This window comes from Acomys minous (genome assembly GCF_964271855.1).
Source record: "Acomys minous genome assembly, chromosome: 1".
Lineage (NCBI taxonomy): Eukaryota > Metazoa > Chordata > Mammalia > Rodentia > Muridae > Acomys > Acomys minous.
This window is the reverse complement of record NC_140483.1, coordinates 142,487,653-142,549,236: the sequence shown is the minus strand read 5'-3', so window position 1 is coordinate 142,549,236 and position 61,584 is coordinate 142,487,653. Positions and strand designations below refer to the sequence as shown.

General features: G+C 51.1%; 1 protein-coding gene across 3 annotated transcripts; it reads left to right on the top strand.

The window, feature by feature from the left end:
* The first annotated feature begins 1,031 nt into the window (after nucleotides 1-1,031).
* Nucleotides 1,032-47,878, top strand: ANKS6 (ankyrin repeat and sterile alpha motif domain containing 6). 3 transcript variants are annotated; one of them, XR_014779970.1, is made up of 17 exons: nucleotides 1,032-1,425; nucleotides 4,276-4,386; nucleotides 8,710-9,212; nucleotides 11,554-11,598; nucleotides 12,633-12,837; nucleotides 14,447-14,553; nucleotides 16,958-17,106; nucleotides 17,619-17,817; nucleotides 18,706-18,755; nucleotides 21,774-21,980; nucleotides 24,438-24,591; nucleotides 26,708-26,895; nucleotides 30,232-30,415; nucleotides 31,914-31,981; nucleotides 32,950-33,051; nucleotides 33,515-33,548; nucleotides 33,880-33,996. XR_014779970.1 is itself a non-coding variant. In XM_084785648.1 (17 exons), exons 1-17 carry the CDS (start codon nucleotides 1,094-1,096, stop codon nucleotides 43,097-43,099), a joined length of 2,766 nt encoding a protein of 921 aa, XP_084641774.1. In that variant the 5' UTR covers nucleotides 1,035-1,093; the 3' UTR covers nucleotides 43,100-47,878. The 3 variants fall into 3 exon arrangements, 2 of the variants coding, with proteins under 2 accessions (XP_084641774.1, XP_084641775.1); XM_084785648.1 differs by lacking the exons at nucleotides 32,950-33,051; nucleotides 33,515-33,548 and adding exons at nucleotides 40,011-40,107; nucleotides 43,050-47,878 and having other exon boundaries at nucleotides 1,035-1,425; XM_084785649.1 differs by lacking the exons at nucleotides 4,276-4,386; nucleotides 32,950-33,051; nucleotides 33,515-33,548 and adding exons at nucleotides 40,011-40,107; nucleotides 43,050-47,878 and having other exon boundaries at nucleotides 1,036-1,425.
* Nucleotides 47,879-61,584: the final 13,706 nt, after the last annotated feature.

Below are 61,584 nucleotides of genomic sequence, written 5' to 3'. Positions count from 1 at the left end.
TCTTCTGGCTTTCTGCTTGACTAGCTTTTCCCCCAAAAGTCACCAAGGCTTTCTTTCTTCCTTCAGGGTTTTGAAAATGTGACACTTTCAGCAATTCCCTTGGCTGGCTCAATCACAAAATAATACCTCACCTTCTACCCTGGTTTGCTTGGATCCATGTTCAGTTTACTGTGCCAACAACACTCACTACCATCCAGCACTCTGAGTTATTTCCACATCACATCTTTACAGCCCGTATGGGTGGGTCAATTCCTGGAAGGCGGAGATGCTATCTTGCCTCTCAAATGTTCTCAGCATGTGGTGTGGAGCGGTGCCTGGCACTAGCAGGTATCCAATAAACAACTTGTTGAGCACGGAAAGAGAACTCAACTTGATATCAGAAGGCTTGAGTCCCAGCCACAGCAGCGCCCGCAGATCTCTGCAGACTATAGCAGCGTATGACCTTCCCGGGCCACTCTTTTGTAGATTCATATAATCATCTGAGCCCCGAGGGTGGTTGCCAGCATTGCCTAGTGGACCAGTCAGTGGGTCCTATCTTTTCTGTAAATACTAGAGGGCTCATTAAACAACAGTCGCTGGCTCCACCCTGAGTTTCTGACTCAGTAAGTCTTGGATGTGGCTAGAAAAATGTCCATCTGTAACATGTAAGTTACTCCCGCGGTGTGAGCCACACGTCAAAGACAAAGAGACAGAAGGGCTGGTAGGCTGGTACTGATGAAGAATCCAGCATTTCAGGGCTGCTGGGGCAAAAGACGGAGCTGACCCATTCGTCCCGGTTCAGTCAGTTGACTCTTTAGGCTGGTGAAGCGCGGGGCGATCTGGGGGTCGGTAGAGACCCGGAATGCGTTCCAGGGCGGCGACTCTGAGGGCCCCTAAGGCCAGAGGTCGGATTAGCCCCGGACTGGAAGGCTGAGAAGTGACCGCACAAGTCTCAGGCCCACCCTCCAAGCCCGGAGGCGGGCCCTGCGCGCGCGTACCCAACAGGCGCGGCCCCGGCTGCGCGCGCGCACCCAGGGGGCGGGCCTGCGGACGGCGGCGAGCGCACGCGGACGCGGGGTGGGATCAGGCGGCGGCGCGGAGCGGGCGGCCGGCGATGGGCGAGGGCGCGCTGGCCCCGGGCCTGCAGCTGCTGCTCCGCGCCTGCGAGCAGGGCGACACCGACACAGCGCGGCGCCTCCTGGAGCCTGGCGCGGAGCCCGCCGCGGGGCCCGAGGCCGGAGCAGAGCCGGCAGGGCCCGAGGCGGCCCGGGCAGCGGAGGCCGGGGCGCCGGTGCCCGTGGACTGCTCCGATGAGGCAGGCAACTCAGCGCTGCAGCTGGCGGCGGCCGGTGGCCACGAGCCACTCGTGCGGTTCCTGCTGCGCCGCGGAGCCTCGGTTAATAGCCGCAACCACTATGGCTGGAGTGCGCTCATGCAGGCGGCCAGGTGAGCGGGGGTCCGGGAAGGAGAGAGTCCGCGACTCGTGAAAGTGCGAATGGCAGACTTGGAGCCTTTGCGTTTGCTCGTCTGTATGCTGGAAATAGAAGGGCGGTTTCAGAAACACAAGATTAGAATGTTAGAAACTTTGGCTTTTTTAAACAGTGTGGAGGCTGCGGAGTGCATATTGCAGGCGTTCATTCATTCTTACCAAGTGTCTCCTGAGAACCTGTCTACTCATCCAGGTTTGGGGGCGTGTGTGTGTGTGTGTGTGTGTGTGTGTGTGTGTGTGTGTGTGTGTGTGTGTGTGTGTGTGAGAGAGAGAGAGAGAGAGAGAGAGAGAGAGAGATTCCGGGATCCACTTAAGTCCTCACCTGGGGATAGGAGTGGGGTGGGTAGATAAAGTAGCAATTTTGATCTGGAAGGTCTGGCTGTAGTAGCTAACCCAGTTGGGGGAACGGGGGCTGTTTTTAGTAGAAATGAGGTATAAAAACCCAATGATGTGTAAAAAAAACTAACCATGACAGGGAAACGGGGATGAGGGAGAGCGCGTGAGGGTAGGGGGGAGCAGCACAGTGCAAACACATAATCGTGACAAGTGGTCGGACACCAAGGAGGATGCTGAGACCCGGAAGGGGCTAGAAATAATAGGAAACAAGCCCACCATTGGAGAGAAGAAATCAGGTGCTAGATTCTGAGGTTGAAAAGAAAGAAGCTCACAGTCTAATAATGTTTAGAGTGTGGAAGGCACACAGCACCCGTGACTGAATCGGGCTTTTCTTTCGGGTGAGTTACATTAACCACCTGTGAGAATAGGCGGAGAGATAGGCAAGAGTCAGGAAGGCAGCAGCCCAGAGAAGAGATGACAGTCGCCTGGATGAGACTAAATAAAGTTCCTGGTGACTGCCTGACCCTGGAAGGGTCTGGGAGAGAGGGAAACAGCAAAACCTATCTCTAAATTTCTGGCTGGGGGTTACAAATGTACTGAGCTGGACAATACAAGAAAAGAGACCATATTATTTTTTTTAAAGATGTATTTATTTTTACTTTGTGTGCATGAGTGTTTGTGTGCCTGTACATATGTGCATCACATGGGTGCCTGGTGCCTGAGGAAAACCAGAAGAGGGCGGTGGATAGCCTGGAGGTACAGACAGTTAGTTAGTGGTCACAGGTGCTTGGAACCAAACCTGGGATCTCTTTGAGAGCACTCTTAGCTGCTGAGCCATCTCTCTAGCCACAGAGGGACAGTTCTGAGAGTGAGCTTGGCTTTCAGGCACATAGCAGGTGGCACCAGAGGAGAATGCCAGGGCAGCAGGTGTGACCTCAAACTCTTTCTTCTAGGTCCGCTTCCCCTAAGTGCCAGTAGCCATTCTTCCCCTAGGTGAGCTTTTCCCCTGTCTAGTACCCGCCCACCCCCCAGTTGGCTTGTGGCATCCCTGGACTCCACACCCCTCTCCCCGGGCCTTCTCTCCTGCCCTCATCTCAGGGTGACACTCGTGCGCAGACTCCCCATTACATCGGTGCAGGCCGAGATGTCATCCAACCCTCTGTCCCTTTCAAGCCAACTCTGAGCATTCACTCTGCACCAAGAATGTCTTCTCCTCCTCATAGGTGAGAACCTGGGAGTTGGGTGGCAAAATGGGCCTCCAGCCCTTCAGTCAGTCACAACGTGTGTTGGCAGAACCCTTTAGCGTGAGTCTTCCTCTTCTGCCCTCAGCAAAGCCTCTCCACTCTGAAGGCTTCTTCCAGGAAGCCTTCCTTATCCTGTGGCCATATCCTCTGACCTCATCAGACCAGCAGAGCCCTAGCCACTTGCCGCAGGCTGCCTCCCTGTGTACCCAATCCTGGCTCTACCTGAGACTCACTGGATGCCTTCCCAGATGGGGATCCTGGGGTGACCTTTCTGAAGGTTGTGACTGGGAGGCCCGAAGTCTGAGGAGAGGGGTCCAGGGCAGGAAGGGGCATGAGGAAGAGGCTCAGAATGATCTTGGACATTTGACAGGTCTAGGTATACGCCTCATCTCTGAGCTCCACTCACCATAGGGCGCTTACAAGTCCCAAGGAACTTGTTGAGAGCTTTGCTTACCATGGATTGCAGCACTGGTTTGCCCCAGTGCCACCAACAGCTGGTCACCTGTTTCTGCTGTTAACCACGTTCTGCAGGATGGTCCACACCATCTGCTTAATGTCAATTCCTTAATGTGGGCCAGGCTGGCCCTGAACTCGAGAGCCTTCGGTCTCTGCTTCCCCAGGGCTGGGATTTGGGTGTGCGCCATCATGCCCATCAACTCCTGTTTAACTTGATGGGCAGGAGACTCAAATGAATCATGATGGTTAATTAACAACTTAACAGGTTTAGAGGGCTTTCTTGTATAAAAGTTGGTGAGGGGGCGTTGGAGTCAGCCCAGAACACACCCAGAGGGGACAGAGGGCAGGGAGCTGCAGGAGTAGGTTTTAAGGAGAAAAAAACGGAAGTCTGTGCTAGGGCGAGTTGGCGAGTCCTGATAGGACAGGTTAGCCAGTGAGGCCAAATGATGAATTTTGATTGCTGGAACTTGGTGTTTTGGTCAGGCATAAAGAAGGAGCCAAATAAAGGACTAGGCCTTGGGGGCTAGCTTTAGAAGTGTAATCTAACGGTTTAGCAAGGCAGAGGGAAGGAGGGAGGGTTGGCCCTGGTGGTGCCATGCTTGCTATTGCCTGGGCCGGTTAGATTCCTTTCGTTGGTATTATAAAAAGAGCTGGGATGTGTGGTCCAAGCACTCCAGGTTTGGCACTTTGTAGTTGAGAGGCTTTGGGTTGTCATTTCCTGTCTCAGTTTGCCACAGGTGCTGTTTTTTAATTACTATTTTATGTGTGTAGGTGTTTCCCTGCACCAATGTCGGTGTGCCATGTGCATTCCTGGTGCCATCAAACCAGAGGAGGGCATCAGAGGCCTTGGAAGTCGAGTTACAGGCAGTTGTCAGCAGCCAGGTGGGTGCTGGGAATTGAACCCGGGTCCTCTGGAAGAGGATGCTGTTAACCACTGAGCCATCTGTGACCCTGACAGGTGCTGTTTTGAGAACATTATTATGGTATACTCTGTACTGTTCTGTGAGACCAAGGGAACCCCTATAAGAATAAGATGAGAATTCACATTTGTCTGTTCACCAGGGCCTGGGCACCTTCTAAGTGCTGTCCCTCACAGACGCCTCCACTACCCTGCTGCCTGGTCCATGTGGAGGCTCAGTGTCAGGGACCAATGTAAGGAGACTTCCTCCAGGGTCTGCTGTCGGTCCATTAGAACAGGAGGCCTGTGCACGGACACTCTCCATTTTTGTGCTCCTCTCAGAATCCTCAGAGAGTGCTACAAACAGTCACTGTGTCTACTTAAGTGGATTTGTGTTTAGCATCTTGTCCTGTGTTCCAATATCTAACAGTGAGGCAAGCCATAGAGGCCTTGGGCGGGATTTGGAGACAACAGTTTCTTAAGGTTTTAGTAGAAATTAGTCCTATTTTCAAAATAATAGATTATTCTTTTCTTCCCCATCCCCAGTAGTGGGGATTAAACTCAGGGCAAGCATGCTACCACTGAGTTATAACCTCAGGCCTCTTTTAAAGCAACATCTCACAGAATTGCCCAGGCTGCCCTTGACCTTACGTTGTAGTCTAAGCAGATCTGATCACCCTTCATCAGGTCCAGCTAACAGTGACTTTTCTTGAGCCACCTACCTTGTGTCCAGCACTGTGCTTCCTGCTTTAAATGGGTTCACTCCTTCAGTCCATCCAAAACCCTAGTGTGGATTACTGCTGCCTCTCCCCCTTATAGATAGGGAACTGAGCTACAGAGAAGTGAGGCAACATGCCCACGCCTCGTAGCTGGTTGAGTAACAGTAACATTCACGCTCAGACTGAGCCCAGGAGCCATTCTGAGCAAGGGATGGCATGGTGTTGGTTTCTAGCTGCACCTTGGCCCGTGTACCTTGCATCCACTTTACCCCACTCATGTGGGTGGCTGCCAGGTGCTCTTGAGTGGCAAGATCACGTGCCCACTCTTAGCGCACAGGTGTTAATTGCTGAAATTAATTGGCAGTTTCAGCACCTGCTCAGAAGCCCCCAGCAGCCCCATTTCCAGTAATTGCCTATTAGGAATTGAACATCCGCAAAATTATCTCGGGCTCTGTTGCATCATTTTATATTTTCAGCCTAATTGAATGCTCTCTAGGGCCACCTGAGAGTTCAGAAAACATTCCAAAATTCAGTATTTCTGCTCAATCCCAGCTCTTTGCTCCCTCCGTAGGATCTGGGCAGGCTGTAGGAGCTGTGATTTTGAAATTCTCGGGGCTGGCTTGGGCCCTGTCGCTTTCAAATTGAGATAAATTGCTCTCTTCTCCGGCTCTTCAGCCTCCTTATCTGTGAAGTGGGAGGCACTGCGTTCATCTCCGGATTTCAGATGCGATAAGAATCTGAAAGTGCCTTGTAATCTGCAGTTGGAGATTACGCTAGAGTTTATTTTGTGCTACTGAAACCGGTGGGAGCTTTTAACTCTACTGCGGTGGAGGGCAAAGTAGGCCCTGGTTGCTTTCTGTCTCTCAGACCTTCCCTCCCTCCCCTGCCCCCCCCCCCCCCCCCCCGCGACCCGTTCATTCATTTGTTCGTTGCACAGAATATACTGAGTTCAGTGTTGAACTCTGACATAGGTCTTCTCCTGTGGTAAGGGCCAGGGAAGTCTCCTAGCCCCGCTCTTAGGCACAGTCAGGTAGGGGAGACACGGGTTTTGAAGGAGGGCTCAGGTGTAGAGAGGGAACCTGCAGACTTGGCGACTTGGGGGCGGGGAGCCCTTGGGAGGGAGCTCAGGAAACGGCTCAGAGTTGGTGAGGTGGAAGCAGATGGGGGGCTGGGGGAGGGGGCAGCAGGGCGGAGGTTCAGCACTTTGCCTGGCAGGACCCAATGGGACAAGAGTGGGAGGGAGTCAGACTGGTGATGGCAGTGCATGGGAGGAGGGGACGAGGGTGTGGCGGGGGCTGGGAAACACCAGCCACGTAGGCAGCCCTCCCTAGGCTGCGCAGTTGGGAGGGACCTTGAAGTTTAGGTGTGTGGGCTGCTTGGAGGAGGCAACAGGACCAGGAAGGCCTTAAGTTTGCAATTTGTGAGTGTGTTTCCCCAGACTCGAGACTCTTTGCTCTGGAGAGGAACCCCATTCTGCCTAAGGCATGGGGGTGGGGGTGGGGGTAGGGGGCGGGTCACCAGGTTCTCTTTCACAGGCTGCATGAGGCAACCTGGTGTGTCAAGGTTCACAGCCCAGAAGGTATTTTAATATTCAGCTGGGGCCTCAGACTAGAGTTCAGCCCTGGCCCCGCCTCCTTCGAGGGGTGGGGGTGGGGTGCACGGAGGAAGCCCCTAGATTTAGCTGAAACACAAAATCCACTTCTAGAAAGGAGGGCTGAGCAGCAGCTCCACCTCCGAGCCTGACTGTGGTCCTCTGACACTGGTCCCTGGCTTTGTCTTTCTTCCCTGTTAGCCAGGAACCTTCTCTAGCTGGCTCTCCCCACTCCTCTCACAACACAGTAAGTCCGCCCCGCTGAGAAGTGGCATCTGGCCTTCTCCTGGAGTTGGCGGGAGTCTGTCCATCTTCTCTGGGCCCTGAGTGCAGCCATAGCTGGCGCTTCTCTGAGAAATGTCTGGCCTAAGCCAAGTTCATAGGCACCTGCCCTGAGCATTCTTGCCAGCAATTGGCAGTAGGCCCCGGCAGAGGTGCTAGAGTTCATTTGCCCAGCACAGCAGCCACAGCTGGCATGAGCTGGGGATGGTGGGGACTGAGGAGGGCAGAGATGAGTCACAACAGGGGCCTTGCCCGGGAGGGAATCCGAGCACTCACAGAGGCAGACAATAACGCGGAGTATAGAGAACTCAGAAATGGGGCGCAGAGTGGTGTAGGGGTGTGTGTGTGTGTGTGTGTGTGTGTGTGTGTGTGTGTGTGTGTGTGTGTGTGTGTGTTTGATCCATCTCATCTGCCACGGGTGTATTTCCTCGGGTAAAGTCCCCTTGTTTTTCAGTTTTCAGATTTCTTTCTTTTGTTTTATGTGTATGATGTTTTGCCTGCATGTCGTGTGCACATACGTGCCTGGTACCGCCTGAGTTCAGAAGACCGCATCAAATACTCTAGAACTACAGTTATGGATGGTTGTGAATGGCCGTGTAGGTGCTGGGAATCAAACCTGGGTCCTCTGCAAGAGCAGCAAGTGCTCCTAACTGCTGAGCCAGCTCTCCAGACCCCCACCTTATTTTTTGTTTTTTATTTTTTGACACAGTGTCTCTCATTGACTTGGAGAGCAGGCTGATGTGGCTGGCAAGCAAGTCCCACAGTGCCACTTGTTTTAACCCCTTCAGTGCTGGGGTTATAGATGTGCACTACCACGCCCGGTTTTTAAAGTGTGTATGCACACATATGCATGTTTGCATGTATATAGGTACATGTATAAACATACGTGTGGTGAGCTGAGGCCCACGTCAAGAATTTGTCTTGATTGCTTTCCATAGTAGTCATTGAGGCAGGGCCTCAGTTGAACTCAGAGCTTGCTGATACAGTTAGTCTGGCTAGCCAGCTGATTCCAGGCATCCCCCTGTCTCTGCCTTTCTATGGCTGACATTTTTATTTTGCTTCTAGAGATCTGAAACCTTATTCTCATGGTTGCAGGGCAAACGTTTTATTACTGAGCAGCTCTAGCCTCGGGCCTGAGTTTCTCTTCTTTCAATTTTGGGCATGGAGGGTAGGGGTCTTACCATATAGGCAGGCTAGCTTCGAACTCATAGCGATCCTCCTGCCTCTGCCTATCCAGTGCTAGGATTAAAGTATGTATGTCACCGTGCCCAGACAGGGCTGGATGCTTTATCCCAGAGTGAACCTTAGCTAGGCAGGTGACTGTAGCGTGGAAAAGGCATAGCAATTATCATAGTGAATACTGAGGGTCTGCATCCTTTGGCTTACACTGTTCCAGGAGCTTTATACAGATGCTCTGTAAGCCTCAAGCAGTCCCTCGCGGAAATATGATGATAGCCCCATTTTACAGATCAGGAAATGAAGGCATAAAGAAGCATTCTTCCTCAGTACCATATGAAGGAGAGGCCTAGATTCCAACCTACTCACGGCTTCTGTTGTCAGAGGAGAATGGTTGCTCAGAGCCATCCTGGCACCTAACACTGGTGCTCTTCTGAGCAGCCCCAGGGCCTGCAGTAGTTGGCAGTGGTGAGGGTCATTGGAACTGTTCATTTGCCGTGTTTTCTTTTGAGTGCTACTAATTCCCATCCTTTTGGCAGGTGTGGGCATGCAAGCGTGGCACACCTCCTCTTGGATCACGGGGCTGACGTCAACGCTCAGAATCGTCTGGGTGCCAGTGTGCTCACTGTGGCTTCTCGGGGCGGCCACCTAGGCGTGGTGAAGCTGCTGCTCGAGGCCGGTGCCATCGTGGACCATCACAACCCCTCTGGCGAGCCACCGGTGATGGGAGGCAGCCGGGACGAACGGCTGGGCATCACAGCTCTGATGGCTGCTGCTCAGCATGGGCATGAGGCCGTGGTACGCCTGCTGATGGAGTGGGGTGCAGACCCCAACCACACAGCCTGGACCGTAGGCTGGAGCCCTCTGATGCTGGCAGCCCTCCTTGGGAAGCTCAGTGTGGCACAGCAGCTGGTTGAGAAGGGAGCCAACCCCGACCACCTCAGTGTGCTGGAGAAGACGGCCTTCGAGGTTGCCCTTGACCGCAAGCACAGGGAGTTAGCGGACTACCTGGACCCACTGACCACTGTCAGGCCAAAAACAGGTCAGGCCAAACCGTCCGTATCCCACACCCCCCTGCTATCTCTGTTGTGGCCTCACAGAGGCCAACGTTTGCCCCGCCAGAAATGTATGCCAAAGTAGGAGTCTTGGCATACAGGCCCTGAGCTTTGAGCTATACAGTGCCCACGAGTGCCTGCTATACACAGGCCTTACACATTCCTAAACAGGGTGCTCTGTGAACTTGCAGAGTGAGGCCTTTCCTCTCTAGGATCTGATTCCGATATGGTGGTCCTAGGATTCTTCTAGAACAGAGGCCAGCAGAGTTTTCTCTGTAAAAGGCCAGATAATGAATATTTAGCTTTCCTCGTCTATGTAGGTGTCTACTACACAATGATTATTGGCCCTCCTCAGAGTGAAAGCATCCATACTTAGCATGTGGGTGTGGCCCACACTTAGAATTTAAATGAGTGGGTGTGGCCTTGTGCTAAGTACAGAGACAGACTTTGGGCAGGTTGGCCCCAAGCCTAGGTTTGTAGCTCTGCTCTGGAATGACATGCTGCCTGTCAGTCCCTAAGGACCTGTTAGTATGGAGTAGCTCCCTTTTGAGTTTGGGTTTTCCTGGTATAGTTGTGGTTTTTTGCTCTCCATAATTTTTAAGGTCTAAGAAAGATGTTTTAAGTCATGACACCTACCTCGCCCACACTGTGTCATTTATTTCCTATCTATGGCCTGTCTTCCCGTACAAAGGCCATGGTCCTTCACTTAGTGAAGCAGTTACAAGCAGGTAGCATTTTGGAACCTCTGCTCCAAAGTGACACACGCAGCCTGAGCAGCCAGCAAAGTGGGAGACAAGCGCAGACTCCATCAGACCCAGCTTGGGCTTCTGTTTTCCTACTGAGGCTGTGTGGCCTCTGCCATGGAATTTGCTGTCTGGGAATCCTAGCATCCTGCTTTATGAAGGACAGACACATTTCTCTTGCCAGGCTTGGTGACCATTGTACTTAAAAGTGCCTGACCCAGTGCCGGGTGTGTAGCTCTCAGCAGTGGAGGTGCAGTCCCTTCACTAGTGTTTGTGGGATGTCTGCTCTGTACCACACACCTTGGAGGACCGTGCCCTCTGTTGGGGAAGGTAGGTCATAAATCAGAAATAAATGACACAGCGTGGGAGAGGTAATTGTCATGAGTTAAAATAGCAGATATGAAGAGAGCCCGTGTGACAGAGTTGTAGAAATGTGAAATGTCAGGGCTAGTCTCCCAGGGAAGATAACTGTGAGTGAATCTCAGGGGTCCAGCCAGTGTGTTAGCCCCAGGGAGAACCCCCACAGAAGTGAAGGCCGCACAGCCATCCCAGCAAAGGTCTTTAAGTCATCAAGCAGTGGCCAGTTCTTCCCTGGAAATGCTGGAAGTCCACTCCCACAGGACCTTGGCCTCCCTTGGCTCTTTCTCACCCTCACCAAAGATGTGATAGTGTTTTACCTTCATGCTGTGCGGGGGTTGGGACAGATTTTCTCTCCCCTGAGACATGGCGGGGTCCTGGAACACCACCACTAAAGCACCAGGCTACACTGTGGTGACTCATTGTGCCAGGTGTCTGCTCAGCAGCCAGCAAGTAAGACCAGTGACGTTCCTGTCTCTCAAAAAGCCCTGCTTTGGGAAGGCCCTGAGCCCCAGCAAATTCTGCTTGTAAGCAATTAAAAGCACTTATATTTTTACAAATTTTATTTTATGTATGAGTATGTTGCCAGCATGGATGTCTGTAAACTGCTTATGTATCTGGTGCCTTAGGAGGCCAGGGGAGGGTACCAGATCCCAGGCTACTGGAGTTACAGATGGCTGTGAGCCACCATGTGGATGCTGGGCATCAAACATGGGTCTCCTGGGAGAGTAGCCAGTGCTCTTAACTGCTGAACCATCTCTTCAGCCCCCAAAGGTGACTTTTTTTTTATTACTACAATGTAGCATCATGTGTTGATATTTTCACAGGCAAAATTAGCTCTGTTGTTCTGTGGCCCTGGCTGTACTTAACATTGAGAGTCATGGAGTCACCCTTACGCAGCCTGGCTGGGATGGGTGCTGGGGCCCAGTTAGCACAGTGGTACTCTGAGTAGGCTCCATGTTTCTGAAGCACCCCCTCCTACGCCAAGTGCTGGTCCTTGGGACAACCTGGTGGCATGGATATTGCCTACGTGCTGGTGGTAATGGGACAGCTTGTCAAGTCATGTGCGTGCTAGCTCACATGGGGCTCAGCCTCACTGCTCCTAGCCTCTGCCCCGTGGCTCCTGAGGGCATCCCCTTTAGAAAGCTAGCATGTGTTCTGACCCCCATGGCTTTACAGTTGTGTTCAACTTCTCCTTGTTTAATTCTGAAAATTTCTGTTTCCCCAGATGAGGAGAAGAGGCGGCCTGATATTTTCCATGCACTCAAGATGGGTAAGTGCTTCAGAAAGCTTTTTGGATGTTGAAGAGCCTAAGACACACCTTCAAGTGATACAGGGATCTGATAAAGAAATGCAGTTTTGGGTTTTGCTTTATTTCTTTTTAATAATTTCTGTAACTTTTCTGAGGTTATATAATTCACTCTCCCCAGGGAAGGCTGGGCCATGGAGGTCCATATTTATTAGAGTGTTCTACCCACAGATTCTAGAACATTCCCCCATGGCCCTTATATCCCACTACCTAGACACTAAGTTGTACCCTGCCTTCTCTTTCTGCGAGTACCAGTTTTGTTATGACAGAAGAGCTCTTTAGCCCATAGTTTCCATGTGTGTGAGAGAGAATGCGGCATACATGTGCCATGGCGGCAGGCGGAGGTCAGATGACAGCCTCGGTGTCCCTCGCTTACCTTCTACCTCCCATCCTTCCCTTCCCCTTCCTTACCTTCCACTCTGAGAAGGGTTTTTGTTTTTGATTTTTTTTGTTTGTTTTTTTTGTTTGTTTCTTTTTGTTCTGTTTCATACGCTAGGCCAGCTGGCCAGCAAGCTGCTGGGATTCCCCTGTCTCCTGCCTCCTTGTACGAGCACTGAGGTTACAGACCCTCGTGCCACGTGTTGTGTTTGCCTTTTATGTGGGGTTTGGAGAGTCGAACTGAAGTCCTTGTGCTTACATAGCCAGCACTTTTACCCACTGATCAGTCTCCTGAACTCCAGGGTTTCCTCTGAATACAAGATGGGAGGCAGCCCTCCTGGATGCCTGCTCAGCATCTGGACCTATACTTTTCCTCTTCAGCCCCACAGCTTTTCCTCACCCTCCCCACTCTCTGAGACACAGGCAGCACCTCTGTTTGTTCATGTGTTTGTTTCCATCTGTCACACAGAGGATCAGAGTGGGGCTCTCTCTGACCCACCTTAGTGGGCCCCATGACCACAGCAGAGGCAGAGTGAACAAATGTTCAACATGGGAGACCAAAGGATACATGAGCTTGTGGTGCCAGGACCGTGGGTCACCCGGACTCTTGCCATTTGTAGGAAACTTCCAGCTGGTCAAGGAGATTGCTGAGGAAGACCCCAACCACGTGAACCTGGTCAACGGGGACGGGGCGACCCCACTGATGCTGGCAGCTGTCACAGGGCAGTTGCCCCTCGTACAGCTGCTGGTGGAGAAGCACGCAGACATGGATAAGCAGGACAGCGTGCATGGCTGGACAGCCCTCATGCAGGCTACCTACCACGGGTCTGTGTCCCCCACCCCTCCACATGAGGCCAAGCAAGTGCTCTGGCTGCCGGGTGGTGGTGGTCGTGGTGGTGGTGGTGGTGGTGGTGGTGGTGGTGGTGGTGGTGGTGGTTCTGAATTAAGGTAGCCCAGGGCTGTGAGGACACTGAGGCCTGCAGAAAAGATGGAATGAGCATGGGCTGGGTTCAGCCTCCTGTCTATCCAGGGTGCTTGCTAGCCTGCCGTGGAGTTTTCCTGTAGCTGTGGACACCCACTCAGCAGGTGTATCTTAGACAGAAATATTCATTTCTTATTAGCTTTCACTGCACAGCAACTGGTCCATTTGGCGGTTTCACATGATGCTTCAGAGACCTCCATTAAGTGCTCCCTTTGTGATATAAGCAGTGGTCATACATGCCTGGGCTTTTCATGACCTTAGACACTGATAGTCATCGGACCTTCTCCTTTAAAATAATGTGGTCATCCCAGCCAAGTGGGCTGCAGCTGCTAAGTGTCCTAGTTCCCCCTTAGGGGTTTTCCTCTTGCCTGGTTCAGCTGGCAACATCACATTCCTGCATTGGTTAACTTATCTGATGAGACTCAAATCCTTGACCCTGCCAGAAAGTTCTAGAAAGGAGGTCTTGTCCATAGAGAGGTAAGTGTGGTGGCTGAGTGCTTTGGGGCAGAGGCCTTGGTTCTTATTAAGACTGCCCTAGCCGGACATGGTGGCGCACACCTTTAGTCCCAGCACTCGGGAGGCAGAGGCAGGTGGATCACTGTGAGTTCGAGGCCAGCCTGGTCTACAAAGTGAGTCCAGGACAGCCAAGGCTACACAGAGAGATCCTGTCTCGAAAAACCAAAAAAAAAAACAACAACAACAAAAAAAAGACTGCCCTTATTTCCCCTGACCTGCTGAGTGCTAGGGCACGAGGGAGCATAAAAACAGTGGTGATTGTCCACTCCCTGCCTAAACACTGGAAGATTGTGTGCCCTGGTTAACATTGCCAGGCTTGTTGTCCGAGAGCACGGCCGGCCACACTTTTCCTATCACTTGGTGGATTAGCCAAATTTGTGTCACTCTTAACAAAACGCCTGAGATGGTTAATTTATAAAGAAAAGATTTATTTTTAAATATTTCTTTATTATTTATACAGTATTCTGCCCACATGTGTGCCTGCCCACCATAAGAAGGAACCAGAAATCATTACAGGTGGTTGTGAGCCACCATGTGGTTGTTGGGAATTGAACTCGGGACCTTTGGAAGAGCAGACGATGCTCTTAACCTCTGAGCCATCTCTCCAGCCCAGAAAAGGTTTATTTTGTCCCATGGTTCTGGAGGTTGCTGTTCAAGATGGAGCTATCCCAAGACTTCCAACCTCTGGTGACAGTATCCACGGCATGGGCAGAGAGCAAGTGTCCAAGCAAGTGCTCAGTCCAGGAGGCAAAGCCTGAGGTCCATAACCCCAGTTTGAGGCACATACAATGACTAGGAGGCCTCTATGAGGCCCCGCCTCTCATGGTCCACAGCACCATCCTGTTACCAGGCCTGTGCATATGGGCTGCGGGCTGCGGGCTGCTCAATATCCAGATGAGAATAGTGAGTCTAACTGCCTGCCTCCTCGCTCCCCAGAAACAAGGAAATTGTCAAGTATCTGCTGAACCAAGGGGCTGATGTTGCTCTTCGGGCCAAAAATGGGTACACAGCCTTTGACCTGGTGATGCTGCTGAATGACCCGGGTGAGTAAGCCTGCAGACGGTGCTCAGCCTCCACACCTTGCTCACCCGGGACCCAGAGCAATGCCTCCCTGTGTTAAACCTATGCTGATTTCTAGGAAAACCAGTCCCAGGTGGCAAGGGCGTGTCCTATGCCCTTGGGACACTATGCTAGCCTCCTTCCAGTGCCAGCCATCATGGAGTTGGTAGAGAGAGAAGGCAAGCAAGGGCATGCGGCTTTTGCAGGCTGTTGGGCCTAGAGCCATTCTGTGGCTGCAGCCGGAATGCAGGGAACATCCAGGGCCTTTAGCAAGGAAAGCCAAGTGAGGAAGGAGCTCCGCTCTATACCATGGAAGGGCTGCTGGCCGAGGGTCCTGCAGGAACTCATTCATGTCTGCCTCACTTGCTTACAACTTCCCTGAGTTGCTGCTGGCCCCGCTGTTCCCCTCCACGCCCCCTCCCCCTGCTCTAACTGGCCCCTTTTCTAAGATCCAGGGCTTCCATAGGGCTGGGTCTCTGACATGTGACTGTAATTATCTAGAGGTTCAGTCTAGAGATGGAGACATTCAGAGGGCCCCTGAGCCATGGCTTTGAGCCTGGGCTGGGATCCCAACCCCAAGAGGTGAGAGCAGAGGCTTTTTACTTCATGATGTATGTGAGGTCAGGTGATGACTCACGGAGGTTAGTTTTCTCCTTCTACCATGGGGGTTTTCAGGATTATGGTCCTCTTGTCAGGCTTGGTAGCAGATGCTGTTGCCCGCTGGCCTTAAACCCTGTCTCCTGACTACTGGGTCATGGGCTTGTGCCATACCCATTCTTAGTATTTTGTTTTTTGTTAATGATTAGAAAAAATTCTCATGTGTGAGTGGTTTGCCCACACATATGTCTGTGCACCACATACATGCAGTGCCCATGTAAGCCAGATAGCGCATTGGATCCCCTGGAGCTGGAGCTACAGTCTAATATGAACTGCCGGGTGGGAGGACCAAACCCAGGTCCTCTGCAAGAGCAGTAGATGCTCGGGAATGCCGAGCTGCCTTTCCAGCCCCTGGGTGTTTTAATGAAATTTTTGTCCAAAATTTGACCCCAAATGCTTGTCTGTTGCTGAGTGTTTGGAGAGTTGGTACTTCCTCTGCCTTTTTAACTCACTGCTTTATATTCAAGTGTGTTGAGAAGCATGGGCAGGTGGAAGAGTGGCAGGTGAGTGCAGGCGGTCCCCAACCCAGGGGCTCTGAGTGCTTCCTTCATAATCTTGTCTAACGAGGGCTGGAGAGATGGCTCAGAAGTTAAGACTGCTCTTCCGGAGGTCCTGAGTTCAATTCCCAGCAACCACATGGTGATTCACAACCATCTATAATGTGGTCTGATGCCCTCTTCTGGCCTGCATGTGTACATGCAGATAGAGCACTTTTTCAAAAAAAAAAATGCTTTTAACACAACACAACAAAACAAAATCAACCTAGTTGAGTTCACATAACTAATAGTGCATTTAACATTTTAAATTTTGTGTTTATTTTATCCTGACTTTTTTCCAGTGCCAAATTCTTTCATTCTGCAGTTTTCCAGGGATGTGGTTTGCTTCAATGCAGCCTCCTCTTTAGGGACAGTGTGTTCCTTTCTAGTGAGGTCCTCTCAGAGAGGCAGAGGAACTCACCCATGGGTTAACCTGACCACCTGTGACATAAGGTTAGCTGTGCACCTTGGGTGCTTGGCTCACCTGGAAATGGTTGGTAAATGGAAAATTACATCTAAATCTTAAGTTCAGCGTGTGTAGAAAAAAAAAAAGAGCGCTGTTTTGAAGCCACCAATGCGATGACCTGGGCATCCCTACCGACTCCCCCATTATACTGCTGAAGTGGCACACACTTATTCTTTAAAGACATCCTTGAGGTACTGGGTGGCGTCTCAGATACACATTGCTCTGATGGCCCCGGAAGTTTCGCAGGTGTCCTTAAAGTGGGCACGAAGATCTGAACCTCTTGATGTGTATGATTTTGTAGGGTTTTCTGGGTCAAGAGAGCGGTGAACCATTTTCATAGGTTGCCCTAGGCGCTTGCAGGAAGAGCCAATGTGATTCCAAACCCTCTTAAACACATACCAAATGCCGCTGCCTTGCGCTCCCGAGGAAGAACCCCCTTGAAATCCTGGAGACACACTTGTGAAGCATGAGGAGGGACAGAGACAGGACAGGAGGAACTACTGTAGTCTGGCTGAGATCCTGTGCTTTTGGACACCTACCTTCGGGGGGGGGGGGGGAGGGGGCCCTCTGAGAGCATCAAATGGAGAAGTGAGGAGGTTGAGCCGGGCACTCGGGTTATTATGCTCACCTTGGTGTTGTGGGACTGAGTTCTAAGGCTGACTAGGGTTGACTTGGACCCCGCCCCAGAGATGCATTCACAGGTCAAATGCTGCTTTTTTGTGCCCGTAGACACTGAACTTGTTCGGCTGCTGGCATCAGTGTGCATGCAGGTGAATAAGGAGCGAGGCCGGCCCAGCCACCGGCCATCTGTGCCCCACTCGAAGGCCAGGCAGCCCTGGAGCATCCCCGTGCTGCCCGACGACAAGGGAGGCCTGAAGGTTTGCTTTCCTCCTTGAAATGGTTGAATGGAGACTGCTGCTTCCGGTTTTCAGGGCTGCATTAGCTTTGGGGGTGGGGTGTCGGCGTGGCTGGCAGGTGAGCTGGAGAGCTCATAGGAACTGAGGGGCCCCAAGGAGACTGGAGTTATCATATTAGCTGCTTTGCAAAAGTGTGGGGCCTAGAATTGCTCCCTTCAACTTTAGGACAAGCCGCAAATCAAGACGGCAGTGTAGAACCTCAATGTATAAATGGAGATTTTTTTTTTTCAGTCCTGAATTATATAGTCCATGCTTCTCTGCATTAGCTGCTGAGAAGTTGAGGGGCAGATGACTTCTTCCCTCTGGATGCTGCAAAGGCTTGGGAAGGGTTCGGTGTGCATTGTGGTCTTTTGGGAAGGGTACTGTGGCTGATTGGCAGCACCTGCCTAGAAACCAGGAGGGGGAAAGCATTTTGGGCTAGGGCCTGTCCTGTTGTCCTTACAGCTGACTTGTGTCTCCTTCCTCCCACACAGTCCTGGTGGAGCCGGATGTCCAACAGGTTCCGAAAGCTCAAACTTATGCAGACACTGCCACGTGGGTTGGCTGCCAACCAGCCTTTGCCTTTCTCTGATGAGCCCGAGCTGGCGCTGGACTCCACCATGCGGGCAGCCCCCCAGGACAGGGCTAGCCACCTTGGGCCACCTGAAGCAGCCCTTGCTACCAAAGACAGTGGTGAGAAGGGTCACACTGGATAGTTTCCAGCTGAGTGTCGAAGCCCAGGTCACTCCCCCTGAACTGCTGGCCATAGGATGAGACACAGGACCAGTGGCTGCTCTGGGAGACACTACAAGTAGACAAATATAGTATGCTGAATGGAATGGAGTGGGCAGCAGTAACCAGGACAGGAGGCCTGTGTTCTGGCCCTTCACTCCCTGCTATAGGACCATGAGCTAGGCACACCTTTCTTGCCTTTGATGGTTGGTGTCTGCACTGTCCAGTGTGATTGTGGTATTGAAAGTCTTAGAAATGCAATGATGCCAGGCGTGGTTGTACACGTCTTTAATCCCAGCACTGGAGAGGCAGAGGCGGGCAGATTGCTGTGAGTTCGAGGCCGGCCTGGTCTACAAAGTAAGTCTAGGACAGTCAAGGCTACACAGAGAAACCCTGTCTCAGAAAAAGAAAGAAAAAAATACAATGAATCCCAGCGGTGAGGTAGTGAGCCCCACACTACTAGGGACAGTCAACGGACTGAATGGCCCCTCCAGATTACTGAAGGAGATTTCCACACTGGAAGGAAAGTGCACTTGATAAGACCCCTCCAACAGTCAGACTCCCATCTGGATCAACCCCTTTGGCACCATTAGAGACAGACTATGGAGTGGGCACACTGCTGTCTCACCCAGCACGCCAGCGGCTTCTGCAGGGGCTTGAAGACATACTCTGAACTGACTTTAAATGCCGTCCATCTGTTAGTATATTGAACACTGATTGTTATTAAATATTTAAGCCCCCAAGAGAGCAGGATTTCCAGGACGTGGGGTCCCAGGCACTACTCTGCATGCTGTGGTCACGGGAGTTGGGGGTGGGGGGCATTTCAGGTAGCTTCTACTTGTTTTGCAGGTCCTGGGAGCACAAGAAGAGAGAAGGAAGATGTGTTGCTGACAACTATGGTGAGTGGGATGCCTAAAAGCATGAAAGGCAAGAGAGGCAGTGCCTGCCTGTGGTCCCTTACAGGAAGGGAAGGACCAGAACCGGTTCCTGTGCTCATGACCACTGCCCTCCCTGTTACGGTGAGCACGGCAACTGCTGGTCCTCGGCTACTTGGTTCCGAGGTCAGGGTGCCTAGGCCTCCATGGTGACCACAGGTAGACAGCTGGTCAGAATGAGCACCAGTGAATGAAGTACTGGTGCCCCTAGGGATCAGAGCAGATGCCAGCCCTGAGCCGTGAGCGAGGCCTTATGAGCACCTGTGCTCTCATACAACCCACACTGGCCCCACACTTGCTGTGTAGCCAAGGGTGACAACTTGTGGTGCTCCTGCTTCTGACTGCTGGCATAGAAGAGGATCTGTCATGCCAAGTTACACAGTTCCTGGACCTTGTGTATGCTAGGGAAACACTGTTCGAGCGGAGCCACATCCGCAGATCTTGGCCAAATCTAAGTCAGCCAGCATTACGCAGGAAGAGTCACCATTCTGGTCAGGGTGGGGTAAAGAAGGGGTGTTTCTAGTCTAGACAGGGCCTCAGTTTCCTGATCTGTAAGCTTAGAATTAGGCTAAGCTAAGAGTGTTAAAAGTCTCTGAGGTGCTAGTGGTGCAAATAAGACAGCATCTTACTCCGTGGAGTCGGGAACCTGGATTCCTCTATTCTCAGCTCTCCATGCGTGATCGATCATCTGTCCCCAAAGCTGCCTCACAGTCCAGGAGGGCTGCCGGAGCTCTGGCCGTTACAGCCCACATTAGACACCCCAGTGCCAAGACAGAACCTTCTGCATACAACTTAAAAGGAAGATTTCTTTTCTCTTTAGAGCTTAGGGCTCTTGAGGTTTTTTGTCTGTGATCTCTTGGTTCTGTGGCTGAGGCTGTGTGGTGACACCGAACATCATGGTGAAGGAAAACCATTCAGTTTGTGTAGTGAGGAGAAGGGAGAGGATCCCACATGTCACTCTTGCTCATGGCAGGGGGTTACAGTTCAGTCACAGCACACTGTGTAGAAGGCTGGCCCGTGAAATCTGTCCAGGTGATCCATCCGGTTCCTATTAAACACCAGGGATGATGTCATTGCTGAAGAGATGTGGAACGTAGATCCTAGAAGAAAAGCTGCCTTCTCTAACTTAGGGGGTGATTGTCATCACAGTGGTAGCTTTGAGATGAAATTGTCCCTCAGGAGGCTTTAAGCCTAGGGCTGTCTGACCTGGGCTGTGTTATCCTACCTCTCTGGCACCAAGAATCTCATGGGTTAGAGTACCTTGGCGCCGTGATCCCAATTCTGGCCAGCAGAGGTCAGTATTGTCAAGGACAGGCGAGCCTGAGCAGCTCACCTGCAGGAGCCTGGGCAGGGTAGGCACGGAGCATAAAGTCCTTCCTGCCTTTGTCCACACTTTGCCTGGCCAACAGGTGTAGTTGGTGACCCCCAAGATGCTCAAGATCACACATTCAGAATTAGCCATGGTGGCATTTTGTGGTTTTCATGTTTTGTGGATTTTTCCTAAGTGTTTTTATCGTCTGGGCTTGTGGGATCATGTTATACTAAGAACAGCAAATACCTCAGCATTTCTAGGTGTTCAGCTCCTTACATAGCCCTGCTCAGCCTCCCCAAAGCTGCACAAGGCTGGTGGCATTGCAGTGTCCACACCCGTAGTGTGTCGGACCTGATTTATTAACAATTTACCATGATCTTTTTCCATGTCATTAACGCCTTGTTTAGCCACATCATGTTTAATAGCCGTGTGACAGGGCATTCCATCACAGAATGACTTCGCCCAACACAGACCCATGGGAATCGGGGGTGGGTGTCTATAGCTCTCTGTAATTTTAACAACCCTGCCGAACATCCTTACACTGCTGTCTCCTTGGCTCCCTAATTATCCCTCAGGCAAAGAATGTGAAAGTCATTGGCTTTCAGAAGAGCTGCAGCAACGTCCAGCATCACCGAAGGAGTAGAGATGCCCATTGGTGGTGGGTGGGCTGCCCTGAATATCTAACCCAGCTCCCCTCGGGCAGAAGAAGGGCGTCCATTCCAGAGAGGGTGACACCCGTTCACAACTGGCAAAGAAACCGCTTAGTCAGCGAGGGAGGCCTGGCTTCTTGCCCTGTCACTCTTCTGCCCCTCTGCTTATAGGCAGCAGAGGCCACCAGTGTGCCCACTCCATGGCTCATGGTGGGTGGCTGCTGGCCCATGGCTCTCTTGGCCTCAGGGTGGGCGTTTGCAGCCACTGGTGCAAAGATGCCTGCATGCTCGCCTGCCCACCCCCAGGCAGGGCTAGCCGTGGGATGTCTGTCCCCATGGAGGACCATCTGTCAGCATGTTCAGTCTTTCCTTAATTAACATGAACATGGACATTGGAGTGCCACTGCAGGCATCCAACAGCCAGTGCTGGGTGGATTTCATATTGACCCCAGCACAGATTCACAGGGTAAAACTAAGTCACAGTTGAAAAAAATGTCAGTGATGGAGGGATGGCCAGGGCGTGGCAGCATGGACGTTACTGTGGCTGGGCTTGGAGCCCTCAGCCTCTGCCCCTTATGCCTTTATTCCAGCATGGCACATGTTAGTTTTGTGGCTCTGCACCCTCCTCCTGCACCCCTGGGCTCCAGCCATGCCTACATCCTGCAAACCCTATGTCTGGTGTCCATACCCTCATCTTGTCACAGTGCACTGGGTGACTGGGAGGGCCTGTAACTCTTTCTGGACTCCTGTGGGCAGTGGAGAAGTGTGCAGGGGTGTCATCACCTACAGGGGTGTCATCACTTACAGGGGTATGGTCATCTACAGGGGTATCGTTATCTGCAGGGGTGTCAACCTACAGGGGTGTTATCATCTACAGGATGTCATCATCTACAGGGGTGTTGTCACCTACAGGGGTGTCATCACTTACAGGGGTGTCATCATCTACAGTGCTGGGAGACTGGATCCTTCCCCAGTGTGGGAGTTTCCTGGGCCCAGCTAATCCCGGCTTGTCTTTTTCAGCTACGAAACGGAGCTCCCTTCCCCCGGCTCCCCAGTGACAAGCTGAAGGCCGTCATCCCACCCTTCCTGCAGCCCCCGTCCAGCTTCGAGCTGTGGAGCTCTGACAGGTCCCGCGCTTGTCACAATGGCAAGGCAGACCCCACAAAGACTGTGCTGCCCCCGAGAGCCAGCAGGGCCCACCCTGTGGGCTGCGTGGGCACAGACACTGTAAGTCATCAGTTGCTGGGCTTTGACCCTACTCACAGAGAACTGGGTGTGTGGCAAGCAGAGGGACCTCAGACACTGGGACCCAAGGTCACAGCAGCTCCTTTATTCTTGAAAGTGAGCACTGTCCCTTAGTATAAGTAAATCCTACCAAAGATCTGAACATGTGGAAGGTTGAAATGTTGCAAGGACAGGGACCTCTGTCCTCCCTGGAACCCTGGCTCCTCTCTGGGGAACGTAGCTTTCCTACCTCTCCTTCAGCTGGTGAGGAAAGCCAGGGAAGTGACCTGGGAAATGACTTGTTGGCTCTCACTGGCCTGGTAGGGGTGGGTCCGTGGTGGGATTCTTGGCCTCTCATAATGTTGCTCAGGGCTGTGACCAAGAGCACACACTAGGGACCATGGCGTACACTTCTGGTGGTGCTTTTGTGGGAGAAGAAGCCTGTCTCTTTGACCACAGTAATCTCTCATCTGGAGCCTTTGGTCTGTTTCCGTGCTGCCCCAGCATGGTCCTTGTCAGCGGGCCAGTGGTCTTTGGGTGTGTAGACTGTCTACACTGTGGTCACAGTAAGTGGGTAAGTTGTAGATGAGGATTGAGCACAGGCCCTGCTGCTTTGGTGGCTGAGTGACAGCAGACATCTGGGACCTCCACTGTGTCTGTGTGACAGGACTGTCCTCAGGGCTGGGCACTCTTAGGTCCTAGTAGGTATGTTGGGTGTATGAAGTGAGTCAGGTCTGTGGGACGGAACATGCCCTAAGCTTTCTTCTCACGGCTACATTTTCTGGAAAATGTCACTAACCCCAGGGGCCCAGAGGCCAACACTGATGCTTCATTCCATGGGCAAGTAGTCACTGACCGCGAGCGCTGGGCACTGCGAGGGGTGCCTCCTGGAGCTCCCAGCAGGGGGAGGACATAGGTGTGAGGCCTCGCTGCTCACCTCACCTTCAGCCGGGTATTTTCTTACAGTGCCATGTATGTTGAAGCATGTGTGGAGAGAGCTGTGCCCCGTGCTGAGGCTCATGGGAGAGGCAGGAGAATCTGTCCCAATGACTAGCATTTCTGTGGACTCTTCTTGGCATTCCCTGACTTGTGGCTGCATCTCTTCAGTCTCTATCTGTGGTCACTCAGCCTCTTTTGTCAGAATTCCCTGTGTCACGAGGAGGCCTGAGGTTATACTCAGGGGGCGTCTAGGTGACCCAAGCAAGTTCTTGTACTGTTCTTCCCTCCCTTCCTTCCCTCCCTCCCTCCCTCTGCCCTTCCCTCCCTCCCTTCTTCCTTCTTTCCTGCTTCCCTTCCTTTCCTTCTTTTCTTCCTTTCTTCCTTCTTTCCTTCTTCCTTCTGTCCTTCCTTTTTTTTTTTTTTAAAAAGAGTATTTTATTTATTTTTATTTTATGTTTTTGAGTGTTTTACCTGCATGTGTGTACAGCATTTGCAGAGGCCAGAAGAGATCATCAGGTCCTCTAGAACCAAAATTACAGATCACTGTGAGCCGTTGTGTGCACGCTGGGAACCAAACCTGGGTCCCCTGAAGGAGCAGCAAGTGCTTCTAACCTCTCCAGCCCCATGTTCCTGTCCCCTTAAGTCCTTAGCCAGGCACACCATTGTAAGTACCTCTGAGATGGTGACACTTGACAGCATTCACAGGTTGTAGAGATGAGGACACTAGCCTGCTGTCTGTGGGCTTCCATCCAGCCCATTTCAGCCTTTGTTCCTTCTCAATGCTTCCAGTATGCCCAGGCCAGGCCTGAGAACACTCACAGAGAGGAGGACAGGTCTCTGGGTGGCCAGCAGGTCACTGGAGATCAATATAGTTATCCTCAGGACGGTTAGAGTAAGCTTTCACACACCGTTTGAGGTCAGGCTATGTGGATGTCCAGGGTCCCGGGAAAGGGGCAGTGGCATGGCAGGGAGCCAGGCCTGGACTACCCTGGCAAAGATAACATGCCTTTGAGACCAAAGGACGCGGCATCACGATAAAGAGTGAGAAGGATGCTTGGTGAAGGGCCTGGAGGCACAGAGGGACTGCCCGGGAGCCAGGGAGGTCTTGGCACAGGGTGGAGTGGTGCCTCCTGGAGGGAGAAATGGCCAGAAAACTGGTACCTGATAGAACTGGGCTGGAGCAAAGTTGGGAGAGATGTTTCAGGCTGAGCAGCAGAGGTGGCATGGCAGAGGGAGGCTGGACCCTAGCTAGACCTTGTCCTGGGTACACTGTGCTTTCCCTAGGCTTCAGTGAGGAGCTCCCTTAGCCCTGGAGGCCACTGTAGTTAGACTGAAGTCAATAGCCATTGTTGGGATGGTGCTCTGTGGCCCAGCCTGGGTTAATGGTTATTAGCAGATAGAATTAAGCTCTTTGCCATGGGAGAGGGACCCTGGTGAGACGGACATGCATGTGTCAGTATGCTGTGTGTGGGCAGGAAGAAAGGCCCAATGCTAACTGTCTGGTTCACCTCGCACTCGCAGGCTGCTGGCAGGCCAGTGAAATTCCCCAGCATCTCCAGAAGCCCCGCCTCCCCTGCCAGCTCTGGGAGCTTCAACCACTCGCCTCATTCCTCAGGGGGTGCCAGCGGCATTGGGGGCGTGAGCAGGCTGGGTGGGGAGCTGCATAGCCGCTCAGGTGAGTAGCCCCAGGCCACTCAGAGAAGTGGCATGGTACCTACCAGCCCCAAGCTCCACCTGCACGCAACACCAGAAATGCCCGCATGCCAGCCACCTCTCGGCATGAACTGTCAATTCAGGGTTGCTGTCATTCATTCTGAGATGAAGCCGGAGAAGGAGGAAGTCAGGTCTGCTATATTCTTCTTAATTCTTGAATGTTGTAAGAAATGGAGAAAAATGCAAAGGCTTTTCATGGCGTACAAACTTCTGGAAGGCTAAGCCTCCGGGAATTTCTATTCTGCCATCCTTGAACAGACTAGGATGCTGAAGCACCAAGTGGGCAAGAGTCGCGCCCAGACTCACCCAGCAACTGGAAATGTCAAAGCAGTTCTAGGCTACAGCATACTTACAAGTCCTCCCAAAGATCTCAGCGATAGCCAAGACAGCTCTTTGAGAGGGACACACTTGTAGCATGCCACTGCACAGGGCATACGTATCTGGCAAAACAGAAAACCAAAACAAAAAACAAAACAAAACAAATAACAAACCCCGTGAAGACCAGATGAGCCAAAAGACAAAAAGGAGCATGCATAAGCTCACCCACGAGGGCTCATTCGTCACTAACATTCTGCTGTAACTTTGTACAGTGTTTTATTTTGTGCATATTATGAATATTTATATAGTCAGAATGATTTATTGAACATGGTGCCAGGCGTGATGTGAGCCACTTAAATGATCCCTAAACGACTTCTTTACACTATTGACTGTGCTACAGGTGAGGGAGCTGGGGCTCCAGCAACTCACCTGAGGTCATAAAGCTCTGACTTGAACCCAGTCTGCTGCAGAGCCCTGATAGGGGTGGTGGGGGTGGGGGGAGCTGGGGGGGGGCGGAGTGGGCGAGGGGGTCACTCTGTCACTAACATTTCAGGCTGATAAGCGTGTCTGCCGCTGCTCTTCAATACCGCCCATACTGCATTCAGATCTCACATAGTGTGGCCACTTCCTAGTGTCTTGTCTGAGGCTTCTCCTATATTCTTGTTCATGCAAACAACGCCTCCTGACTTTTAAAATTCTTTTCCTTGTCTTATGTATGTGTTCGTGTATGTGTGTGGGTGCATGTGTGCCTGGACATGAGTGTGGAGGTCAGAGGGCAGCTTGCAGGAGTCAGTTCTCTCCTTGCCTGCTGTGGATCCCAGGGACTCCCCTCAGGTTGTTTGGCCAGCCAGTGAGTCATCTTGCTGGCTCCCAGGTGATAATTTCAGGCTTGCTCAGTGATTTCTGTAGTCTGAGGTCCATGGCTGACGCAGCTACTTGCCTTTTAAAAAACATTAACGTAAATGGGCAGTGGTGGTGCGCGTCTGTCATCCCAGCACTTGGGATCTCTGAGTTTGAGGCCAGCCTGGTCTACAGAGAAAGTTCCAGGCTAGCCTGGCCTACACAGAGAAGCCCTGTCTTGAAAAACCAAAACCAACTAACCAAGCAAGCAAGCAAGCAAACTAACCAAGAAAAAGTTGATGTGGTTTGTTTGTTGCTTATAAGCTCTGTACCAAGGAGTTCTGTCCCTCACTCTCTTTTCACTTCTTACTGTGAGATTAGCCATCACTACGTTGCTCAGACAGGCCTTGATCTTGCAATCCTCCTGCCTCAGGCCTCCCCAGTACTTAGGTTCCAGGCCTGGCTAGTCAGTAAGCTCCATCTTCTAGTCCCGTGTGAAGGGCTGACAGGCACACCCAGCAGGCTCCGTGCACGCCTGTTGCGGTGGCTTCCTGGGAATAGCTCCAGGAAGTGTGTGCATGTGTCTGTCCATTTGTCCGTGTGTATGTGTGTCTCCTCTCCAGGCTGCATCCTACTCAGGGAAGCTGGGGGGGAAATGGCAGTTAAGATGCTCTTAGAAGCCGAGAGCCCAGTGCTCATAGAGTTCTATGGGGCTAGGGATTTGCACGTGCTGGCCCTGGAGGAGTGAGGACAAGCCTGCTCTTGCCTGCCCTGCTTCTTGCCGCGACACTCAGCCCTCCCTTGGCTTCTTTGGGCCTCTATGGAGAATTCTTACAAGCCCAAACCCTGAGACAGCTCACAACCCACCATGGAGCAAGTAGGACTCCTGCCACAGTGCTCACTCCTCTCTGTCTCCTCAGGTGGCAGCGTAGACAGTGTCTTGTCCCAGATCGCCGCTCAGAGGAAAAAAGCAGCTGGGCTGTGTGAGCAGAAGCCCAGCCAGCGATCCAGTCCTGTGGGGCCAGCGCCTGGCTCCAGCCCACCCGAGCTCCCAGCCTCCCTCGTGGGCAGTGGCGGTGGCTCTTCCAATGGCACTCCCAGCAGCAAGGTGCTTGTTTTCTGGATGCCTGTGACCCCTGTACATTGTTTTCTTATAACCCACATGCAGAGTTGGGGTGTCGGGTTGGAGGGAACCTCAGTGGCACTGCAGTCATGAACACGCCTAAACTTCCTGGAGAGATCTGACCCCTGCAGGCCCATGTTCACCCAACCTCTTTTTCAGTGGGGGCATGGGAGGGTAGGGGGTTGGGTCTGAAAGGTGCCCAGATGCACACCTTCATTGTGTCCCCAGAGCCCCACCTTGTACACACTGTTCACCGTTGAGAGCAGAGAGTTAGCAACAGGACCAGGCATAGCTTTAGGTTTGTGTCTTAGCAGATGTGTGAGAAATAGTCCGCGCCTGCCCAGCTACTGCTGGCTTCTCAGCTTCGTTATCCCAACTCTCTTTCACAGCTAAACCTTATAATTTAAGTTCCTTTTATAATTTAGTTCCAGAAGTTTCTCCCTAACACATGAGCTTATTTCTGTTATGTTCAGAATTATTTATGTGAAGGGCCTGTATAATTAAGTTTATTTTAGAGTTCAGCTATAGACAAAGTTCCTCTTGATATATTGATGCATTTTTTTTATCAGATATAAAAAGTTATATAATTAGTATACTTCTCTTTTCACATTTTCTACTTGGCCACACACAGCTACTCATTAAAACAAGTCTACTAGCTGAGGGCTTTTGAGAGAGTTTTCTCCTTTGTTGTCTAAAATGCTCTTTTTCTGTTCTGATGGTTTTATTAACTGTGTTAAATATCATTTAGCTTTCTGTCATTGGTGTTGGAAAGGGGCATGTACGTTATTAACTGTTACCTCACTGGATCTGTCGACTGTAACAACATACAAGTATATTCTGATTAAATGAAATTAGCTGCCAAAAGATACATCCCAGAGGCATCCAGTCCCCAGGTCTCCTGATGCTTGGTGCAGTGATTGTCCCCGCTCCAGCCCACTGCCACTGACTCTCACGGTGGGGGCTGGAGGATCTGTTCCTGCTTCCAGAGAGTCCAGGCCTCTTAGCAACCACTGCCCCAGTCAGAGGACTCAGAAATGGGCTCTGTGTTGTGGGCTCTTGTAGTTAAGTGCAGGCATGAAGTGCTTTGCAACGGCTCCCTCAGGAAGAATAGAAATTAGTCTTCAAAACCGGAACTTCCTGGATCTGGATTTTATACTCTGTTGTAAAGCAGGAGGTTCGCTGCGGTGGTGAGGTATGCATGGGCTGGCTTCTGGCTTGTTCACTGATCATGGACACCTGAACCACTGGGAAGGCAGAGAGGGTGAGTGGGGGTGAAGAGGCTACCTCTGCATCTCTCTGTGGCAGGGTTCAGCTTCCCGCCTCCACCCTAAAGCCAGAGCTGGACCTTCGGTCAGCAGCACAATCTGGACTTCTTTCCTGACCCACTATTAGCTGGGTCAGCCGCGCGGGGACTTTGCGGTAGTCCTCCTGCTGCTGATGTAGCTCGGCTACCATAGTTCCCCTCCCCTGTGTGTCCACGTCTGTTTTATGCCCCTGAGTGTGGTCTGTCTTGGTGAGCGTCCCATAACCACATAAGAAAAATGTGTGTTCTCTTGCCGTCTCCGGGAAGGTCCCCTGTGGCTGTCACTCTGCTATGGTTGGCTAGTAGCATGGTCCATGTGTTCTGTACCCTCACTGACTCCCCAACCCCATCAGTTACCTAGAGAGCGGTAACAACATCTGTAATTGTAACCTTGGGTTAAGTTATTTCTCTTTTTGGGTCTATTGTTTTCTTTCCCACTTACTTCAAAGTTCTACACGCTGTTTGGGGCTGTTACTTTTTTTTGTTCATTTGCTTGTTTGTTGAGACAGGAACTCACCATGTTGACCAGGCTGGCCTCAAACTCACAGATCCTCTTTCCTCGGCCTCCCAGTGCTAGGATTAAAGGTGTGCACCACCATGATGGGTAATTCTTGTGTCTTAATGACCCCCTGTGTTATGCTACAGTGTCTCTCTATCCTCTAAAATTGGGAGCAAGGTGGATTTTTATGACACTGCAAGAAAGAATGTAGCATCAGTCATCCTTACAAATTCTGTGATCTCCCAGCCCAACCCAGTGATGCATGTTAAGGAAACCCTTCCAACAAACGGATTCATCACACGGGTTGGATTCAGCATTAGAAAATTAACAACTGTGGCACACCATATACCAGATGAAAGAAGAAATGCAGAAAAAGCACTTAACAACATTCAGAGTCCAGGGGCTAGAGAGACGGCTCAGTGGCTAAGAGCACTAGCTGCTCTTCCAGAATCACCCACATGGTGATTCATGCCCATCTGTAATGGGGTGGAGGTGGGGGATCCAATGCCCTTATTCTGGCTCTCTAGGACACCTAGCATGTTTGTGGTGCACAGAAGCTAAAACACAAAGCAACTATCAAAGGGATCTCCTGAATTGGTGTATAGTAAGTATAGCAGCCTCACAGTTGTTTGTAAAGATAAGAACTCCCCTGAGGGGGAAGCAGGATGCTGTCATACTGAGGATGCTTACAGTTTATAGCCAGTGCCACAAGGAGGACAAGGTGACAATGGAAAGGAAGAAACCAAACTTGCCCTGCCCTCACACAGCATGCTTGTCCATATAGAAAACTATAAGGAATCTGTGCAGATGCTCAGGGCTAATAAACTAGTTTCTCAAGTCAGAATAGGAGGCCAAGGGTTGGGTCGCAGCTCAGAACACAGGGTCAGTATATGAGGTCAGTTGCCTTTCTGTATATTAATAGTAAGCAATTAGAATTTTAAAGTTAGATTTGTTTTCTGTGTATGAGCATTTTGAGTGCATCTGTGTGTCTGTACCACGTGTGTTTACAGGGGCTCACAGAAGTCAGAAGAGGATGCTGCACACCTTGGAACTGGAGTTACCAATGGTTCTGAGCTGCCATGTGGGTGCTGGGAACTGAACCTGGGTCCTCTATAAGAGAGACAAGTGCTCTTAACCACCAAGCCATCTCTCCTACCCCAACAATTAGAAATTTTAATTTGACATTTTATAAATATCATTTATGTAAGATTATATGAAAATGAAATGTATTTAAATTTAGTAAAACATGTAAAAATCTGTAGGTTGAAAACTGGAACACTGGTAAATCCTAGCAGCTTAACTCTGTGGTGAGATGGGAGGCTCAGTCAGTATTGCTTAGGTCCGAGCCCGACCCGTCCTGACCACAACAGGGTAAGCCCAGGCTTCCTGGCCTCCGTGCTGCCCCACATCTCTGCGTCTCTGTTACATCACTGCCCCACCATGTTCCAGGGTAACTTTCACTCTCATCCTCACCGCTCACCAGACGATGACTTCAATGTTTCTTTTATGCTCTGTGCAGAAACTGGACCCCAGCAAACGGCCTCCATCTGGAACTTCTGCCACCTCTAAAAGCACCTCCCCTACCCTCACGCCCTCCCCGTCTCCCAAAGGCCACACTGCGGAGTCTTCAGTGTCTTCCTCCTCCTCCCACCGGCAGTCTAAGAGCAGCGGGGGCTCCAGCAGTGGCACCATCACAGATGAGGGTGAGTCCCAAGGTGTCCCAAATCCACACCTGTTCCTCTACCATGGTGATCCAGCAGCACAGAGTCATGCAGTACCAGCCAAGGTCACGCATCTCTTCCCTTCTGTGTGGGATTTGAGTGTAGGCTGCTCTGCTGATATGCACAGAAGCCTGTAGAAGGCCTCTCCAAACCCTGTCGCCCCCTCTCCCTGTGCACTCCCTGCGCACAGTTGCTGGTGTGGATCCAGGGGCTTCGGGAATGGTTTTTGCAGATCTCAGCAGGCATCAGTACTAGCAAGCAGCGTTGAGTTTATTTTCCCCTAGTCCCAACTTGGCCCCCAGCAGAAGGGGCACTATTCTCTCAGTGGGTCCACGCAAAACCCCAGGGGTCCAGGCCACAGAGACCTCCCTTATGCCTGGATTCTCAGCATGCCGTAGCCATACTGGCAGTCCCTGCTGAGTGAGTGAAAGAGGGAATGCGGTCTCCTCTGTCTCCTTTGATGTAACTCACTGCCTCAGGACATTTGCACCTGCCGCTCACGGTCCCTGGATGCTGCCTCCCCTCACGCTCCGCCCTCACATATCTGCGTGACTTGTTCCTTCATTTCTTGTCAGGTGTCTTGGGGAATACCCTGCCCTGGCCGCCCTCTGTAGGTCAGCATCTTGTTCCCTGTCCTCCATCCACCCTGTCTTCTCCTTCCTTTCTGCCTTGTTTGCCAGCCTGCGTGTCCTCTGGTGTCCGGTCCAGTAAGTCCCTGTTGCGCATGTCCTTGCATTTCTTCTAGTCTCAGACACTGCTCTGTGTCCTCTCCTTGTCCCACCTGTTCTGATGCCACCTCCGTATCCTGGTTGGAGCCTTTCTGGCTCTGCTGCCCCTGCATCGGGTGGAGTGGGGGCTCTGCTGCCCCTGCATCGGGTGGAGTGGGGGCTCTGCTGCCCCTGCATCGGGTGGAGTGGGGGCTCTGCTGCCCCTGCATCGGGTGGAGTGGGGGCTCTGCTGCCCCTGCATCGGGTGGAGTGGGGGCTCTGCTGCCCCTGCATCGGGTGGAGTGGGGGCTCTGCTGCCCCTGCATCGGGTGGAGTGGGGGCTCTGCTGCCCCTGCATCGGGTGGAGTGGGGGCTCTGCTGCCCCTGCATCGGAGGGGGCGGAGGAGAGGCCACAGGCTCCATGCATCTGAGCCCTCTCTGACTCATCTGCAGAGCCTGTCTGCTCTGCAGCCATGCTCAGGCCAGCTGAAGTCTTCTGGCCTTAGCATTGAGTGTTTGCTACTGCACAAGCAGGTTTTATTCCCAGTAGCTAGAACTGGAACTTCCTGAATCTGCTGCCTTCAGCCCAGGAGGAGAGTATGGCTGAGCACACCTAGTCTCAGCCTCTGCAGGGTGGGAGGGGATAGCTAAGCTATCTTTCTGTGCTGGGGGTTCTAGAGAAGTAGAAGACCCACCTAATCTTGCTGTGCTTTACCAAATTCCAAAATGCAAAAAAAATTTTTTTTTTAAATCCCCCTGTCGTCCTGACGAAGATGAGCTGACTGGAATCCTTAAGAAGCTCTCCCTTGAGAAATACCAGCCCATCTTCGAGGAGCAAGAGGTAAGGGTGTTGCTCCTGGGTGTCAGCTGGGTCTTAGCATTAAAGCAAGGGCTCATTGTATCCTAGTTCCCCATTCTGGTGGGGGGGGGGGGCCTGTGAGTTCTCCCTCGTGATCAGGGGCTGTAACTGTGAGCACATCTCTGTATTGAAAACACTTGGGTTGCCTGGGCTTCCCATGAGCCATGTGTGAATCTGAGTCTGGGAAGTGTCTAGAAACAGAGTTGGTGACCATCTGAGTTACTGTTCACCTCCAAGCACTCAAAAATCATATTTCAGCTGGAGACGGTGGCTCACACCTGTCATCCCAGCAGTCAGATTGCTGAGTCAGGAGGATTGCTACAAGTCTCAGGTCATCTTGGATTATAGAATGAGACTTACCTAGAGGCTGAGAGAGAGACAGGAGGTGTGGGGGGGGGGGGGAGGAGGAGGTAGAGAGAGGTTGCTGGGGCTGAATTCACAGTGGCTGCCGTTGGTATAGGCTTTCCTTGTGGGGGGTGAAAATGTCCTAAAACTGGGCTTGGGGGGTGGGGTAGTTCAGGTGATAGACATTTACTTAGCATGCCCCACGTCCTAGGTTCAATTCCCAGCACAGCACAATGGTAGCTGTGCCCAAAGCCCAGCACTTGGGAGATGGAGGCAGCATGAGATCCTGTCCCCAGAAGACATGTCCTAACGCCACATGTGCTAGTTGAGTTACGTATTTAAATACAGCTGTACTTAGTGAGTTGTACAGCCGGTAGAATGTATATTAATAAAATTTAAAAATTCAAAGTGCTGGGCTGTGATCACTGGTGAGGAGTCTAATGACAGCCCGGCACGTGAAAGCTGTCATGAGTGGGAGCTGTCACTCATCCCCACCAAGCTTAGACACAGCAAAAGCTCTGGAGACAGATGTGTGCGCAGCCTCCTTCCTCGGGTTTCTTCCTGTCATGTCCTGTCTGTCTCCTTGGCCTTTGAAACTTCCACAGAGGTTTCCTCGTTTCCAAGAACTGTTCCCTGATTCCTGGCTGCTGCCTGTTCTTCTTTGATCAGGACATGTCTCGGAGTGTACCTTGCTTCTGTTGTGTGAGGTGTGTGGCCCTTGTCCCCAAAGTTTGGTGTTGCTCCTGCAGCTCCGGCCATCACACCCACTCACACCCATCCACACCCACTCACACCCATCCACACCCACTCTCTGTGTGCAGGGTCTGGTGCAGAGAACTGGATTTGTTGGGTGTGGGAGCCTCTTCCTGTCCCTCTGGGTTTCAGGGTGCTGCTATCCCACATGGGGTAGGGTGGTGGGGTGTTTTCATCTGGGCCACTTTGACCACCTCTCAGCCCCGACTTCCTGGGAGGGCGGCCTGTGAGCCTTTCTCTAGAGCAGGTCCACTTCCTCTTGACACGCAGGCGGGTCAGCAGAGCTGGCAGCATGTCGCCTGCATGGACAAGGGGTGTAGATAGTTGCACATGCTTCTGCTGGTGTCTCCGCCTCAGTTCCCCATGGCTCTTCCCTCCTTGCCTGCCCTGCTTATCTCTCACTCTGTCTTTCCACAGTGTGCACCTCTCTTGTCCCGTGGGGGGGAGTGAGGTGAGTACTCCTGTGCGCCCTGTTTCCTGTGCAGGGTCCAGTATTGCTACATGCAGTCACTTGGTGGTTCCCTTCCTAGTGGCAGAACATTGAGTCCTTCGGATCCCTGTCCCCAAGACTCCCCCCTATTCATTTTAAGTCTTCCCACAATACCTCTGTTGGAAAGCCAAGGGCTCCGGCCGCGAAGCGTTAGCCTTCTTGAAGTGTCAGGACAGACTTGGAAATAATGAGTCATAATAGGTCCATATAGAAACGCTCAACAGCCCCTTCATGTGGCACATGTGCGGTAGGGGAGTCTCCCACAGACAGTGGCAAGCCCTTCTCTCCCCAGGTGGACATGGAAGCCTTCCTCACACTCACCGATGGTGACCTGCAGGAGCTGGGGATTAAGACCGATGGTTCCCGGCAGCAGATTCTGGCGGCCATCTCCGAGCTGAATGCGGGCAAGGTACTGTGTCCCCGCTATCCCCTGCCTTGTTTATGTGCTTCCTGACAGTCCCTCTATGTCTCCTCTGCTAGGTGACAGAGGTGGTCTGCTTGCACACTCCTCATGGCTAAGAGCCCACTGCCTCCCCATGTAGCCTGTTTCCTTTCCAGGAGTTTCTCGCCACAAGGTTGTGGCTCTCCAAATTTAGATACATACTTCCTTGGGTGGTTTCAACCCTTAGGGGTGGGTATTGCCTTTGGCAACACTGTGAGATGAGAACCGTGGGATCAGACTAAATGTGGGTGGAATCCCAGGACAGGGCGTTCCTTCTCTGGGCCTCCCTGTCCTTCCCTGTCCTAGCCATGACATGGGAACTAGGGCTGTTGCAGGACCTTAGGTGCCTCAGAGCCCCTGGTACCCAAGGCTGTCAAACGCTATGTCCCACATCAATGCCTAATGTTAAATTTCATCACCGCTAGAAGTGAAGGTCACCGGTGGCCACGCTCCAAGGCACACACCACAGAAACATTATCTGTGGCTGCTGTCAGGCTGTTCAGACCCCTGCACCTCTTGCCCTTTCCTGTGGAGCGCCTCGCTCAGCGGCTCCAATGCTTGCTTACCTGTTGTTTTCCTTGCTTTCTCCTCACAGTGCCCCACTTGTGAGCAGTAGCAGCGTCAGGGTCATTTGGACACTCCCGGCCTTTTTCTTGATGGTTTGCCTGTTCCAGGTTGTCCTGTACTATGTGAGGTGGGGCAGGAGCATGGCCAGGCTTCTGGTTTCTTCTCTGCCCTGGGGATGGTGCTGTGCAACAGTGAACAGATGAGCAGTGCCCACAGCAAAGAGATGTTCATGCCGCCCTTTACCATCTGCAAGTCACTTGGTGCCAGCCCTGATAGAGGCTGGAGTCTGCATAGCTACCTGGCAAGGGAGTCAAGACTCTCAGACTGCACCGTGTGTGGCTTCCATGCTGGGCATCTGAGACAGGACCTGAACCCAGGGCTCCTGGTCTCTCACCTTCCTCCCTGCTGTATAGCTAGGACTGGGCCAATGGCTACTGCTGCATCTGTTAGCTGACCCTTTGTGAGTGAGCGAGCACCAGGCAGGCACTGCATGGCTGGCAGTGGCTGGGCGGGGAATGAAGCTCAGAAGTGTTGGTAGCCTGTGACTTGCAGACCAGCAAGCCTCCAGCTATGCTCTCTAATGTGGAAACTGGGGAAACAGAGGCAGGCTGAAGGCAGGTCTCCATAGGTAGGAAGGGTGTCATCCAGGGAACAGAAGCCCTAGGTAGTCCACAAGGGTAGACCCTCATGGAAGGCTTTGATGCATTGACCTGCATTGTCCTGGATACCATGTGAGTGCTGAGAGCCGAGTATTGCTCCGTGGCCAGCACTGTGCCACGAGACACCACACAGTGAGCAGGCTGTCTTCTGACACTCAGCTCAGTCAAGAGGACACCACAGGCTGAATTTCTGAGATGCCCCAGCATGCTGGAGGAGGTGGAGAATCAACTGCGTGGTTCTGAAGGGGAACTTTATTTTTAAATTAATTTTTATGTATACTGTTTTTGTTTTTACCTGTATGTATACCCATGCATCACATGAATGCAGTACTCAAGGAGGCCAGAAGAGGGCTTCAGATCCCTGAGACTTAATCTCTACCAAGTTTTAAGCTGCCTTGTGGGTGCTGGGACTCCAAGGAGGGTCCTCTGGAAAAGCAGCCAGTACTCTACCTGCTGAGCCATCTCTCAAGGCCCTGGAGAAGCACTTTCCAAAACTGCAGAGGAATTGGACCATGAGTGGGCTTTGCATGGAGGAATGAGCTTTCTTTCCCTTACGTGTCCTGATGGAAAATACACCTTTTAGTCATTGTAATACAGATCTTTTTGTTGTTAAGTAATGTGGCTAAGTTGATGGAGTGCCTACCTAGCATTCACGAAGACTTGAGTTTGATTCCCAGCACTGCATAAAACAGGTTCTGATGGTACACGCCTGTAATCCCAAGACCCAGGAGGTGGAGGCAGGAGGATGGAGCTCAAGGCCGTCCTCACCTATATAGCAAGTTTAAGACCAGCCTGAGATACAGGAACCCCATTGTCCAAAAACAGCAAAAGAAGCTGAAGGTCATCTTTACCTGCATAACGAGTCCACCTTGAACAAGGAATGTGTGTTAAATGCATGTTATCAGCCTAGTAATACCGTTTAGTAAAGTGCCATAGACCCTTTGTCCCCAGTCACCACAGTGAGCGCAAGTCCACTTTAGGTCCATGAGTTCCGAGTGGGTTGTATGTTGCAGAGGGCTCGGCAGAAACTGTGCTCTCAGCTTGCCCCTCCTGGGCTCTAAGCTTTTGTTTCTTTGTGTTTCTTTCCCCTTTCTGTGCTTTTTTTTTTTTTTTAACTAACTTTGTATAGTTCAAAAATGATTGAGGATTTTTGTAAGAAATCACACTGTAGCCACTCGGAAGCTAACACTAGTCACTTTGGGGCAAATTATTCTGCAGTGTTTTGTGCCCAGTGGCTTCTCTTTTTAAAAAAAATGACCGAGATAAATTTGGATCAATAATTTTATATCCTTCTTTCTTCGTTTAGCAGATACCCATGGGCTAAGAACGCTCTTGGGTTTTTGTTTTTGTGTTCTCTCTCTCTCTCTCTCTCTCTCTCTCTCTCTCTCTCTCTCTCTCTCTCTGTGTGTGTGTGTGTGTGTGTGTGTGTGTGTGTGTTTAGGTGGAGCCTTACTCAGGATCCTCCTGCCTCAGCCCGCTGAGTGCCAGGATGACAGGCATGTGTTACTATGTCCTGCAGAATTCTTACTGATGTAAATTCGCATAGGTGTACTAAAATTGTTTTTTTTTTTAAATTCCTGCTTGTTGGTATATGGCTACGCATTTGTGGATGCAGCAGGCAGCTCTGTTAGAAGACTTCCCAGTGTCCTCAGGATGGATGTCCACATCTTAAAGAGCCAGGCCCATCATATATGCATGTCATCCTAATTTCTTGCCAGAAAGTGTCATTCCCACTCTGCTCCCTCCCTTCATGGTGTGATCACCCTTGATCAGGACCAGTGGCCTGAGGGAGAGTGAGGTAGGAATGGTGGGGGTAGGGGGATGGGGTGTTAGAGACCTCATGAGGCTGGTGAGTGCAAAGTGAAGGAGGCAGCTCATTTAATAAGGGCACATGAACAAAGGCTTTTAAACTTTTGGGGGTTGGGTAGAAGCTTTTAGGGTGAATGTACATCATTGGCTGGGCTAAGGTGCTGGAAATGCCTTATTTGCATGAAGAGGAATTCCAGACTCCAGTGCTTGCTGGACCTGACCTCATAGGGAGACCTGGCTGCCAGTCTATATGACCTCCTCGGGGTGGCAGAGGTGGGAGCCAAAAGGCATGTGTGCTAGGACATGCAGGCCCAGGGCAGGGAGGGAAGAGTCCTGCTCCTGATGGTCTCAGGATGAGATTTTCAGGGTTTGGACACGCCTTGACCTCACTCTTGCTGCCCCAGACCCACAAGAAAGTGCCATAGGCACCATAAGTAGCCATGGGTATGAGTTCCTGTTCCTGGAAGTCTTGTCAGCATTGAGCACTACTGGTTTGTTTTTCCTTTAGAATTATATGTGTAGTATGTATGTATGTATGTATGTATGTATGTATGTATGTATGTATGTATATATGTATGTGTATGCATATATGCAAGTCTCTGTGTCTATTCATGTTTCAGGGAACATGTGGAGGTCAGAGGACAACTTGCAGGAATTAATCTCCACTCTACCATGTGGGTCCTATGGTCTGAACTTGGATCCTGGGGCGTAGGGGAAAGTATGTTAACCTAGTAAACCATCTTTTTTTTTTTTTTTAAGATTTATTTATTATGTATACAGTGTTCTGCCTGCATATACACCCTCACACCAGAAGAGGGCATCTGATTACATTATAGATGGTTGTGAGCCACCATGTGGTTGCTGGGAATTGAACTCGGGACCTCTGGAAGAGCAGCCAGTGCTCTTCACTTCTGAGCCATCTCTCCAGCCTCCACTGAACCATCTTGATGGCTCCTTTGGTTTGGTTTCTAGTCAGTATGTGTTTGTAGGCTCAGACATACCCTTGGTTTTATTTATATTTTGTGAGCTACTAGATGGACCGAAGCTATTTTCTACATATAATGGTCATTTGTTTTTCCTTTCTGGGGATGTCTGGCAGATCAGAAGGCAGGTGATGATGGTTTGAGTCTGTGGTACCCTTCTGAGGTGAGGAGACATAGAATTCTGGGGCCTGACTGTCCCTGACCTATTTTCTCAGGGGATTGAGGCCAGAGTGATATTTAAGATCAGATTACATGTCCCCTGCTACCCTGGCAGGCTACAGAATCCCATTTTACAGATACTGCTCAGGGAAATGAGGCCAGATCTGGATGCCACCAGTTGTCACTGGTGGGTGAGGCTGCCGGTTCCTCTGCCCACACCTGGTACTCGGTTCTTACTCTGCCGCCTTCAGCCATTTGCCCATGCACTCCTGCTGATGTTAACAGTTGTTTCAGGTCATCTGCCAAGTTGGTGTAAAGGGCAATTCTCATCCTCCTGTCAGCACAGGAGACCTCTGCACTGGCATCTGGAGAGAGACATCTCTAGCTGGTGGATGTTTATGAAATATAGGATAAAAACCTTTGGAATCTGGCCTTACTACATGGTCCCTTTCTTTTCACAGAGTACTGTAAAATATTAATATAGTGGTTTTTTTTTTATGTTTCCCATTCTAACTCCAAAATAATGACACGGAGACCTATTACATTTCTTAATAACCCTGAGCTGGGCAGATCCTCATCTGTTCTAGCCTGTCTACGCTACTCTGGACTGTTTCCCAGCCTCGTGCTCGTCACCTGTCCTCTCCCCTCACCCTGGCTGCTCCTGCTCCATCTTTGTCCTCATGGCGACCTCCTTACAGCCGCCTTCTCCTCAATTTTCATCTTGCCCTCTCCTCCTGCCTGGGAGCCTCTAACTGGGATCAGAAGTCCAGCCCTAACTCTCCCGACAAGCTATAGGCTGATCAGCTTCTTTATTAACCAATCAGAGAAGGTGGAGAACAATTTTTCACACAACCCTGAGTCAAGATTCTTCATAGAAATGACAATGCCCAAGTCCTGAGTACAACCAGATCTCAGGGCACAGAAATCAGCCTCTGAATACACAGTGCACAAGAACCCCCCCCCCCCAGTAGAAAACAGTCTTTTAAAGATAATACCAATTTTAGACAGGGACTTACTTTATCTAAGTTCTATCTTGGAACTTGCTATGAAGATCAGGCTGTCCTTGAACTTACAGAGATGTGCCTGCCTCTGCCTCCTGAGTTCTGGGATGACAGGGGTACACTACCAGGCCCAGCTGGTAATACATTTCTAACTTGCTCTAAGCTTTGACCACAACTATTCATAAGTTAGAACATGCTCACTTGCTGTCTGACAGTGCTGTCCCTGGTCAGGACCTGCCTGCTGTCCATGCAGAGTCCTGTGACGGGGCCCACCAGCTGAACTATTGTGCTTGCCCCCACCTACAGCTGAGAAACTGAGGCCCAGAAAGGTGGAGAGGCAGCTGGGATTTGAACCCAGGCTACTGGTTTTAACCTATGTTTGACCTGTGTGTGCCTCTTGCTACCTCTCACTGAACATTCAGTAGGGCTGTTCTAGGGGCCGAGACAATCCACCTTTTCCCACATCAAAATGGATGGGGGAGGCTTGGGGCATAGTTGTGGGGATCCCATTGCGTTCCTGAAGTTGGGCAAGTGAGGAGCCTCCCCACCAGCCAGGTGGACTCCCTAGGCATACCTCACCCAGGGACAAGACTTCTGCACCCTGGGGTCTCCCTTCACCAGCAGCTGTCATTGTGGGTACCAGGAGCTTCCTGAACTTGATACTCTGGCGATGAGGTAGTTGTTTCCCTCAGAACACTCACAGTTTTCCAGGTGCACAGTGAGCCTCAACCACAGTCGGTTGAGTGAATGGTCAGCCATAGGTCTAACAGCACCTTCTATGTGTGTTTCTGTTCCGTCCACAGGGGCGTGAGAGGCAGATTCTACAGGAGACAATTCACAACTTCCACTCTTCCTTTGAGAGCAGTGCCAGCAACACCAGGGCCCCTGGCAGCAGTCCTTGTACGTGAGTCTCCATGCTGTGGCCATCGGCGTGTGCACCCCGAGCCTCATCACTCCTTCACACAGTGCCAGGTCCCAACCTGCTGCCCCAGACCGCCACGTTATGTCTTGGCCCATTCACTGGCCTCCTCCAACAAAACAGCTCTGGTGATACCTGTGCTGTAAAGGACTCCTACATAGACTGAATCTCACCCAACATTCTGTTTGGGTGCTCCTGGTTGGTAGCTGGGCTGACACAGTGACTCAGGGACCCCACTATTTATCCCTGGTGACTTGCCATTCCCAAGAGTTTTAAGGCCAAAGCTGTTGCTTCTGATAGAAAGGGAGAAGAATTGAAGTGACAGACCTGCCTCCTTTCTAAATGTCTTTCCTTCTGCTTCACTGCCCGCTACCCCAGTCATCACATGGCTCTACCTGGATGCAAAGCAGTCTGGGAAATGTAGTTCTGCAGTGGCATAAGGAACATTCTAAGCACAGATAGAGAAGTGAGCATTTTGCTGGAAGGTTAGCCCTACCTGATGCATCTTGCTGTAAAACCTCTACCTATAGCTGGGAATGAGGCTCAGTTGGTACAGTGCTTGTCTAGCATGCATGAAGACCCAGGTTCAGTCCCCAACACCACATAAATGGTGTGGTGACACACACCTGTAATCTTAGCACTCATGAGGTGAAGGCAGGAGGATCAGAGTTCAAAGTGCCCGTTGGCTATGTAGTGAGTTTGTGGCCAGCCCGGGATACATGAGACCATTTCTTATAAAACAACAGCTACCGCATTCCCGGTGGTCCCGGTCATCTCGTCAAGGCCTTTCCTGGTATCGCCTACATAGACACAAATGGTTCTTCTGTGCTGTGTACGTCACTACTGTAGCTCTTCGCTGCACCTGCTGCATGCGAGCAGCATGCATGCGTGGACAGAATGCTTTTCTCTATTGCAAAGGCTGCCCTTTGTATGTGAGAAAAAAGCAGACGCGCCGTGTGGATCCCTCCTCCGTTGTGGCCTTTACTTTCCTTCCCTACAAGGTCTAGAGCTGGGAAAATAAGGCTCTGCTTCACAGTGCCCTCCAGAGTCAGGCTCAGCTTCTGCACTTCCACACAGCAGTAGACTGCAGTGTGATAGGGCTTTGGGGCAGCTAGGCATGGTGGCGCATGCCCTTAATCCCAGCACTTGGGAGGAAAAGGCAGAAATAGGCAGATCTCTTTGAGTTCGAGGCTAGCCTGGTCTACAAATTGAGTTCCAGGACAGCCAGGGCTTTTACACAGAAAAACTCTGTTTTGAAAAACCAAAAAGGAAGCAAGGAGAAGAATGGGCTTTGGGATCAGAAGGCTGGCAAGTATAAACTTCGGGGTTTCTTCTCTACCTTATTAATGCTGTGCTCCTCAAAAATGAGTTGGCCTGTATATTCTCTACTACAACGTATTAAGGGGGACCAGCTTTTCAAATCCACTCTTTCTGTTTTATACTGGGTGCTCGTCTGGAGGCTCTTGATGGGCAGGCAAGCGTGTTCCAGCCTCAGGAACACCAGGGAAGAGCATTCTGAGCTGTGAACGTGGGGTCAGGGGTCAGGTCCAGCTGCACAGCTGGCCAAGGAGATGATAAGGGCAGGTGACTGAGCCTCTTAGCTGCACCATGGAGACCATGTACATAAAGTACATGGTCCTCAGGAGGTCCCCTGAAGATGGTGGCTTTCTCAGGACTCATATCTTTATTATGAGCTGTGCTGGGCCATCTTGTATCTGTCCTGCCATACTGGCTGCTGGAGGCTGCAGGTGCTACATTGGCCAGAGCCTCCTGTTGCCCCCTGATAGTCCAATGGGTCCAGTGGGTCTCTTGTTCCTCCCATCCTTGTCCACTAAAGCTGTATGAAGGCTCCCATGAAGTATCTGTTAAGGGGACATGCTCGCTAAGTACCTGGTCTGTGCCCAAGCTTCTTGGCATGGTCATTCATCCTCCACATTGATTAACCTCACACTACATGAGGAAGCCGACCCAAGAGGCGGAGAGCAGCCCTCCAGTTACTAGGTCCTGAAGCAGCAGCCCTGAGTGACAGTGGGTGGCCTCCATGTCCAGGCCTTTCCTATCCTGTCCATGTCTGGATTTGGATGCAGTAGTGCTTCTGGCTGCTGCAAATGACCATGTCCTCAGAAGCTAGCCTTAGCTGAGGTTCAAGCCCCCAGGGTTAGAGTCTTTGAGGCTATGTGTCTGCTTCTCACTGTTGCCCCATCTTGTGTACCTATGTGATTGGCAAAGCTCTCACTCAAGTGGGGCACCTGAGAGGCAGGCGCTGTTCTAGAGCTGGCTGCCATAGAACAAGCCTGAAGGACTTCATCTGAGGGCCAGACAACAGGTTATTGGAAACAGGCTTTGGATGACACCCTGCTTTGAGGGCACAGAGGACTCACCAAGGCCCTTGACAAGCCAGTGGGTGCCATGTCAGGTTGTATGATAACATGTGTGGTGAGCCAAGGCCTCAGTCATCAGTGAGGCCTCAGGTTCTGCCTGGGTGCATCCCAGAGGACAGGAACTGGTCTTTGGGGCAGGTGTCGGCATGTCACAGTTGAGAGTGAGGGGATGGCGGGAGTGTCGGCAGATACCCTGACTGGATTTAGTCCATGGGGAATAAGTGTCATTCATTGTCTGACTTCCCTTTTTTGTGAAGTGAGTGGTGGAAGTTCTAGAAGACACTCTGTGGAGTGGGGCCTAGCTCTGGCTTAGCCACCATTCACTAAGTCACGTACCATATGCCACTGTATCTCCTGAGCCTTGCTTTTCCTTTTGGGGTTGCCTGGGAGCAGCTGTCCCAAGGTACCCAAGTCAGATGGAGGCCAGAAAGCTCCTTGTGCCCTGGAGCTGTGGAGATGTTAGGCTTCTTGAAGATGGTTGCATCTTTTAAATGTCTCTTCCCCTTCTGCTTTTCTTTTCCATCTCTTTATCTACACATAAGCCATGGCCGTATGGGGAAGGCCGGAAGAAGCAGTGTCCAGCAGGAGGTAGCTGCAGCTTTGATGGCTCTGCTGGCATCGGAGCTCCAAGGTGTTACAGGGTTGAGCAGTGAGTGCCCACCCTTCCATCCTATCTACTCCTGGGTTATTTCTTCACTGGAGCTCACAGCAAGTGGACAGAGAGAAGGCTGGCTAGCCCAACCATCAGAGCTGATGCAGCAAACAGGAGCCTGGGGGTGCCTGAGAACGTGCAGGCCAGGCTGGAGGCCTGTACATGCAAGTGGGTGCTGCCTTCAAGGCCTGAGAACCTTCCAGAAAAGATGCTATGCACAGATGAAGCCCTGCAGAAGGTTGCTGAAGCACCCCACGATGCCTGTCCTTCATCAGCGGGTACCATTCAGCGTGTGAGGAAGCTTGATGCTGTCCCTGATGACATTGGTGCCAAAATCTGCAGACTGCCAGGCCAGGGAGAGGGTGCCGAAACCCTTGGAAGTTCCCACTCCCTTGCCGGTTACTCCCAGAGGACTGTCCAGGCTCCCCCCTGTTCTTGGGGGGCACTGCTCTCCAGAAACAGGCCTGGATACAGCCACGGCTGTACCACAGCTGAGAGCACAAGTGCACAGTGAGATGAGAGTGCAGGAGGGAACTGCCCATGAAGATCTGTGTGGAAAGAGCACCAAGCCCACTTCACTTGTCTTCAGCTCCTCCTGCCCTCCTGTGGCCAAAACTGTACTTTGTGCTGGCCAGAGGCCTGCCGCTGGAGTGGAGCCAGCTCACCACAGAGCGGGGTCCTCTTTCCTCTGGGATCCTTCCCCTTCCAGACCAGCAGACAGCCCCAGCCATCTTCATCAGTATACCCTGCTGGCAGGGCTAGAATGGGACCTTGTCTCAACTCACACTAGGGGGCGCTACACACAGTGGTCAGAGACCAAGGTAGTATGTTGTTTCCGCCCTGCAGTTGGCTTTCGTTTTCCTCACATCAGTCTTAACCATTATTTCCAGACAGGGACTTGATTCTTGGAAAGATTTTTGCTTGCCAAACTGCATATATAAAAATGGGGACTGTGTCTCTTGCCTTGATGCCCTTTAGGGCATAGCATGCTGCCCAGAGCTGCTCCTGCGTAGCTACCACATGCTACAGGGTGATTCTGTTGTCCACCTTACCCCATCTCCACAGCAACCCTTTGAGGCAGCTGGAACCTTTCATTCCTGTCCCTTCGGTGACTGACAGACCAGTAGTAGCCAGCTCTATGAAGGTCAACCCCAGCTAAGGATGGACAATGGTGTGAACGCAGGTCTCACCTCAGAGTCTTCTTCCTGCTGACTGGCTGCCTGTCAGCAATGAGTAACCCAGCCAACAACAAATGACACTTTGTCATTTCCTCTTTGTAGTTTGTTTACAGTGGAGAGAGGGTGCAAAGTGCTATAAATAGCTCGGAGGTTCTCCTTGTTCCTGTAGAGAATTCTACCTCAGCCCTGGTCTTGGTGCCTCAGCTCCTGGGAGCATAGGCACACAGAAGGTGGTGTTTAGGTGTGTGGGGAGATTATGGACAGTCCCATGAGGAAGAACACTCCAGGACCAGAGCTGTCAGGGAGGGAGCATCTCCCTCGTAGGCACGGAGGCTGTGCAAGGCTGCGTGCTGGGGAAGCTAGAAAGGAATTCAGACCAGCAGAGGGTGGGTTGGCACGTGATTCCCAGTGTCAGGCGTAGGTAAAGCTGGCAGGAATTGGTGCACATTAGCAAGTTATCCTGGTACCAGGCCTCTGGTTCACCCCTTGGCCTTGACCCCAACAAGTCCCTCCTGCTTTGGGAAAGACAGTGTGGTGATGGCAGCTTTGATTGTATTTCTGAAATCCAAGTCTCAGACACCACTGTCCTAGGGCCCTTTTGAATTCTCATTTGCCCCATACTCAAGAAAGACCACGAAGCAGGAGAAAGCCTTCAGTAAGTAAAACGCAACCAGCCAGCCAGGTCGGGGTGATGCTCAGTGTTGAGAGCTTGCCTCTAGCTTCAGAAGGACCTGGTGGGGAGCCCAGATCCAAAAGTATAAAAACAACACGTGTCTAGCCCAGCAGCTCCGCTCCTCAGCGTATCTCTAAAAGGATTGGAAATCATGGTCAAACCAGACCTTGCCGTTACAGTAGGCGAGAGGCAGAGGTGCCCTGGGGTCTGCGTTTCTTCTGTAGCTGCTAACAAAAGTGTGTGGAGGAGGAAAGTGTTCATTTGGCTCACAGTTCCATGTTGCAGTCCATCGCGGCAGGAGAGCCAGGGAGGCAGAAGCCTGAGGAACGGGAACGTGTCACCTCCATAAACAAGCAGAGCCGGGCATGGGGATGTGTGCGCAGCGCTCCCTTTCATTGTCCAAACCCACAAAATGCTGCCATGCACACTCAGTGTGGGTCTGCTCACATCAGTTAACCTAATTAAGAAAATGTGTGGATCGCTGTGAGTTTGAGGCCAGCCTGGTCTACAAAGTGAGTCCAGGACAGCCAAGGCTATACAGAGAGACCCTGTCTCAAAAAACTAAAAAAACAAAACAAGATAAAAAATTAAAAAGAAAAGAAAAGAAAAAGAAAGAAAATGCCTTGCAAGCATACCCACAGGCCTGCCACATCTAGGCAGTCCCTCCCTGAGACTTCCTGGTGACTGTAGACTCTGTCAAGTCAACAGTAACTGTCACACCAGGTGTCCATCAGCGTATGGATGTGGTCAGTCCTCAGAAGGAATGTTAGTCTGTTATAAGGAGGGATGGGGTGCTGACACACGCCTTGGCCAGGATGAACCTGAGACTGTCACTGAGGGGAAAACCAGGCAGAAGCCCACACTGTCTCCGCAGTGCCAGGCCCACAGATGTAGAAAGCGTGTTGGTGGTGGTCAGGCTGGAGTGGGAGAGGGGTGCGATTGCTGCCGGTGGGGGTTTTCCCTAGGGGCTGTGAGACTGCAGCAGCTTGAGTCTGCTGCTGCACTCTGGACCTTGGTGGTTACAGTGGGAAGTTTTGCTTTAGGCTTTGGTCACCAGGTATGGGAGATGGGAGGGCACACTTGTGGCCAGTAATTGTCCAGTGGCCTTCTACCCTTCTCCAGTCAGTGTTTTTGCCCTCTGCTCTGTCCTCTCTAAGAGATCTGAACCTGCTCTGGGATGCTTTCTCTCATATACATGGGTCGTTTTCCAGAGGGGCTAAGTGTGCTGAGAGTCTGAACCCGGTGTCCCCAAAGACCTGCACAACGAACGCTTCAGAATGGGCTGGTGAGCGCCCTTCCCGAGGTAAGCGAATCACACCCTTCATTTCTCCAGCTCTCAGCTAGTTCGCTTGTGGCTTGTTCAGTAGAGCAATTGTGTCTGCTCACTGGATGAATGCAGGGCTCACAACTTGTCACAGGCATGGTCACCCACCCATTCAAGATCTGTTCAGCCGTTGAGACCTAGCCTAGGGCTTCCATAGCCCCTCACATGCCTTTCAGTCCCCTCTGTTCCTCTCTTGCCACCTAGTACTGCCTTCTCCCCGTCTACAAGTTCCATTGGCAGATGAGGTCCCAAACCAAAGGTTGGAGGCCAGTGTCTCGGGGTTTCTCTTGCTGTGATGAAACACCATGACCAAGGAAACCTGGAGAAGAAAGGGTTTGTTTGGCTAACTCTTCCACAGCATAGTCAATCATTGAAGGAAGTCAGGGCAGGAACTTGGAGGCAGGAGCTGATGCAGAGGCCATGGAGGGTGTGCTGCTTACTGGCTTGCTCCAAATGCCCTACTCAGCCTGCCTTCTCATAGGACCACCTGCCCAGGGGCATCGCCACTTACAATGGCCGGCACCCTCCCCATCAGCCACTATTAGGAAAATGACTGTAGGCTTGTCTGCTCACAGCCCAGTCTTCTGGAGGGATTTCCTCAATTGAGGTTTCCTCCTTTCAGATGACGATAATAGCTGTGTCAAGTTGACAAACTACACTAGAATCCGGAACGCTTACGGAATAAGGGGCTTAGGGTCATGCAGCAAGGGGACCAGTGGTCAGGGCCCAGAGGGATAAGGCTTGGTGAATGAAGCTACCGGGCAAGCTGACTTCATAGTGTGTCTAGGGATCATGGGAGCCGGAGTGCAAGCTCATCATCTGAGCCTTGAGCATCGTCGGAGGCACTAGGGAAGCCCCGGGAGCCAAGCCAAGTCCTTGCCTTGCCTGTCATCTTCTAGAATAATGGCAGTCCTGGCTCAAGGGGCAGGTGTGGAGCTTAGCTGGCAGTCTGAGGGCTCCGCACAAGGAAAGCATTCCTCGGCACCCGAGCTCCCGGTCATTTTTTTCCTGTCTGTCGGTGGGGGTCAGGCCACATGCACTACTCATCAGCCACTTGGCACCGCCACCTTGACTACCACAGAGCAGGGGACAGGCACAGAGCTGGGTTATGGGATGTACCAGCCAGATTGATGGCAACAATGAATGGAAAATATTTGTTAATTGGATAGCAATTAACTTAATGCACATAATTCAGTTTGCAAGCCACATGTACAGAATACAGAGCAAAGGAAACTGGCAGAAAGAGCAGCACCGGGCGCCGACTGTCAGCTCCACTTCGATCCTCCTCCTGTCATGAGCTTAAATGTGTCCTTGGGCATTCCTGAGAAAGGGAGACTTCTTAAAAAGTAATTTTGTTTTGAAAGATTTATCTAAATCAGTATCAATGAGTATTATTTTGCCATACAAGATACGGCCTGTTGCTATGTTCCCATCCGCTACTGAGTGTCCCGAGGCTGGGCATGATTGCTCAACCCCCAGGTTCCAGGATATACAGAACCTGGACAGAGCCTCGGGAGAGTTTATAACAATCCTGTTTGTTTGTTGCTTTGTTTTTCTGTGTTTTTATTTTGTTTTGAGACAGGGTTTCTCTGTGTTGCTCTGGCTGTCCTGGATTTTAAATACCAATGAAATGTGAGATATAATATAAAATATGAAATATGTGCCACACAATAGATATGACATGGAAAAGATCATTATGGGGAGAGAAGGAAGGCAGAAGGGGTACCCCAGAGAGAAACAGAGAGTGGGGGGTAAGAGAGGGAGGAATAGGAAGAAGAGGTATGAGAGAGCAGTAGATGGGTTTGTCCTTTTATAGCCCCTGAGTAGGGCCACGCCCAGTGGCAGGTAGGCAATGACATCACACGCATAGTAAAGCAGAGTCCTAACACTGGACATGCTTTGTAAATCAGGCTAGCCTTGAACTCACAGAATCTGCCTGCCTCTGGCTCCCATAGTACTGGGATTACAGGCATGCCTTCTAACAGTTTTATACCTGGAGGAATACTCCACATTGGCTCCTGCACACACTGCTAGACAGCCCTGCAGCTTCAGGAGTTTTCTACAGATTAGGCTGTGCCTCTGCAAACCATTCAGAACACTCATACCATACTACTACTAAAAGTAGGGTCTACACCCCAGGACAGTCATAAGAAGTGAAATCCTACAAGGTCTCCAGGGATGTGCATGTCCATTGCATCGTGAGAAATCATGGACTGATGTTACCTTTCACAGGCATGCCCAGCCTGTAGGCTGCACGCATCACATAGCTGTGAATGTGGCCCAACACATCTGTTGTGACGACGTCGTGCTGCAGTGTCAAGAGGTTGGATACCTGTCAGACCTTCACAAGTCAGGCTCCACGGGCAGAGTGATCCAAGCAATGCAATGTCACAGGGGTAATTAGGGTTGATGTTAGGTCTCCTTCCAGTAGGCGCGTGCACGTGTGTGTGTGTGTGTGTGTGTGTGTGTGTGTGTGTGTGTGTGTCCCCCCGTATGTAATCTCCCCATCCTTTCAGAGTCACCATTGTAGATAAAAGGATATTCAGAGAAGTTAACTTAGTAAGGATGGCACACTTTGATTTTGACCCAACTTACATTTGAAATTCACCACTTAGGAATTGCACTCACAGCAGAGGGTACTAGGGCATGCTCATCCCAGCAAAGGTCCAGAGACATCACACCTGGTTGGAGTCCTGCTGACACCAACAAGGACAAGCGAAGCAAATCACCTGTCTCTGGAGCCTGGGTCTCCCTGTGCAAAGCAGAGAGACAGCAGATGCTTCGTGGCAAGCCTGTGGTGAGGAGTGAGGTCGGAAACGCTGGAGCGTAGTGTCAGCCATGAAGTGCAGCACACACACTAGTTAATGGCTTTATTCTCCTGGGCCTCTGACAGTATGGTGGAAGAGGAAGAAGCTTGGAGAATGAGGAAGTTGCAGTAGGTGGAACTTAAGGGTTGCCATGGGAACCAAAGCTCTGAGCCTGATCAAGGCAGGAAATACCATCTGGCTTTAAAACACCAAAAAAGCCTCTACTCACACTGGACTTCTTTCTGTAAACAGCAGAATTAATAGCATCCTCCACTGCCATGTCAGCCCAGACAGAGCAGGGGATGGCTTGTCATTCACTTGCTGTCCATGGTCACATCTAGACAGAGCCCCTCAGGAGATGTTTACTCACCAGCTGTCACAACCAGAGACCAAGTCCCTCCTTAACCCTGAGCTGAGATTGGAGGAGAACCTCCATCTCAACCTTAATCTTTTCCCAGGCTTTGCACACCTAAGGGAAAGATAAAAGTGGTACCCAGGGACAGCAGTGGGGTCTCAGCCAGCCCCAAGGATGAACAGTGTTGAAGCGTGGGATGGCACCCACTCAAGGTCACACATCAGGTTCGGTGACAAAGCAAAGTCATATTTTCAATGAATTCACTGTGGCTTTTTCCTACCAAGCCTGCCGTTGCTATTGCTCCAGCCTTGCAGCTTGCTCCCCGGGAAAGACTGGGCTTGGGACTTCTCTGATTCCCCGTAGGCTCAAAGCGGAGTGTTTCCTGAGTCCTACATCTCCCAGGGATCTGGCAAGGGGAAAGCCAACACATCTGTGGTGTTTCTGTGAAGTGCACAGACTAAAATGAACAGGGATGCAGTTTTCAAACACTGGGGCTATTCCCTTAAGGTTGGCAAAATCTAGGGGAACATCCTCTTTCATGACAGCCCCTCAGACTAAGCCCTCGGGGCTGGTGACATTTCCCACAGGGGCTTCCAGGAACCACATAAGCAGAGATGGCAGGGTGGCGGGCTGTGCTGTACCGCCTTGCTCACCCTCTCAGCCTGCTTTCTACATCATGAGTCAGTCCTGTGGGAGCGTCTCTGAGGGGCTGTGACCTGAGAACCCGTTGCTCCTGGAAGCAACTGATGCCTTGTTCATCAGACAACGCCAACCAGAGTGTAAAGATATCAGACCTGAACTCTTCAGTGCCTTGTTGAGTGGGTTCTTAAAGTGTCCTGGGAGTGAGTCTCGGAGGAAAATGCTCGCTATACCCTCTCAAGCTAAGGGGCCACCTGAGTACGTTATGTCCACATAACTCTAGATCCTTTACACTAACCTGTTTACAAAGGGTGGCTATGGCTGAGCACTTGTCTGAGTTTGCTCCAAGTCACTACACAACATCCCTCCAGCACCCAGGCTGTGCCTGAACATCCACAAAGCCAGAGGCAGCTTTATTCCCTGGGCTCAGGGAAGGCTTGTTCTGCCTTCACACTCTTCCTCACTTGCCAAGAGAAGCCCCGCCTCCTGGGGCCTTCACTTAAGAGGCCCTGGAACGGGCAGGTCTTTCCAGCTCTTTGCACCTGCTTGGAGCTATGGGAACTACTTCTCAGGAGACAGGCGAGCCTCGGCAGCCAGATGGGGGAATCCCTGGGGTTGCCAGAGCTCTGAGCACTGCCTAAGCCACGGAGCAGGGGAGACTTGGATAGTACCATATGTGACTGCTGCTCACCTGCTTCCCAGGGCGAGGGAATGGTGGGGAGGATGTGGGAGCAGCCTGACTGAACATGAGGAAGGCCAGTGAAAGGCCCCAGTCCTCAAGTCAAATGGCACCATGGTTCAGCTAGACCAGAAGAAAGGATGGACATCCTACCTGATGAACTCGTGACATTACATCATTACAGAACCTCAACAGCTCCCTCCTATTGTGATAAGGGGGTGGAGGATCAGGTGAGGGAGGGTTCCCTTGTACATAGCATACAGTAGATGCATGGCTGTCTGTAAAGGCCTGTTGGTGATGTCCTGGATCCCTGTATTCCTAGTCCTCAGAGGATGGAGGCAGGATCACCACAGTTTGGAGGCCAGTCTGGATTATATAGCTATTTTCTGTCTCCGAACAAACCATCCACCCCCACTCAAGCTGGGCATGGTGGAGCATGCCTGTAATCCCAGCAGTTAGAAAGCTGAGGGAGTAGGATACAAGTTCATAGCCAGTCTGGGCTACAATAGGAAACCCTTTGACATAATGAAACAATCCATAAAGGCTGGAGAGGCCTTCAGTTGCTCTCCCAGGCAAGCATCTGCAGGGAAGGTGCACAAACTCCAGGTCAGGGGACACTGTGCCATAAACAGATGGGGTGCTGTGTGCACACTGGTCTGTGTCTGAGCCCCAAGCTCTACCTACTTCTCCATCCATGAAACAAGTCACATTCTGAATCTTGCAACACACTTGTGGGACTGAAAGTGAACGTGAGGTGCGCACACTCCCTTGAGGGGGTGAGAGTTGATGTACCCACTTTCCATTTTTCTTCACTTTTCTTACAGTCCCCTGGAAGGGGAGCTGCTTTGGGGGCCAGCTGTGCTCCGCACAACGCATATCTTTCCCTCCTGTTCAGCATTGCTATTTCCAGCGATGGTGTCACTGGCAATGATGATGCGTAGTATGGTCTCTGGGAAATTGATGCTGCAGAAAACAACGTCTTTAGTGAAGAGCCCTCAACCTGGGAAACAGGCAGAGAGCATCCGCCTCCCAGGACGAAGGGTCTACACAGGGCCAAGCAGGAAGCCTGGAGAGACAAGCTCCCACTCCCCTCTTACAGTTCCCTACTGCGTAGCGAACACAGTCCTAGACAGTGAGGGGTGTGGTCTGCCAAGTGCAGATGGCTTATTTCTGTTTTTGTCTGTTTGAGATAGAATCAGCCCAGGCTGACCAAACCCATGATTCCCCTGCCTCAGTCTCCCAACTCTCCAAAGACTGGGATTACAGGTATATGCCACTATACCTATCTCAGACTCCTTGACAAGCTAAAAAAAAAAAAATCACCAAGCGCAATAGATTGGGTTGCACAAAAGTTAAGGGCACTGTCTACATTTGACAGGAACTCGTAAGTAGCAAGCATCTAGATGCAGACGTATTCACACACCCAGGAAGAGAGCTTGTCCTAACAGAGCCATAATGAGCCAGGCCCACAAAGGAAGCCCAGCCTTCTCAGTGACGGACGCAAAACACTCAACCTGTCAGTTTCATACATTAGAGAGGTAGACAGACTCAGCGTGGTGCAGATGTGGTGTGTAACAACAGCTGGCACAGCCAGTTCTGCAAAGTAGGCTGTTGTTTTGTTTTGTTTTGAGACAGGGTCTCATGTGGCCCAGGCTGGCCTCCAACTCATCTGAGGATAACCCTGAACTGTGTGTGTGTGTGTGTGTGTGTGTGTGTGTGTGTGTGTGTGTGTGTAGATGTTTGGAGGCCAGAGGTCAACCCTGTGTGTGAGCCTCCTCAAATTCTTCTATGGGTCCTTGGGACACTACTCAGGTCCACCTGTTTGCAAGCACTTTACCCCATAAGCTATCTCTCCAGCCTAACTCTAAGTATCCTTTGTACCCGAGCATCCTTAGGAACACGCACGAGCTCCCCTGGCCAGGGTTGGTTGATCTTTTTGCCTTCACTTCCTGGGTGCTGGGATTACAACCATTGCCACTGTGGCTGCCTTGTGCAGTGCTGGGGATTGAACATGGGCCTCTGTTTTCAAATACTCTTCTAGTGAGCGACATTCTAACCCAAGACTGGCATGCTTTGGCTAGGGTTGCCCCTGCCTGTGGTGCTGGCCCCAGGCCTTGTGTTCTGAGGGGTTTCTTAATCCATCCCCTTCTGCTCTGTGTCACAAAGGGGCTGGTTCTCCAAGGTTCATTTCCCAGGCTCTTTGTCAGCTGACTTCTGGCCAGAAGCCTCAGTAGGCCCTACATGCTTTCCTCCAGAGGGAAGTCGCTAGTACTGCACTGATCCTGTGTGCGGACCAGGACTGTCTTGAGGGTGCATGTGAAACTGCCGTCCTGCAAGAGAGGAAAAGCGGGAAACTGAGGAATGCTAGAGGACAGGCTGTCTTCCATGTGGGCATCAGGCTGTGCCTTCGGTGGCAGCTGCATCGCCTCCAAAGGCCACTCTGGGCAGCAAGACAGTGAACAGTCCAGCTTTCTCAGGTGGCCTCTTGTCACTCTGCTCCCCCCAGCAGGGGACAGTCATCACCTTCTGCTCTTGATGATGCTAGGGATACCTCAGCCTTTCGTGCCTCCAGTCCCCAGTGTCCCATGTTCAGCCCTCTGTGGTAAACACTGTTTTCTGATTAGACTGATTAATACCTGGAGCCTAGCTGCCCCAGCACTGGCCACAGTACCCCAGGGATGCTCGAGTGCAAATGATGCTCGTGTCCATGGAGAACTGGCAGCAACACAGAGACTTCTAGACTTTTAAAAATGGTTTATTTTTATTTTGTGTGCATTGGTGTTTTGCCTGCATGTATGTCTATGAGCTGCTATGTGGATGCTGGGAATTGAACCCGAATCTTCTGGAAGGTCAGATAGTGCTCTTAACTGATGAGCCATCTCTCCAGCTGGAAAAAATCTTGAACTCCTGAGCCTCTTGCTTCCACCTCTCAAATACTGGGATTACAGATGTGTTCCACCTCAGCATGGGTTCATGCCAGGCAGGCACTGTATCAACTGAACTACACCGCTAGCTCAGGGAAGGATATCTTGTAATTTTGGATACACATGTAACATGCATTAGACTGATTGAAGGAGTGGCTGTGTGGGAGGAGAGTCAGAGTTAAGATTGAAATGATGATGGTGGTGACAGTGATGTTGATGATGATGATGATTGTGGTGGAGGTGGTGATGATGATGATGATGGTGATGATGATATGGAAGGGCCTTGCAGAGAAGCCATGGTGAACACACCTCGAACCAAGGAGCTGAAAAGCTCAGCCCTTGCTGTGAAGAGTTAAAAAAAAAGTGCAGAGGACCCTCAACAGATGTGTGGGAAAGAGAGTGATGGCCAGTGACATAGAAAGGAGCAGAGGACTAGAAAAGGGCACATGTAGAACATGGGAGGCGGAGTCAGAGGGGGTGAGAGTGGTTGGAGAAGAAGCTGTTTATGACATCACCAGGGATTGTGGACTCTGTTTTGTGGGGTCATGGGAAGGCCAGCTACCCTCAGATCTGATCTGTTCAGCCCCTCATAGAACATAGGGAAACTGAGGCTCAGAGATGGACGGGGGCTGCCTCTTGGCCACCTGGTGGAAGAGCTGGCCCCAAGTCTGGGTTGCCTGGCACTTGGTTAGGGAATGTCCTCTTCTTTCCACTCCTCTCTGTGCTAGCCCTGGGGACACAGCCCTGCCTCTAAGGAGCCCTGCGCATGGGAGAAGACACGTAAACAGACCCGGAGAGTGGTGTGATGTGAATTGCTGCCCACCTGGAGCTAGAGAGCTGGGCCAGCGGTGAAGAGTGTGTGCTGTGTTCCCAGAGGACCTGACTTGGATTCCCAAGCACCCACACTGTGTGGCTCACAGCCACCTGCAACTGCAGCTCCGGAGGAATCTGACACCCTCTTCTGGCCTCTGAGGGCATCTGTACCCATTTGCATGCACTCCCACATAGATACACATAGAAACATAATTAAAAATAGCAGTTTAAACACCTGGTGCCCAGTTCCTCTCAGCTTCTCTCACCCTGGTGGTGCTGCTTTGGGAGGTGTAGATCCTTTAGGAGGTGGGGGGGGTATAGATCCTTTAGGAGGTGGGGGGGTGTAGATCCTTTAGGAGGTGGGGGGGGGTGTAGATCCTTTAGGAGGTGGGGGGGGTGTAGATCCTTTAGGAGGTGGGCGAGGTATAGATCCTTTAGGAGGTGGGGGGGGTGTAGATCCTTTAGGAGGTGGGCGAGGTATAGATCCTTTAGGAGGTGGGGGGGTGTAGATCCTTTAGGAGGTGGGCGAGGTATAGATCCTTTAGGAGGTGGGGGGGGTGTAGATCCTTTAGGAGGTGGGCGAGGTATAGATCCTTTAGGAGGTGGGGGAGGTGTAGATCCTTTAGGAGGTGGGGGGGTGTAGATCCTTTAGGAGGTGGGGGGGGTGTAGATCCTTTAGGAGGTGGCAGATTATTTTGTCATAGCAACAGGAAGAGTAAGTAATACAATCTGTGATTCACTTTCCAACAAAATACAATGCAAGTGGCCCAGGCGTCTCGTCTCTGTTTGCCCTCTGGTGCCCTGGGCATCCATGTTAATCCTGGAGAAGATGCACAGGGCTCCCTGGCTGGCCTCACCACCCCAGCAGAGCCCAGAGCAGAAAGAGCAGAAGAGCCAGCCGCCCAGCCAGCCAAACCCAGCAAACAGAGCAGTAGTGGTTCTAAGCCACAGGCAGTGTGTGACGTCAGCAGAGCAGCAAAACGGGTACCAGGACAAGAGAAGGGTAGGAAGAACCTGAATGAGATCGTGCGCAGAAGCCCAGAGGAGTGGAAGTGAGTGAGACCCCAGTGGGAAGGGAGAGCAAGGCGAGAAGGCAGAGATGATGCTGGCCATCACCCACACATGTCAGTACATCTCCACCTGGGGGCTACCATGGGCCAGCCTTGGCCTGAGCAGGACACAGAATCCAGACAGCCTGGGGATAAGCGGCCCTGAATCTCGCAGCCAGAGCATGGGGCGGGCGATGCTCAGTGCCCTGAAAAGAAGGGGAAGAAAACCCAAGTATCACCTTTTTGGCACAACCAAGGAAGGCTTCACGGAAAAGGGGGACTTAATTCCAGGCCCTGCAAAGTGGGTTGAGTTAGAGGGTGTGGGAGACAGCAGACTGTATTTCCAAGCAGAGTTTTCTGTGTATAGAATAAAACGTGTGCACAAACCTTGGAACACAGACATACATATAATCTATGTTTAAGAAAGCCAGGCATGGTAGGGCATCCCTGGAATCCCAGCACTTGGGGAACAGATAGGAGGACCACTGTAAGCTCAAAGCCTGCCTGATCTACACAACAAGTTCCTGAGCTAGTTAGGGTTGTATGACAAACCTCTGTCTTCGAAAACCAAGCCAAGGTTCTGGAGAGATGGCCCAGCAGTTTAGAGTGTGCACTGCTCTTCCAGAGGACCCGAGTTTCATTCTCAGCACACGTACCAGGCTGCTCAGAACTTCTTATAACTCCAGATCCAGGAGGTCTGACACTAGTGGGCACCAGCACTCATGTGTACACACCTGAGAATACAGACATATACATCATTTATATTTAAGAAAATGGGAGCGGGGCGTGGTGGCGCACGCCTTTAATCCCAGCAGTTGGGAGGCAGAGGCAGATTGGTTGATGTAAGTTCGAGGCCACCTTAGTCTACAAAGTGAGCCTAGGACAGCCAAGGAGAAACCCTGTCTCAAAGGAAAAAAAAAATGGAGAGAGGCAGCATAATTAAACCAAACCAATGATACTTAGATCCCTAGGGGTCCAAGTGGGGCGGTGCCAAAGCAGATCAGAAGATCAGTGGGAGGGCAAGCCTTGCTGTTTGTCTCAGCCCAAACTCCCAAGCCTCACATGGTGATGGCATTTTTCAGAGGGCAAAGCAGGGTGGAAGGCTGCAGATGTCCAGCTTCTAGTTAGACCCTCAGCTCTGCCCTTTGCTGGTTGCAGATGCTAGGCACCTGGCCTGCTCAATATAGTTTTTGTCACCACTCCCCTATTGTCCTTCACTGATCTTAAATAGAAGATGCTGAAGGACTGCCCAGTGTCAGCGTGTGGGGGACAGAAGTATCCCCCAAGTCTTCCTTCACTCTGTCTTTCCTGCCCCACCCTATACCTCCCTGTCCTTTCCCACATGGCCGAGGTACTGTGGGGGGGGGGGAGGGGAGCGAGTCCACAGGGGCCTGAATACCATTCCAGACGGGCAGGACAAAAATTAGTTGACTCTTCAAGTACAGAATTATAGTTCCAAGCTTGTCTCGTATGTTCTTGACAAAATAGGTGGATCCGAATCTTGTTTCCTGTTCTGAGAAATGGGCACCCCAATGCCTCCCTGGGTCAAGGTACAAGGAGAAAGCTGAGGGAGCTCAAACCAACCCCCCTTCCATGCACCCAGGTTCTTTAAAGGGTTCCTTACTGCCCTCCTTCAAGTTTTAAAAATGCTGGTAACACATTTTTTTTCTTTTGTTCCTATTACAAGGTTAAATCTGATATAAAAAATGATCAGAGCAGACACAGGAGAACAATAATAAACAACACAATTTGTGAGGTGGTGGGTTGATTTTCTTTGAATTCTGCACCTCACCCCCATTCCACTGTGGAGCCCTGGCTATCCTGAAACTTGCTCTGTAGACCAGGATGGCCTCAAACTTACGTAGATCAGCCTGTCTCTGTGTGCTGGACTCCAAGTGCTTCACTTCAAGGCATGCGGCAGCACATTGGCTCTTTAAATCTTTTATTTGTTTTGTTTTTGCTATTGTTTTTGAATGAACCAAGTCATCCTCTGAATACAGGATGAAAGCAGGTGGGAGAGAAAACAGTATCAAAAAACCAAATGCTATGTCCAGCCTTTTTGTGTGTAAAAGCAGTACAAGTCTCTGGTAAAAACAACAAAGTCCATGCAATATAGAAAGCTATAAGGAAAACAAAACAAAACAAAACAAGGGTTCCTGCCCCTTCCTATTATCCCCACCCCACTTCTCCAGAAACTTTATACTTTATCTCTGTTGTCTTCACATTGCCAGCGGTGGAATCCAGTTTTGCAAGTGGGAAGATGGAACTTAGTGAATTCTCAGAGGCATCTAATTTGCTGAAAGATAGCAAACATCTATGAAAGAATTAAGCACTTCTTTCAATCCTGACAAAATGAAGATGTCGGGAAAAGAAATTCCCTGGGGGAAGTCCAGATGGCCACACAATTGAACTTTCTCAAACTCTGCAGCCTGGTGATCCCATGCTGCCTAAGCATCCAGGAAAGCTGCGCAGCAGCACCGGGTGCACACAGCTCATTCTCCAGGGAACCTGCCTCACATGCTAATGTCCGGTACTGTGACCAAGTGCTTGACATAAACCTAAAGAGGGGATTATTGTGCCTCAGGGTTTCTCTGAGGCTTCAGCCTTTGGTTCGTTTCTTCTGGGACATAGTGGCAGCGAGGGTAAGTGTGTGGCAGAGGCTGCTCGCAGGCTGAACAGGAAGCAGAGAGAGAAGGAAATGTGACCAGGGACCAGGTATAAACTTCACAGACTCCCAGACAGTGCTCCAATTCTTGCAGACAGTTCTTAAGTGTTCATTCAGTGCATGAACACGTGTGTGTGTGTGTGTGTGTGTGTGTGTGTATGTGTGTGTGTGTGTGTGATATACCATATTCCACACAGTACACGCAAACCGACACTGAAAGCTGATTCAGGACACCCAAAGAACTCAGAACAAAGCTTCTTTCAAACCAGCTGCAGATTACCACAAATTGTAGGGTCATGCACAGGATGGTGTACTGTCAGTAAACTAGGTCTTTTTTGGTGTGTGTGTGTGTGTGTGTGTGTGTGTGTGTGTGTGTGTGTGTATAATGTTCATGTAAGAGTACACAAGTGAGGTGCACCTACCTGCATGTGGAGGCCAGAGGTCATGTCCGGTGTCTTCAACTATAGCCCTTCACCTTGTCTCTTGAGACAGATCTCTCGCTGGACCTGGAGCTCACCAGTTCAGCTGGGCTGTTTCACACCTCACCTCCAACATGGGGGTTACAAATGTGCATGCTGTGCTGTGGGGCTCTTCTACAAAGGTTGAAGTCTGGGCCTTCTGGACTCCCTTTCTCAGTGGGATCCTCTGTCTACCTGAACCCTAGGAACTCTAAGGAGCATCACATAGCCAGAAGGGATAAACAACCCAGCCCTTTCCTGATAAGAAATCTGCTCAGCAAGTACCTTCGTATGCCTGGAGATGCCCACCCTATGCTAATAAGGTGTCTTGGCTTTCAACCAATGACTTTTTACTTTTCCTGGAGACTTTCTCCCACCCATAGGATAATTAGGTACTGCTTTTTCTTCTTATAGTATGGCTGGTTTTTGTTACATGTAGATTAAGTATTTCTAACACCTCTAGCCCTAGGGAATCAGACACATTCACCCTCGAAACCCCGCCCACCGCTCAAGGTCTATAACCGTCTCTGATTCAGGACTGGCCTTCATCAGCTGTGCTGGTACCTTAGCTTGGATTTCTCTAGAACTATGAGCAGTGCATTTCTGCTTCTGAAATACGTAGCCTGAAGTATTTTGTTACAGTAGCCTAAAACCAGATCCAGATCAACAAAGGCTGAACTTCACCCATGAAATTGGAAAGGCTAGCATCTTAAGAAATGGCCAAAAAGTAACTAAAATATCCTAATGTCAAATGTCATTTTACCTGTGCTTTGGCCTGTGGCAGGCAAGAGCAAAAGCTGACATTGCTAGAATCAGGTTAAATTAAGTCTAACTGTTGCCGGGTGGTGGTGGCAGCTTACGCCAACAGAGGCCTGCAGATCTTGACTTCGAGGCCAGCCCAGTCTATACAGCAAGTGCCAGGACAACCAAGGCTACACAAAGAAACCCTGTCTCAAAAAACAAAACAAAACAAAAAGGTAAATAAATAAAAGACTCGCTGTTATTCATAGATGGTGGCTTGGTGCCACAGAGTGTGGCTGTGTCCTGCCACAGCATGCATTCACAGCAAAATGGGGCTGGGAACCAGACCCCTGAAAAGCAAATCCCATCTATTTACCCCAGGAACGACATTATGATTGAAGCTGACTTTGTTGACCCAGCAGAAAATGAAAGTCAACACTAAGAGCCCTCCCCCACTGCTGCTGTCACCTGCCAGCATCACCGCCCCTCCTCAGCTGAGAAAGCTGCCAGAAGAACCCTGCAGTGACCTCCCCACCCCACACGCCTCTGCCTCCTCAGCAGAGGCAGAAAGCACCTGCTTCAGGCAGAGCACACCTCTCCATTCAACAAATGTGTATTGATTACCTTGGGTGTGCCCGTGGCCTTGCACACAGAGAGGGATCCAAAGTTGCAGACAGATGACTCTTCAAGGCAATGTGATGCCAAAAGGCCATTCTAGAATATGCTGAGATAAGAATAAATGTTCTATTTTTTGACTCTTAAGATGCCGGGGTTTTATGCACTATCAAGAAAGGAAAACAAAAACAAGACAAAAGCCCCGAGGCCTCCATGCTTCCAACTTTAAGGTACTATTGAGGGCAGAGTACATCTTGGTCCCAGAGATGAGCTGCAATGCCTGTCTCAGGAGGGCAAAATGTGGTAATTAACTTCCAAAGAAATGATAAGTGCTATCTCCCAGCAGGAAGGAAGCCTTTGCCTGGGAGCTGGGAAAAGGGAGCAGTTATTCCTAGGAAGGACTGGAGGAGGCAATGCAGGGGAGGTGATGCCTGAGCTGGGTCTTAACAATTTTGCCAGTGGGAGAAAGAGTGGGGAGAGCATTCTAGGCTGAAGGAATACACGCTCAGGCAGTGGAGTTAAAAAGGAGCAAGCGTGCCCTCCATGGACCACCTAACGCAGTGTAGGAAGTTAGAATCTGGAAGGCCTGGCAGAGAAGCTGGTTGTATTAACTAACGCTGGAAGGTTTGAAGCTTCATTATAAACAGCCTATAAGATAGAGCTGGGGAGTGTGTGTCCCAGGGTAGCTGGGAGGCCCAGGATTTTTTGAGCTGGGGTGACACTAGGCTTTGGACAAATGGGTCTGCTTGATAGGGTGTATGAAGGCTAAGCTACAGCAAAGCTAGAAGAGAGGCCAGCCTTCCAAGTTAGACCGTGACAAGCAGCCAGGCCCTGGAACAGGTGGAGAGAAACCCTTGCGTGTGGGTCAGTGTGCTAAAGCTGGATTATAAAAAAAAAAACCAAGGCCACCATACAGCTGTGAGAATAGATCCATCAATACACATGACCTTGTGGATGAATCTTATAGGGTGTTGCTGACTCAAAGAAGATGCACAATGGTACCACTTAGCTCAAGTCCAAGAAGAGGCCTTTACCAATCTCTAGTGTTGATGCTCAGTGCGCTGGCTTCCTCTAGAGAGAGGAGGCCACCTGGGACTGCAGGTTGTTGGCACTCTGGCTGTTTCTGCTGCTTCTGTGGGTGTGTCTGCCTTGTGCAAATCCACTGAATCACATGTCTAACGTGTGTGGCTTTCAGTATACATGTTATATCTCAACATATGAGAACCACAAGAGACTCTGGAAAGAGTCTAGAATAGAGAGATAGCTGCCTTGCTGGCACTCAGGCCCAGAACAAGCAGAGGCTTTGAGAGAGGCTCAAAGACACTAGAGGAGCCTGGGTGAGGCACGCGGAGCAGGCAAGGTGGGTGGGTGAAAGAATGGAGGCATTGATCATTGCTGGGCATGTCGCAAGAGACATTGCAGAGACATTGGTAGAGGTCAGCCAGTGAGTGCGAAACAAGCCTGTATGATCAAGTGGGAAATGGAAGAGACTTCCCAAAGGCAGC

What these genes read in the sequence shown, in the direction of transcription:
- ANKS6 (XM_084785648.1), top strand. Translation starts at nt 1,094, where the DNA reads ATGGGCGAGGGCGCGCTGGCCCCGGGCCTGCAGCTGCTGCTCCGCGCC. An exon ending in ACGACAAGGGAGGCCTGAAG is followed by an intron (nt 17,107 to 17,618) that starts GTTTGCTTTCCT and finishes CCTCCCACACAG; the next exon opens with TCCTGGTGGAGCCGGATGTC. An exon ending in CCTTGCTACCAAAGACAGTG is followed by an intron (nt 17,818 to 18,705) that starts GTGAGAAGGGTC and finishes CTTGTTTTGCAG; the next exon opens with GTCCTGGGAGCACAAGAAGA.